At 37.7% G+C, this 72,089-nt stretch overlaps 2 protein-coding genes and 2 pseudogenes across 2 annotated transcripts; 2 read left to right on the top strand and 2 right to left on the bottom strand.

The window, feature by feature from the left end:
- Nucleotides 1-3,497: 3,497 nt before the first annotated feature.
- On the bottom strand, nt 3,498-4,439 carry LOC100726043 (olfactory receptor 10P1-like). Its single transcript, XM_003475984.1, has one exon. The coding sequence runs from the start codon at nt 4,437-4,439 to the stop codon at nt 3,498-3,500; it is 942 nt and encodes a 313-aa protein (XP_003476032.1).
- Nucleotides 4,440-21,559: 17,120 nt separating this feature from the next.
- Nucleotides 21,560-22,507, top strand: LOC100726321 (olfactory receptor 6C2-like). Its single transcript, XM_003475985.2, has one exon. It carries the CDS (start codon nt 21,560-21,562, stop codon nt 22,505-22,507), a length of 948 nt encoding a protein of 315 aa, XP_003476033.2.
- A 10,596-nt stretch (nt 22,508-33,103) lies between these two features.
- LOC100726586 (heat shock protein HSP 90-alpha-like) lies at nt 33,104-44,079 on the top strand (annotated as a pseudogene).
- Nucleotides 44,080-46,055: 1,976 nt separating this feature from the next.
- LOC100726868 (serine/threonine-protein kinase MRCK beta-like) lies at nt 46,056-54,430 on the bottom strand (annotated as a pseudogene).
- Between the last annotated feature and the right edge of the window lie 17,659 nt (nt 54,431-72,089).

Here is a 72,089-nt window from a genome sequence, read left to right as displayed (position 1 = left end):
GTACCGATAAAAAGACAAAAAAAAAAAAAAAAAAAGAATATCTGGTTGTCTTGTTATGAAGTGCTGTGTTGCTTACATTGTTCTGTTCTGATTTGCTTTATTCTGGCCTCTTTTGTTTCAGTCTCTTAAAAAATTATCTTCACAGAAGCAAGATATGTTTGTAAATTTTATATAAAATTATCAATGATGACATACTGGTATACTTTAAATTTTCTTTATAACTTGGTAAAAAAGTGTTATGAATTTTTTGCTTTCATTTTTTGTGTCAAGCCCTATCAAAATGCTTTCAAATCCCTCTTGTTTACCTTATTGTACCACTCAAGGTTGGCACTTTCTACAAGTGCATGATTTGAGGAAGAGTGAAAGTGCTGGATTGAGTTACTTTTTCCAGACACATTTCTCACTGTTGTGAATCATTAACTTCCAAATACACATTAAGACTTTTTTTTGGTGGCATGTGCTGAGAATCAGACTCAGGGGCACCCTCTCCTGAGATACATCCCCAGGCATTTCTGTTTTTTATTTTGAGACAGGGTCTCTTTAAGTTGCTCAGACTGGTTTTCAATTTGTGTTGTTCTAACTTTAGTCATCCAAATAGTTGGGATTACAGGGGCAGTTACTGCGAAAGGCAGTGACTTAACGATTGCACCCATTAGCTTTTTTAGTTCTCTTGTTTTTTCTCCACTTCATTCCTCCATCCCAAGCTGTATTAGATTGTGAATCTTTTTTTTTTTTTTTTTTTGGTACTGTAAATTGATCTCAAGATCTCGCATTTGCCAGGCAGGCGCTTGCACTGCTGAGCTATATTCCTGGCCTTAGATTGTGAATCTTGAATGCAGGGATCTTGCCAAGTAATTTTCTGAATATTAGGAGTGTGTTACCATTTAGGCACTGATTTGTCTGAAAATGTTATCTAATCCTAAATTCCCTGTAGCTAATCTCTGAAAACTGAGCTAGATAGCTTCCTCCCTACCGCACCTCCCTCCCTACTAAACTTAAAGTTTCCCTCTGATGCTTTCATTCCTCACATCTATGATATAAAAAAATCCTTGACTGATGATGATGTGCAAAAGTAATTGACTAACAAAACACAGAGCTGTGGGGGAGGGTTGGAGGTCATGCTGCTGGTTGAGCTTCCAGATGTAATTACAAAACACAACCTGGTCAGTTGAGCAAATCATTCTCAACAGCTTTTGCCCAGATTCCATTTCTAGGCTCACAACTACCCTTGCAGTCCTCCTAGCTGCTACCTGAGAGAGACTGACTGTAGATTCCTGGCTCTTGTGAGTACTAACTATTCAATCCTATTTAGGCATGAGAGCGTCTGATTGTTGGACAGACACGGCATGCCTGGGACGCTGGAAAGCATTCTTAAGATAAAGGGGGAGCCAGACTTTCTCTTCTTGTTCCTTCTAAAATAGGAGAATTTGTAAACACTGAAAGAAGATCAAATTCTGAGTGACGATAATGAAAATTTAGTATCTACCCTCCAGGTTCTGGGTAGGATGTCCTCAGGGACTCCCCTAATGTGGGTGCTGGTAAAGGTCCAGGGGATCAGGCTGGTGGCCAGTGAGGCAAAGGACATTGTGTTGTTCAGCCAGTCAGGTTGTCAGCACTTACGGATGGTGTCAGAAATCAAGGGCTGGAGAAGAAAAAGGTTAATGTGGAATATTTTAAAGGGCGGAGGCTTAATGATTTTGGAGGCTTTACTATGAACTGGCATTTTTGAATGTCTCTGGGAGTTAATTAGGATATGAAGGTTAAGTAGTTTAGTAAAAAGAATTTTATACAATTCTTTAGAATTTATCAAGTGATTATATAAGCATTATCATTTCTGAATGATACAATCACATTCATCAAGCTAGTTAGAGAATGACAAGGAATGAGTCTGCTTTGCTTGTGTTCAAGTTGCCAATATCTTAGAAGTAGATGAAGAAATATTAAAATATAGTTATCATTAATTGTAAAAAGGTTTATAATTATAGAAGCATAAAGAGGAGTGTAATGACATTTGTCTCAAATAACAAATTTCATGGAAATCCTCAAGTTGAGTCTTGAAGGATGAATAGCAGTTTTCCAGATGGATGTGTTGAGTAAATGCTTATGGGGAATTTCTGTTTGAATATCTGGTGAAAAGGCCCAAAAATCTACCTGAAGATGGAGTATTCTGTGGCACAGGAGCTGAGAAGAGAGACATAGTGTGGATGTAGAGGAAAACACTAATTCCTGTGTTTATCAGAAGAGCCATGTCTGCGCAGGATAAGGAGAACTTAAAGATCAGGAAGTGGTGGGAGGAAAGACTGGGTCTCACTATTACTGATGCTGGCAGTTGGGATTCTTCACTGAGAGCCATAACTACTGAAGGCTGTGTATGGAGGGCATGGAGGTAGTGAAAAATGGAGGACATGGAGGTTGTGTGAGTGGCTGAGAGACCAGGGAGATATTACCTCGAATGGTCTGTATTTTCACATCAGCCTTTTCTAACTTTCTCCTTAGGAAGGAAACCCAGGGAAATCAGGAACCTCCATTTGTAGCTTGCTGAGAGGTTCCATAGCAGTTGCATTAGTACCTCAACCTTCAAAGTGCTTTATTTCCATGATCCTCATTTCTAGATCTTTATTTTAGTTATAAATTTTGCCTCTCAAGACAGTTATATGGTTTCTTTTTTGGTCTTTTTCAGGCATAGTTTCACTATGCAGTTCAGGCTGGCCTTGAACTCACTTTGTAGGCAAGGCTGATATTTAACTTGTAATGATCCTTTTGCTCCAGCCTCCTGAGTGCTGGGATTACAATCATATATCACCATACCCAGCTGCAAGGTCAACTCTGAATCCTTAACGAGCTCCCTTATAGAAGGCATCTGGTATATAGGACTCGTACGTGTTTATTGGATATGTGTCATAAGATCTCTTGATTCAAATATTTTGTTTATGTATGACCCCTTTTTTTAATATATCTTGATCATCTTTCATTTTGTGCTGGTGTCTTCCTTAGGAGCAAATCTGACATCTAGAACTCTTAGGCACTCCTCCTGAAGGCTAAAAGTAGGACAAATGCATCCCCAAGTAGGCAAAGACACACTTGTGGAAGAAAGGCAACCAATGGGCTAAGTAAATTTCTCCATGGTCTCTGAGTGGCTATTTAGTTGGGTATCAAGTTCATAGATCTCTGGATACTGGGATTCAGAGAAATCTAGAGGATGCTAAGTTTATATTCTTCTTCAAGGCAGCAAAATCTTTCTTATTTTATGCTAATAATCCATGCTCTGATAGTGAGTGTGGACTGTGTAACAAGGGAGAAGACATAGATTTCTCTCTCTCTCTCTCCCTCTCCCTGTTCCTCTCCTTCCCTCCTTCTCTGTCTGTCTGTCTGTCTGTCTGTCTCAGAAGCCTCTATCCAGAGGCATTATTTCTTGGCTTCATGGTTTCTACTAGCCTAGCAATAAAATATCAAATCTGAGGAGGAGCAGTCTGAAAGCAGACATCCCTTGAGTCCCTTCAGAGTGAAAGGACCTGTCTTTTCATCATGTGTTGCAGGGCTCCTGTCACCTCCTTGTTTCGAAGGGTGTAGATGATGGGGTTCAGCATGGGTGTGATGACTGTGTAGAAGAGACTGAGGACTCGATCTCTGATGACAGAGGAACCTGCTTGGGGTTGAATGTAGGTGATAGTGGCTGTTCCAAAGAAGAGTGAGACCACAAGCAGGTGGGAGGAGCAGGTAGAGAAGACCTTTTGGCGGCTTTGTGTTGAAGTAATAGTCAGGATGGCACTCAGAATACAGGCATATGAAGTAACAATCAGTGAGAAGGGGACCATTATAAAGACCACGGTGGCTGCCATCACAGAGATTTCACTCTTGCGCTTTCCAGTGCTTGCCAACCTCAGGACTGGCAGGATGTCACAGAGGAAGTGTGGGATGACTGGGTGGGCGGGGAAAGGCAGAGTGAAGATGAGGGATGAATGGGTAGTGGCTGTGATGATGCCCATAAGCCAGGAGGTGGCCACCATGACCATACAGGCCTGTTGACTCATGAGTGTGGAGTAGTGTAGGGGCCGACAGATGGCAGCATACCTGTCATAGGCCATGGCTGTGAGCAAACAGCATTCTGAGATGCCTAGGACAATGAAGACATACATCTGGGCTACACATCCCTGGAAAGAGATGACCCTGGGGAATGAGAAAGCCAGGTCTGCCAGTGTCCTGGGCACTATGGTGGTGGTGTAGAGAATCTCCACCATGGAGAGATGGCGAAGGAAAAAGTACATGGGAGAATGCAAGGCGGGGCTGGCTTGTGTGAGGATGATGATGAGGGAGTGATCCAACAAGGTGATCAGGTAGACAAGAAGCACTACCCAAAACAGGGGGCCCTGTAGGTCTCTGAGGTCCGAAAACCCCAAAAGGAAGAATTCAGGCAGCATAGTGTGGTTTTTCTCAGTCATCTCTCCAGGCCAGAATCTATGGCGTAGCCTAGAAAAAGAGGTTATTTAGAAACAACCAGAATTTCTATAATTCTGCAAAACATTTTCCATATAGTACCTCTCAAATTCAAGTGAGAATTAGTATTTTCTCTTTATGGATGAGCCAGGGCTCCCAGAGATTCCCAGAGAGATTAAACAATTTGCTTGTGCTAATACCCAAAAAGTGACAGGACTGGGACTTGAACCTAAATCTCCTGACTCCCAATCCCATACATTTCACCATGTTGTGGTCCTATGTCTGAGGTTTTATTCCCATGGGGAAAGAACTTACATCTAAACATTGGATTTTTCTCCTGAGTGAGGAATTGGAGTAGCTGCTGTGGTCTTGGCTACTTTGTACTTTCAAAAGGGAAAGTGGACCCCCAAACAAGTCTGGTATATGAGGAGTGGTCTTGACTGATGGCTATGACCACAAGCTAAAGATCGTCAGCTAAAGATTTAGAACGTCACACAGTGACACGACTATTTGTGATAAGACTGCCCAGTTGCATCATGCTTTGGGAGTGTGGCACCTGCCCAGTTCCTTTTTTTCCTCTTAAGTAGGCCCTTGTAATTGACTTCACTAGCTGCACTGTCCCAGTGCACCCTGCTCCCTTAGGTCTCTCTCACAGTTTATCTATAGCACTTGGAAAGGATGTTATGAAGCATCAATTTGAATAGCTGCAGTGACAGAGGAACTCACCACCTGATGAAGTAATAGTCCCTTGTAGCTTTGGCTTCTTCTCTCTATTGAAACATCATTATGTTGGTCTTGGATAAATATGTAGTAGTTCATAGAATTTCTAATGCCTTTTCACCAGAAAGTCCTTCAAGTACTGAAGAAGATACATTTATCCATGCCCCCAGGAGACATTACTTGTGCTTCTGTCCTAGTATCTCTCAGTAGAAAGTCTTCACCATAAAATCATGCAAGGCAAAATGGGGAGGTGGGAGCTGCTAATATTTCTCAATTTCCTGGTCCTTTCCAGGGACTATGATAAGGATTTAACACTCTTTAAATCATTGGATCTTCAGAATTATTCTAGAAATCATTAACATTTCAATTTTGTAGATGAGGAAATAGAAGCCCAGACAGTATAAATAAATTTCTCCAAGTCAAACAACTAGTGAGAGTTTAGCTTCAATCCAAAGGTAATGCAGGAGTTTGTATACTTAACTACCAAATTATCTATTGTCTTAGATGTAAGTTTAATTAGCAGAAAAAGTAGCATGTTACGGGGCCATACTGAGTTTTCTCTAAATATTTACAGGGTGAATCAATTAATGGGTCCCAGTTATAAAGACAGGAAAACTGATGAACAAAGATTAAATAATTTGCCCTAAGTCAGGCAACAGTTTAGACAAATGCAGAAAGCCAGACCCTTTCAGAAGTTCTGGGTCCCAGGATTTTCTAATTTTTATCCCCCACTTTCACCATGTACTTGAGGTTAGTCCAGCCCTGTATGTTTAGGAAAAAGAGTCTCAAACTTCCTGCCCATTGCTCATGGATCAAACTTTTATTGCACCTTCACTCCATTCACTCATCATATTTTTGCCTAAAATAATTTCCTCTAGTTTACATTTAGAGATTGCTGTATGCTGAAAATTGTGCTGTATCTCAGTTGATCTTTATAACAACACTAGTGATAATTATTATTTTGTCCCTGCAGGGAAGAAATCAAAACTCCAAGAGTTACTTTTTTTCAGAAGATCAGGCAGTTAGTGACTGGCAGAACCTAAAGTTCCTACCACCACACTTACTATATCTCAGTGAAGCTAATAGCCTCACTACACTTTTGGGAGATGAACTAGTGAGTCTAGACAGGAATGTCCAGATTCATTGGTCAATAATCTTTCACATGCCCACATCAGTTGTATAATATGGGAAAGATACGCTGTTTGAAAAATTTTAGAGGTTATTTTTTCAGAATACTTAAGAAATATTTGTAATGCGGTCATTCATGATTCGATCACCTTAGTTAAATTGTTTTCTTTGTTGTACCACCTTAAAGTCTTTGTTCCACTGCAAACTCATTTTACACAATTGTAATAATAGCTTGTATAATATTTTGTCTTCTTGTTATCTTTTTGTAGTGTTTACTGTAAACTTTTGCCATGAGACCACATAATATTCTGAATGATCCTTTTTTTAAAAAAATGTTCTTGTTGTATCCACTGAATTTTTCCATTAACATTTAAAAAGCACTTCTCATACTATTGTGATTTAAGCTGGTCCATATTTTTGCATCGTAGATAAGCGATGCAAATCATTTGCTTCTGTCAACATATTCTTTGAACATGAATCCTAGGCATGTAATTACTGGGTAGGGTTATGGACATTATTATAGGTCTTGCCTTATTATGCATGTTTTTGTGTTCCTCTAATGGATGCCTGAGTGGCATCTTAGTCTTTCTTTCCTGAGTAAATCCAGGCTGCTTCTGGATCCTGTCCACCCTCACTGGGACCTCTCTTCTCCACACTGTGAATCTTTATTTACTGTCAGTCTTCTGACTACATTCTATCCCAAGAAATCACCTATAGGTGTGAGGAGGCAAGTTCTCCTGTATACTTTGCTCTTTCCTTCACTGATGTCTGCTCCCCTCTTCTCTGTTTTCATTTCGAGGCTGTTAATTTCCTTCTTCAACTTCTCTTCTTTCCAAAAATGTCCTAACACAGTGAAAAAAAATCTTCACAGAGAAACTGGCACTGAAGCCACTGTTATCCTTTTTTCCCACAGAGGAACATAGAAGACAGATTAACTCCCTCTTGGGTCACAGGCAGGATAATGATTATTTTTTGGTACTGGAGGTGAACTCAGGACCGTTACACTGAACTACATTTACATTCCTTAAAGTTTCCTTTTTAAAAATTTTTGAGACAGGGTCTTGCTAAATCTCTCTGGGCTTGAACTTTCAGTCTTCCTGCCGCTGTCTCAGAGTGCTAGAGTTAGACACGTGCAACCACGTTCAGCTGTTTTCTTCCTTTTTAAAAAAAAACTATATATTTTGTTATTTTATTCTAATATGAAGTAAATTTCTATGTGCATAGTAAAAATAAATTATAACTAATTGACCATTGTCACTTTTGCTTGCTGGTTTTAAAATTGTAACTATTAATGAATTTAATTGTTCAAAATATTAAGCATCACTGTGATACTGATATTACCTTGCATGCACATATTAGCTGTCCACTCACCCTTCTATTCTCTCTTTTCCTCCCCTACTTCCCCTTCATCAGTGGCTCCCTTTCCATTCTCTAGTCCTTCCTTTACTTTCAGTTTTATTTTTAATTATTGTGAAAACATATAAAACATCATTTCAGTATATACAGTTTAGTGCATTATTAGTCACATTATTGTGCAATGGATCTCCACAACATTTGCAAATCAAAACACGTAGTGTACTCATGCAACAACTCCCCATTTACACTTACCTATGACTCTTATTAAGTAGAAAAACAATCTCTGTATCTTTAATATGCCTTTGTGAGACAGGCAGGTGGATAAATCGATCAGCTAATAGGTACATAGGTGGAGTGACAGGGAAACTGTGTTTAATTGGCAGAGGTGTGGCTGGGTGGTTGTATGACTATTTGGTTCTGTGACCTTTGAATGCAAGAGGTAAGGACCTTACAGGGTGAATGGAGTAGAAAGCAGCACTGGAGGGATAGGCTTGACATCTCGGGTACAAAGGCACTGGGGTACTGCAGCCAAGCAGAGGCTGTGGAAAATGCAGAGAGGATATGTCATAGAGATAGAAGGACTGGGAGCATGGATGGACTTCTCACCTTTGTTTTTTTCCCCTAAACTAATAAGAGATGTGGGGTGTGTGTGTGTGTGTGTGTGTGTGTGTGTGTGTGTGTGTGTGGTGTGTATTGGGGTGGATATAGGCTACCAGGAGAATGCATTCAGCTCTATCTGTGGACTCTGAGATAGGGAACATTAGTAGGTGCCCGAGAGACACTGACCATAAGCAGGTATGGAGGCTACAGTGACTGCCTGATTAACATACCATGTCCAAACCCGCAGATCTGTGTGTACGACACAGTGTCTCACCCACATTTTACATCCTCTGAGACACATGACAAATATGAGACATTGTCCATCATTCCTAATCTCCTTCCCAGCCCTTTGCTTTGCCCAGTAAGGTTGATGGCACTGGACTCATACCTCTGCCAAAGAAATAAATAGTAAAGTTTCAAGAATTGTCTTCTGGACTGTTTCTGCCAAGTCCAGGGACAGAATATGGCTCCTCAAACGCAAGGCCCAGTCATTCTACTGCTCTTCTCTTGTTCCAGTCCCTGGAAGGGTCTAACATTTCTAGAGAAATGAAACAGAGTTCTAAAAAGTTAAAGACCAAGGCTGCACAGCACTCTGTGAGGCACTTACCCAGGGCATGTGTGGGGAGATGGTAATAGTGACCAAGCGAGGGCAACAGCTGCTGGGCATAGGTGAAGCTCTGCTCTTCCCTCCTGCCTCCTTGGAAGCCCCAGTTCCTATGGTGCCTACAGTACTTCTCTGGCTAGTATAGTGCCTCCATCCCCTGGGAACTGGGGAAGATTGACTCTTGGGGATTCCCTGGGTATCCTTGAGCTGAGGTAATGTCATGGACCAGATAATTCTGTCTGAGTCACCAATGCCCTTCTCTCCTTAAACTCATTTATCCTGACTGCTATGCCCTTCTTTCTCTTCTCGTGTCTGGCTCCCTGTCCTGGGTAGCTTTTATGCACCCACCATGCAGCCTCTCATTAGCCACAAATGTCATGAGGCCTAAGGGTCTTCATCCCTTAGGTTCAGATTATTCCCTGGGGAAGTTCATTCCTGTGTATGGAATCTGGGCTCTCTCTTAAATGAATTCTGGTGGATTCCTGAAGTATGCTTTAGTCACATTGTTCTCCATGCTTGGTTTTCTTTTTAGTATCTAGTGAGGACACTGCACACCTGATTACCTGAAGACATAGTTTCTGTCAATTTTTGTGTCTTTTGTCCCTACACAGCACTGAGCGATTTCTCTTACAGAGTCAATGGTGGAGTCAGGAAAGCATAAGGTGGACTGTAGATGGTGGTAGAGTTGGTGGAGGCAGAATGCAGAAAACTTTCCAGTCCTTTTCCTTTTCCAGAAAGGCTAACTGCAGGTGATTTATACTTTCAGAAATGGCACACACAAGATCTTAGAACCTCAATCATTGATGGCCTTTTCACATTCTATCTTCCATTTTCTCCTTTGGTCCCTATCACTCTATAATTATAACCTTTCAGGATCATCAACAGTCTCCATGTTGCTGAATTCAATGGACAAGTTTTAGTCTTAATTTACTCAACTGTGCACCAGTATTTGCCATATTTGAATCCCTTCTCCTTGAAATAATTTCTTTAGTTTCTGTGATTGCCATATATCTTTGGCCCCAGATTCTCCATATATATATATATATATATATATATATATATATATATATATATTCTCTTGGATATATTGGATTCATCTCAAGCTTAACAGGTCCTAAATAACTCATTCTTCTCCCAAGCTTCCCCAGCACAATAAGGGACACATTGTCAAGTACTTGTTTGGACAACAACTCTACCTGTCCATTTATACTGGTTTCTTTCTTTAACAGCTCAAATCCAATTTTTAGAAAGTCCTGTTAGTTCTACCTAAACAATTTAATCTCTACAACCCTCTCTCATCATCTTTACTGTTAAGTCTATGTCTGGCAAATTGTGTCCCATCAAGACCTTCTAAAACCCTGTATTCACTTTTCATTTTACAATCTTGTATTCTGTTTTTTCAGTTGTAAGTCAGGTGATATAATCTCCTCCTTTATACACTCCAATATCCCAGTAGCTTCTCATTGTAGGTAAAATAAAGGGTAAACTCTTTCCAATGATTTGTAGTACTCTAATGCTTTGATTTTAATTTTTAACTTTATTTTTATTAACACATATTTATGATACATAATGAATAATCATAATAGGAAACTAGTACATGTACATATTGCATCTGAATCCTTTTTTAACTTCCCCTTTCTGTCCCATTCTCCCTTTCTTCCTCTATCTTAGATCCCCTTCCCATCTACAAAAGATTTTCCACTCTGTTTCCTATACCTTTTACTATTAAAAATGTATTGATTTATTTCTGTTATTGCATTTCTCTAATTGCTAACTCCATTATTTTCCCCCCTTAGTTTAACTATTTATATCACTTGATTAACTCTTTCCATCTGGATTTTTAAATTAAGTTTGTTATCTCTGTCTAGGATACTCTTGAGTACATTTTGGAGTGCTGGTTTGGCATCACTGGATCTTGTAAGGCATTCTTTATAATAGAATATTCTTATTTCTCAACCAAACTTTGAAAAACATTTTTCAAAATATATCAATCTGGATTGGAAGTTGTCTTTTAGGAGTTGGAATACTTCACTTTAAGCAAAGTTTGTGTTGAAATTTTTGTGTAAGCCTAGAGTATTAACTTTTGTAAGTGAGTATTTGCTTTTCTTTGATAGCTTTTAAGACTTTTACTTGATGGTGAATTCCTGAAACATTGACATAATGTCTTGTTGAAAGCTTTTTTCTTCACTGCAGTTATTCAGCATCCTGTAGGCCTCACTGGGCCCATATATTGAATTCTTTCCACATATTTACAAAGTTTTCTACTATTAGTTATTTTTTATTTTAAAGAAAAATAAAACAAAAGTTCAAATCAAGATTATAGGAGGGAAACAATAGTTAATACATTGTGCATTGTTATCTTTAAATTACTTATTCAGAGTACAAGATATTAGTATTTAATTGTCCAAACAATATTAGCACAAAGGAATTTCAATGAATTAAGAGAAATTAGTAGTCTAACTATCTTAACTATCATATATTTGTATCTGTTGATGTATCTACAACTATATCTCTATATCTTCTATATATAGTTATATCTACATATCTATCTATAGCTATATAATTTATGTCTCTCTATATTTTTGCTTTTCCCTTCCATCTTTTCTCCATCCCCTCATCCCAGCTTCTATTTTCTTTTGAAGTTTCTTCCCACTTTACAATATCTATTGTACATTTTGGATGTTATTTACTCTTTCAGCTTCTCACACTAAAACAATATGATATTTATGCATGTGCATTTGGTTTATTTCACTTATGAGTGTGGTCTCCAATTGCATCCATTTACCTATAAAGTCTCCAGTTTAGATTCTAAATGGCGGAGTAGTACTATACTGTACAAAAAGACCACATCATTTCTTCTTCTTTTTTAAATAACAAAACAAAAGATAGAAATGATACAGACTTTTTTAAAAAGTAAGAAATTAACACTAGTTAATACATTGCATATTGTTATTTTAGAAGTAGTTCAGGTTACAAGATTTAGGCATAAACAATGATTAAACATTAAACAATGAGGGCACAAACTGTTCTTTTTGATGAATTTACAGAGATTGGTAGTAAATTATTTTATATATATATATATACATACACACATATATATGTATACCTATATACATATAAGCTTTTTCCTTCTTCCTTTTCTCCTTTACCCATCCCTGATTTTCTTTCCTTTTGAGCACTTTCTCTTTCATTTTCACAGTATCTATTGTACATTTTGAATGTTATTACTCTTTCAGTTTTTTTGCCACTACAGTGGCAGTGTGACATTTACACATGTGAGTTTCATTTCTTTCATTTATTAATATGGTCTTAAGTTGCATCCATTTACCTATAAAAGCCTCTTGTTTGCACTGCCCCACTCCTTGCTGTGCTTGGCAGACTCTGGGGTCCATGGCCTGCTGGCATCTTCAGTTCTGGAGGCTGAGCGGCCTACAGTGAGTGTCCCCGAACCATCCCCTGAACCCAGGGAGTTTGGGATCCTCGCTTGGCCAGGCCAGGGAACTTTGCGGCTTCCTGCTGCACTGGACCAGCTCAGTGGGTCTTGAGCCAGCCTGCAACAACTGCCTTGCTCCCTACCACGCTTGGTGGACTCTGGGGTTTTGGGCCTGCCAGTGCCCTGAATTCTGGATACTGGGTGGCCAGAGTCAGTGTGCCTGCATCATCCCGAACCAGGGAGTTTGGGATCATTGCTCCAACCAGCCAAGGAACTTCACAGCTTCCTGCCACACTCAACCTGCACCATAGGGCTTGGGCCTGCTTGCTCCACACCCAGTGATCCTCTCTCAATCCAGGGAACCTGGCAGCCAGAGTCCCAGGAGCTGAGGGGATAGAAGAGGATTTCCAACGGGCCATGGGGAAATCTTGGAATAACACTTGAACATGGAAATATAGAAAATGACAAAATGAAAGACCAAAATACAATCTCAAACCTTGAGCCCATTCCAAGAAAACCTAGGAGCTATGTACACAGAAGAAAATATATGCCATACACCCGGAATACCTGACATAATAGCAACTGAAATAAAGAAGCAACTCCAGGAACTTTAAAGGAATTCAAACTAGAAACAATCTCAGAAGTAAAAGAAGAAATGATAAAAGAAATGCTGAACATATCTAAAGAAGACACAGTTAAAAAATTGGAGGAACTAAAAACCAAAAGGTAGAATCCCTGGATGAACAATATAAGAAACAAACAATACATAAAGCAGATGCAAAGAGACATACAGGAAATCAAAAATTCCATTGAAAGTTGTGAAAACCACCTCAATGAAAGTGAAGATAGAATTTCAGACCTCAAAGACAAGATTGCAGCTAGTGAACAGGAAAGGAAAGATCTTTTTAAAATAACAAGGAATCAGGAAATAATTCAATAGCTACAAGATGATGCAAAGAAAAACAAGGATAGGGATAAATTAAAAAGAAGGGGACAGCATAAAGTATTTCAGAGGATATTTAGAGAACTAATAGCTGAAAATTTCCCAAACATGAGAATGGAAATTGACATCAGGATCAGTGAAGCATATAAAACTCCAAATAGCCATAACCAAAATAAAACTACACCCATAATAATTCCCATCCCAGAAATCTAATATAAGAATATAATATTCAATAGAATATTAGAAATAGAATACTAGAAAATAGAATATTAAAAGCTGTCAGAGAGAAAAAACAGATCACCTGTAAAGGAAAACCTATCAGAATCACAGCAGACGTCTCAACACAAAAAATAAAGTCAAGAAGAGAATGAAGTATTTCAGATCCTAAAGGAAAATGATTTCCAACCTAGACATATATAACCTGCAAAACTGTCCTTCAAAATGGATGGAGAAATAAGATACTTCCATTATAAAGAACAGCTGATTCATCATTACCAAGGCAACCCTGCAAAGAATATTGAAAGACAGATTAGATATACTTAGGAAAAAACCACAAAGCAAAGCAGACAAACAGAATGGAAAGATAAACATGCAACAGCAGCAAGATAACATGTCAACAATAAACCAATATATAACAGTTATAACCATTAATGTAAATGGACTCAATGCACCGATTAAAACAAACAGACTGGCAGAATGGATCAAGAAACAAAATCCAACCATATGCTGTTTACAAGACACCCATCTAACCCAAAAGGCACTCACAGACTGAATGTTAAAGGATGGAAAACAACACTTCATGCAACAGGAACTGAAAAAAAAAAAAAAAAAAACAGGGCTAGCTATTCTGTTTGCAGACAATGTGAACTTTAAACCAATAATGATCAGAAGAGATAAAGAAGGTCATTAAATACTGGTTAGGGGGAAATCTTCAAGAGAAAGAGTTAACAATCTTAAATATATATGCACCAAATTCCAGAGCACTCAGTTATACAAAGCAAGTATTAACAGAAATGAAAAACCAAATTATCAGTAACACAATTATAACAGGAGACCTTAACACACCATTGACACTACAGGACAGATCAACCAGACAGAAAATCAGAAAAAAAATAACCGAACTGAATGACACCTATGAACAAATGGACTTGATAGACATATACAGAGTGTTCCATTCAACAACATTAGAATATACATACTTCTCAGCAGTACATGGGATATTTTCTAAAATAGACCACATATTAGCCCGCAGAACATGCTTAAATAAATGCAAAAGAGTTGAAATTATCCCATGCATGTTACTGGATTATAGCGCCATGAAATTAGAAATGGATGATAAATGATACTGCAAAAATCCCACAAATACAGGGAAACTGAATAAGAAACTCTTGAGTAAACAATGGGTCACAGGGGAAATTAAAGAAGAAATTAAACAATGCACACAAGCAAATGAAAATATAAATAAAACTTACAGGAATCTGTGAGATGCAATAAAAGCTGTCCTCAGAGGAAAATTTATTGCACTGAGTTCCCACATCAGGAAAACAGAATGAATACAAATAAATAACCTGATGCTACACCTCAAACATCTTGAAAAAGAAGAGCAAGTCAAGCCCAAACCAAAGAAGGGGAGGAAATTATAAAAATCAAAGCAGAAATCAATGCAATAGAGACCAAGAAAACAATCCAAAGAATCAATGAATCAAAGAGTTGGTTCTTTGAAAGAATAAATAAAATTGATAAGCCCCTAGCAACCTTATTACAAAAGGGAAGAAAAAGCTCAAATTCATGCAATAAGAAATGAAAAATGTAGTGAAATCACTACAGACTCTGGAGAAATACAGATCATCAACACCTATTTCGAAAATCTCTACTCTCATAGGTATGATAACACAGAAGAAATAGGTTCCCAGAAAAATATGAAGTACCAAAGCTAGATCAAGATGATGTAAAACTGCTGAATAACTCAATTTTTATTAATGGAATTGAAAATTTAATTAAGCCTTATCTACGAAGAAGAGCCCAGGCCAAGATGGATTCACTGCAGAATTCTAAAAGAAATACAAAGAAGACCTAATGTCGACACTCCTTAAACTCTTCAGTGAAATCAAAAGGGAAACAATACTACCTCAGTCATTCCTGGAAGCAAATATTACTCTAGTACCAAAACCTGAGAAAGACCCAACTAAAAAAGAGGACTACAGGTCAATCTCCCGAATGAACACAGAAGCAAAAACCCTCAATAAAATATTGGCAAATAGAATACAGCAAATCATCAAGAAGATTATACACCATGACCAAGTGGGATTCATCCCAGGCATTCAGGAATGGTTCACCATATGTAAATCAATGAATGTAATACACCATATGAATAAAGGCAAAAGAAAGAACTGCATGATTATCTCTATAGATGCAGAGAAAGCTTTTGATAAGATCCAACATTTGCTTATGATAAGAAACTTACAGAAAATTGGAATAGATGGTTTTTACATCAATATAATAAAGGCCATCTATGACAAACCATCAGCCAGTATCATACTAAATGCCCCAAAACTGAAGACCTTTACCTTAAAATCAGGCACAAGACAAGGATGTCCCTTATCGTCACTCCTATTTAATATAGTACTGGAAATACTAGCCAGAGTAATAAGACAAAAGAGAGAAATAAAAGGGGTAAAGATAGGAAAAGAAGAAGTTAAATTATCATTATTTGTGGATGACATGATACTCTACACAGAAGACCCCCAAAACTTCATTGAAAGACTCCTAGATACAATAAATAAATCCAGCAACATAGCTGGATACAAAATCAATACACAAAAATCAATAGTATTTCTATACACTAACAATAAAATCACAGAGAGAGAAATAAGAGAAGTCACACCCTTCACACTAGCAACTAAAAAATGAAATATATTTAGAACTTATTCTCATGAAAGAAGTGAAAGATCTATATAGAGAAAATTATAATACACTGAAAAAAAAATTGAAGAGGTTCTCAGAAAATGGAAAGACATCCCTTGCTAATGGATAGGAGGAACAAATATTGTGAAAATGGCCATTCTCCCAAAAGTGTTATACAGATTCAATGAAATCCCAATAAAAATACCATCAACATATGTCATAGATCTAAATCACACCTCATAGATCTAGAAATCGCACCTAAAATTCATCTGGAACCAAGAGACCTAGAATAGCAAAGACAGTTCTAAGCAGCAAAGGCAAGGCAGGAGGCAGCACAATCCCTGACTTGAAGTTATACTACAAAGCAACTGTAGTAAAATCAATATGGTACTGGAATCAAAACAGAGCTGAAGGTCAATGGAATAGATTTGAAGGTACAGTCACAACTACAAACACACTCAACGGCCTTACCTTTCTTTTTTTTTTTTTGTACTGGGCATTGATCTCATGACAATGCACTTGCAAGGCAGGCATTTATGAGCTAAATCCCCAGCCCTCAACCACTTTATCTTTGACAAAGGGGCCAAACATGTTCACTGTTAGAACGACAGTCTCTTTAATAAACGATGTTTGAAAAACTGGCTCTCTATATGCCAAAAACTAAAACTAGACCCATGCCTATCACTATGTACTAAATTAAAATCTAAATGGATCAAAGATCTGAATATTAAAACAGAAACACTAAATTTATTGAAAGACAAATTGGGTAAAAATCTTGAAGTCACAGAGGTAGGTAGAGAATTCATGAACAGGAATCAAACCATGTGGGAAATACTTCCCAGAATCAATAACTGGGATAACACCTTACTAAAAAGTTTCTGCATGCCAAAAGAAATCTTCAGCATAGTGATAAGAAAACAAACTGGGAAAAAATCTTAGTGAATTCCACCTCAGACAAGGGACTTTTGTCTAAAACATATAAAGAATTAAAAAAATTAGATCTCCACAATTCAAAGATCCAATCCAAAAGTGGGCATCTGAGAAGAATACACAATTCTCAGATGAGGAAATACAAATGGCAAATAAATAGAAGAAAAAATGTTCATCATCATTAGTCATTAGAGAAATGTAATTAAAACCACACTGAGATTCCATTTACTCCTGAAAGAATGGCCAGGATCAAGAAAACTACCTACCACAAATACTGGAGAGGCTGTGGGGAAAAAGGAACTCTCCTGCACTGTTGGTGGATGTGTAGACTGGTGCAACCATTGTGGTGGTCAGTCTGGAGATTTCTTAAAAAGCTGGGATTGGAAGTCCCATTTTTTCCAGCTACTCTACTTCTAGGCATATTCCCAGAAGAGCTTTCCCAGAAAGCATCATACCACAGTGATGTATGTCCACCCATGTTTCTAGCAGCACAATTTGTAATTTTCAGATCTTGGAAACAACCTAAGTGTCCCTCAACTGAGGAATGGATAAAAAAGTTGTGGTATTTTTATGCAATGGAGTACTACGCAGCTATCAAGAATGATCACATTGAGATATTTACAAATAAATGGTTGAAGATTGATAGCATACTCATAAGCAAAATAAATCAAACTCACATGTATCAATACCCAATAGTTTACCTAGTGTAAAAAATGATAAGAATACATAGCAGTACATGGTAATCATGATTCTTCATTATATCATTTTGAAGCCTTATAATGTTTTCATTCATTAATTGAAATGGTTGTATTGTAGGGTGTTTGATTTTATTGTCTGTGGTGGCAGAAACAGTTATTTTGAAGAAAACAAGACATTATAATAGGTGCTGCTGATTTAATATCTTGTTTTAAAGTCCATCAAGCATGTGTTCTTCTGTCTCCATCGGTTTTATCATGTAGTGTCTTACTAGATTTTATTATATGTGATAGTATAAACAAAATTTTTTATAGACAAGGAGATAATATAGTAACCATTGCTCATTTTCTGTTAGTTGGTTCTGAATACCCTATAATAGTTTCATTCTCTTGAATGGTTTTACACTGTCTTTTTATGTTTGATACTATAGTATATCAAGGTATACTCAAATATTTCAAGGAAAGAGACACTATGGTAGCTAATATTACATTCGATTATCTTGTGGTGAAACACTATGTTGCTTAAAATGTTCCGTTCTGACCTGTGTTGTTATGTCCTCTTTTATCATAATCTTTTTTTAAAAACAAAAAAAATTTTAAAAAAGATGTAGTGGTTTTTACTAGCTGATTATGTCCTGTTTTATCTTGACCCAAGTTGCTATGATTATGTCTTTGTGTCTCTAAGGACATTGCCCTCACTGCAGTGTCTTTCAGAATTTTTGCCCAAGTTCATTACAAAGAACACTCATTAGTGATGTTTGATCATGAGTCACAGAGGACCCACTCATTTATTTATTTAGTTTCAGGTTTAACAAGTCATATTAGTGTAAAAAGCCCTCACTCTGTCCAGAGAAGTCATAATATCGATACTTTCATGAAAGAAAACATTTAAATCAATATTTGATTCAAATTTTTTGATTTGATTTAGATATTGTCTTGCAACCAGTGAGACCTGAAAAATATTTTCTAGCAAAAGAATTTGACTTAAGTTACTGGCTAGAAGAATCTTTCCAGTGTATTGGAGATGAAAAGCTTCCTTCCCTGAAAGCAATCAGAAAAAATGGGAAGTGAAGGATCATGTACCAAGGCAAAAAATAATCCCTTATTAAATCCTTGCTGTTAGGTTCTCTTTCTGAAATTCACCTTTGTGACTCTTGTCTAAGATCAGCTGAAGCTGCTGCTAACCCTCAGAAGAGTAAGTATGATGGTTATTTCATTTTATGTCATATTTGGTAAATGTGTAGGATGATTTTCTCTGATAACTTTTTTGACATTTACAACCTACATGATCTCTGTTGTTTTGTCAAGCATAAAAATCTGGGGGCTGGGGATTTAGCTCAGCGGCATAAGCTCCTGCCTTGCAAACAGGCAGTTGTGAGTTCAATCCCCGGGACCGATAAAAAGGAAAAAGACAGAAAAAAACAAACAAACAAACAAACAAAAAAGCATAAAAATCTGACAGTTGCAAGTATTCTGTTAAAATTTCTGTAACTTAAAAGCCAGGACTATTAATGAATGAAATAAATGAAGAATATTTTGGAACAAGGGCTCTCATGCCAAGGAAGCAGAAACAAGCATATTACCGGGCAAGAGTTCTAGGAGCTACTGGTTCAGAAGATACAGATTGGAAGCAGTAGGGAGGCCAGAAAGATTACCCTTCCCTTCAATTAAAATTATCCACTTTAGTTATTACAGTGTGACCCTAAATCTCCTAGGAATGTTATAAGTCTTCAAAAAAAGTTGCTGGTTCTCCTTCCCAATGATGATGATGAACAAACCCCATTATTTAGCTGTACTAACTACTCATAAAATTAAGAGGTGATTCAGCTCTGATTTTTTGAGATAATGGCTATTTTAAATGAACAAATAGCAACCACTCACTAACATGCTAAATGAATTCTTAGAAAAATAGAAAGTATTTAATGCACTTAAAGATATGTAAAACTATTTGCAGTGTACTTTAAGATGAATAGTGTGTGAATTGCATATTAACATATGAAAAGTTCTCAACTTCTTAATTGCACATACTATGGACAGATGCTCCAAGAAAAAAAAAATATCACCAGCAAAAACACAGCTATTTATCTGCCTCGGGGATAAACCAAGGAGCAGATAGTCAGTTTGGAATGTAGTAACATAAGGACAGAAGGTAATGCTTTCATAATATGAATTTACTCAGTAGACAAACTTATTCCAGACCAAAAAGTTATTTATATTAAATATAGGAACATATAGAATTTTCATAATTAAAGTCAACAACAAAGCAGTTTGAAAAAGAAACCCACACCTTCCATTTCTCCATTCCTCTCCCAGTAGGACGGTGAGGAAGAGAAGGGTAGAAAAAGGAATAGAGCTGTGTTATCCGCATGCACAACTTCTCATGAGGAATGTAAACATTTTGTACGGCAAACATGTACTAGTAAACTACAATAAAAAATAATGAATAACTAAAGAGAAAATGAAACCCAATTTTTATATGTACATGCCAACAATACCTTTTTAGTATATGTGCTGCGAAAGCAAGCATCAACAATTCAGATATGGATGGATTTTTTTGTTGTCATTTTGTCTTTTACGTTTTTTTGTGGTAGTAGAAATTAAATCTCAATCATGTTTTATTATTCTTTTGAGAAAGTGTCTTTCTAAATCACCCAGAATGGCCTGAAACTTGTTACCATGCTTCTCAGCCTTCCACAGTGCTTGGGATTACAGGTATGTAACTACATGCTCCACTTAAATATGTACACTCTAATGCACCAATAATTCTTAAACACCAGCTATAAATTTGGAGGTATGTTCATTTAGCTAGCTACCTTGGTAAAAAAAAATAAAGGAGACAATAGCCCCTGATCTCTACTGATTTATTTTCTCAGAGGAACTGGGAAAGTGGAAGTAGCCATTACTAGTCACAGGCACAGAGAGTAGCAGTCAGACGCAGCAGAGTTTTAGAAGACTTTCCAATAGAAATGATGCTCACACTGATAATCACAAGAAAGCAGTTGTACACAAGTAGTACATCAAGAGTATACTTAGTATTCTAAATTTTATTTTGAACGTGATAGGGATAACCAGGTGTTAGAGTATCTTTCATACTCAACTCAACAGGTCGTAAAATAAATACGGTTTTTCCCCAGCTATTTATTGGTGGATCAAACATTTCTTCATCTTCAGCCAACTGTATAACCAAGTCGACACTGCATAAATCACACAGAAGGCAAGTAAGCAGAGGTAAATTTGAGGAATAAGACAGCAAGACGAAAGTTGCATTATAAAGCACAGAATAAATCACAGAAACACATGCTTCATCATAGTGGCAAAACATGAAATGCAAATTAGGATTAGCTCAAAGCAGTTTAAGTGTGAAATATACATGAATTATGACGTATTTCCATTATAATAAGGACCATTTCTTCTAGGATATATAAGAAAAATGACTTCATCAATTTTTCACCTTCAAATTACTGAAGAAATCTTACACATAAAAGATATCAGAATTTTGAGGTATCTCAAAAATATCATAAATAAAAACTGCAAATTCAATAGGATAGAATTAAAATGTAAAGTAAAAAGGCAAATTGCAATGGTAAAATAATTTCCTTAAGTATGTTTAAAATGTTATCACAAACTATCAAAACAATAAACTAAAACAACAGTATAGCCAGTGTATTGACTATATCCATAGCTACTTCTAGAAGAAACTGGACATTTGCTCTCTAGTAGTCAACATTTATATGCTATCTGGCTTTCATATTCTATATTCAAGTAAAATATTACTAAATTTTACAGATACTGATAAAATTCACTTGTTAGTGATGAAAAACTGCACAATAACAATCTTCATTCTGTTGGGTCTAACAAATGACCCTCAACTTCAGATTCCAATTTTTGTTTTTCTATTTTTCACATACATGTTAAGTATAACTGGGAATCTGACTATCGTATTTCTCACTATATTTGATGTCCATCTTAAAACACCTATGTACTTCTTTCTTCAAAATTTTGCCTTATTAGAAATTTCATTTACCTCTGCTTGTATCCCTAGATATTTGTACAACATAGCAACAGGTGATAGGTCAATTACATACAGTTTTTGTGTTATTCAAGTGTTTTTCACAGATATTTTTGGAGTAATAGAATTCTTTCTTCTGGCCATAATGTCTTATGACCGCTATGTGGCCATCTGCAAGCCCCTGCATTATATAACCATCATGAACAGAAAAGTCTGCAGAAACCTTGTCCTCTGCTGTTGGCTGGCAGGCTTCCTGATCATATTCCCACCACTCACCCTGTTCGTAAACTTAAAATTCTGTAGCTCAAATATTATTGATTATTTCTTCTGTGATGCATCTCCTATCCTGAAGATTTCTTGCTCAGATACGTGGCTCATAGAGCAGCTGGTGATTGTCTGTGCTGTGCTCACCTTCATTCTGACTCTCGTGTGTGTTGTTCTGTCCTACATACACATCATCAAGACTATTGTAAGATTCCCTTCTGCCCAGCAAAGAAAAAAGGCCTTTTCCACCTGCTCTTCCCATATGATTGTAGTTTCCATCACCTATGGGAGCTGTATCTTCATCTATGTCAAACCTTCAGCAAAGGAATCTGTGGCCATTAATAAAGGTGTGGCATTGCTAATGACATCCGTTGCTCCTATGTTGAATCCATTCATTTATACTCTGAGAAATAAACAAGTAAGACAAGCCTTCAGTGACTCATTCAAAAAACTTGCATTGGTCTCAAAGAAGAAAGAGATTGTGTAAGGAAAAAATAAAATATCAACTAAGTAAAAGTCATTAAACTTCACATTTGTCTTCTTGACCTGATCTCAACTAAGGTAACTCGTCTGAAACATTTCCTGCTCCCAGAATAAGCAGTCTCTCACATAAATAACTCCTTCAATTCTTTGTAAAAAATATTTTTGAGAACAAGGTCCCTCTCCAATATAGTAGATTTTTGGTTCCTTTGTACCTACATTTACCTCCAATCTAGCTAATAAAATTGAAATAAACTAAATTAAAGCTAATAAAATTCAACAAAAAATATTCTTTCACTTACTTTCACCCCTGATGGGCAGACTATGCTGTGGTACATATTACAGAATTCAGTCAATATTAACATGTTAAGACTGTATAAAACCATCACCCAAATCAAAGAGTAAACCTATTCTTTACCCCAGAAGCTTCTTTTTGTACTTTTATAATATTTTCTGCCCCACCTTCACTATCTGTCTGTTGCCACCCTTCCACTAATCTGCTTTCCATCACAACACATTAATTTGCATTTATTACAATTGCATAGAAAGTCTGTCATACAGTGCTTGTCATATGGCTTATTTTACTCAGTGTAGTTATTTTGAGGTTCACTCATTATTATATGCATGATTAGTTTATTAACTTTCACTGATGAGTAATATCCATTGTATATAATACCAAAAATTTGTTTATTGAATTATTGCCTAGATTTTTTTTCTTTCTCAGAGTTTTGTTCTTATGAATAAATATTCTAAGAATACTTGTGCACAATTTTCTGTGTGAGTATATGCTTTCTATTTGTTAAATACCTAAGAGTGAAATGGCTGTATCATTTTTGCATTTATTATGCTTTCAGTTTTATAACAAGTATGTTATTGGATTTTATTATATGTGATAGTATAACCAAAATTTTTTATGGACAAGGAGATAATTTAGAAATCATTGTTCATTTTCTGTTAGTTGGTTCTAAATACCCTGTAATACTTTTACCCTCTTGAATGGTTTTACACTGTCTTGTTATGTTTGATACTATAGTATACAAAGGTATACTCAAATATTTTAAGGACAGAGATACTATGGTCACTACTGTTATGTCAGATTTCCTGTGGTGAAACAATATGTTGCTTAAATTGTTCTGTTCTGACCTGTGTTGTTATGTCCTCTTTCATCTTAATAATAATATATATATATATATATATATATATATATATATATAATTAAAGAGCCTCAAGTTTATCTTTCTTTATAGCTGAGTAATACTCCATTGTATAAAAACTCACCTTTTTAAAAAAAAATTTGTTTAAAAGGAAAAAGAGAAAAAACAAAATAAAACAAAGCAGTGTAAGAGTACAAGTAATACAGAACTACAAAAAAACCAGTAAGAAATCACCAGTTAATAGACTACACATTATCACCTTAGAGATAGTTGCTCAACTCACAGTATTAAAGCATACAAAGTGGACATTCAAACAGTGAGACTACAAGCAGTTGTGTTCAGTGATCCAACCAAAAACATTAATATGGTCATTTATTTAACACCCCTAAACACACTTGCAGTTGTATCCTTTAGGGCACTTTTTTTCCTCTCTTTTTTACAACAAAATTTACACATTTTGGGTTTTATTACTCCTTAGTGCTTATTACATTTTTTTTGGAAGAGAATAAAGTCAAATATGGCAAAACAAAGCTGTCAGTCAAAACCAAGAGTAGACATAGCACATGATGTAAAAACAGAGTACAAGGTTATGAACAATGTTTACCATAATGCCTCTTGCTTCCTTAAAAAGAATTGTCTATCTCATTAGGTATTATAAAGTTGAACAAAACAGTAGAGAACAAGACCAATAAAACTTAAACCTTGTAAACATTACAGGACTTCTACAGAAGATAATAGTCAAACCAGAATGGGCATCATAGTGAATCTTATTGCCTTCAAAGTAGTTGCCTGTACCCTCAAACTTGATACTACCATACAGAATGGAACAAGTCTAATCAGTCAAAACAAGATAGTGGGAGTATTACAGGACTTCAAATAAAGTTAATAGGAAATCAAAAAGTTACTATAATATATCCTGCTAATTTTTTAAATTTTTCCCCTTAATTAGAATAAGCATAAAAAATAACTAAATAATTTTTTTAATGAATAAGGGAGAGATTGAGATAAAAGAGGACATAACAACATAACAATACAGGTCAAAGCATGATTGTTTCAGCAATCTAGTGCTTCACCACCAAATAACCCGACTTAATGTAGTTACCATAGTGTCTTTTTCCTTGAAATATTTGAATATAACTTCATATACTATAGCTTCAAATATATCCATATCAAGCAGCCCAGAATAAAGCCATTCCAATTAAGAAATGAAAACTTTATAAGGCTTCAAGGCCACATAATGGGGAATCATGATTACAACATACTATTACATATTTGAATCATTACTTATATTAGGGAAACTATTCAGTATTCACACATGCGAGATTGATTTATTTCAGTTATGAGTATGGTCTCAAGCTGCCCCCATTTATTGATAAATATCTCAATGTGATCCTTCTTTATAGCTGAGTAATACTCCATTGTATAGAAATACCACAACTTTTTTATCCATTCCTCAGTTGATGGACACTTGGGTTGTTTCCAAGATCGGGTGATTACAAATTGTGCTGCTATAAACATAGGTGCACATATATCACTGTGGTATGATGTTTTCAGTTCTTCTGGGAATATGCATAGAAGTGGAATAGCTGGAACAAATGGGACTTCCAATCGAGCTTTTTGAGAAATCTCCAGACTGACCTCCACAAAGGTTGTACCAGTCTACACTCCCACCAAAAGTGTAGGAGAGTTCCTTTTTCCCCACAGCCTCTCCAGCATTTGTTGTTGGTTGTCTTGATCCTGGCCATTCTTTCAGGAGTGAGATGGAATCTCAGTGTGGTTTTAATTTGCATTTCTCTAATGACCAATGATGATGAACATTTTTTCATGTATTTATTTGTCATTTGTATTTCTTCATCTGAGAAGTGTGTATTCATCTCAGATGCCCATTTTTGGATTGGATCTTTGAATTTTGGGGGTCTAAGTTTTTTTTTTTTTAGTTCTTTATATGTTTTAGACAAAAGTCCCTTGTCTAAGGGGGAGTTCACTAAGATCTTTTCCCAGTTTGTGGGTTTTCTTTTCACTATGCTGGAGATTTCTTTTGACATGCAGAAACTTTTTAATAAGAGGTGATCACAGTTATTGATTCTGGTAAGTATTTCCCATGCGGTTTGAGTCCTGTTCATGAATTCTCTACCTACCCCTATGTCTTCAAGTTTTCTGCCCAATTTGTCTTCCAATAGATTTAGTGTTTCTGTTTTAATATTCAGATCTTTGATTCATTTAGTTTTTAATTTAGTACATGGTGATAGGCATAGTTCTAGCTTTAGTTTTCGGCAAATGGAGAGCCAGTTTTTCCAACACCATTTATTAAAGAGACTCGTTCTTCCAGTGAACCTGCTTGGCTCCTTTATCAAAGATAAGGTGGTTGAGTGTGTTTGTAGTTGTGGTTGTATCTTCTAATCCATTCTATTGATCTTTGTCTCTGTTTTGATTCCAGGACGATGTTGATTTTACTACTGTTGCTTTGTAGTATAACTTCAAGTCAGGGATTGTAATGCCTGCTGCCTTGCCTTTGCTGCTTAGAATTGTCTTTGCTATTCTAGGTCTCGGCTGGTTCCAGACAAATTTTAGAAGTGATTTCTCTAGATTTATAAGGCATGTTTATGATATTTTTACTGGGATTGCTTTGAATCTGTATAACAGTTTTGGGAGAATGGCCATTTTCATGTTTGTTCTTCCTATCCATGAGCAAAGGATGTCTTTCCATTTTCTATGATCATCTTCAATTTCTTTTTTTCAGTGATTATAATTTTCCCTGTATAGGTCTTTCACTTCTTTCATAAGAGTAATTCCTAAATATTTCATTTTTTTGCTTACCAGTGTGAAGAGTGTGATTTCTCTTATTTCCCTCTCTGTGATGTTGTTGTTAGTGTATAGAATTGCTATTGATTTCTGAGTATTGATTTTGTATCCAGCTACATTACTGAACTTATTGTATCTAAAAGCCTTTCAATGGAGTTTAGGGGGTCTTGTATGTAGAGTATCATGTCATCAGCAAAGAATGATAATCTAACTTCTTCTTTTCCTATCTTCATCCCATTTATTTCTCTCTCTTGTCTAATTGCTCTGGCTAGTATTTCCAGTACTATGTTAAATAGGAGTGTGATAAAGGACATCCTTGTCTTGCCTGATTTTAAAGTAAAGGCTTTCAATTTTTGGCCATTTAGTATGATGCTGGCTGTTGGTTTGTCATAAATGGCCTTTATTATTTTGAGGTAGAGACCATCTATTGCAATTTTCTGTAAAGTTCTTATCATGAATGAATGTTGAACCTTATCAAAGGCTTTTTCTGTATCTATATAAATGATCATGTGATTCTTACTTTTGGCTTTATTGATATGGTGGATTACATTTATTGATTTACGTATGTTGAACCATCCCTGCATTCCTGGGATGAATCTCACTTGGTCATGCTGTATAATCTTCTTGATGATTTGCTGCATCCTATTTGCCAATATTTTATTGAGGATTTTTGCATCTGTGTTCATTAGGGAGATTGGTCTGTAGTTCTCGTTTTTAGTTGGGCCTTTCTCAGGTTTTGGTACTAGAGTAATATTTGCTTCCAGGAATGACTTAGGAAGGATTACTTCCCTTTCAATTTCATTGAATAGTTTGAGGAGTGACAGCATTAGCTCTTCTTTGTATTTCTTGTAGAATTCTGCAGTGAATCCATCTGGGCCTGGGCTGTTCTTTGTAGGTAAGGACTTAATTACATTTTCAATTTCATTAACAGAGATTGGGTTGTTCAGCAGTTTTACATCCTCTTGATCTAGTTTTGGTACTTCATATTTTTCTAGGAATCTGTCTATTTCTTCTGTGTTATCAAACCTTTGAGAGTAGAGGTTTTTGAAATAGGTGTTGATGATCTTGTGTATTTCTGTAGAATCTGTAGTGATTTCACCTTTTTCATTTCTTATTGCATGAATTTGAGCTTTTTCTTCCCTTTTTAAAATAAGGTTGGCTAGGGGCTTATGGATTTTATTTATTCTTTCAAAGAACCAACTCTTTGATTCATTGATTCTTTGGATTGTTTTCTTAGTCTCTATCGCATTGATTTCTGCTCTGATTTTTATAATTTCCTTCCTTCTTTTGGCTTTGGTCTTGGCTTGCTCTTCTTTTTCTAGCTGTTTGAGGTGTAGCATCAAGTTATTTATTTGTATTCGTTCTGTTTTCCTGATGTGGGAACTCAGTGCAATAAATTTTCTTCTGAGGACGGCTTTCATTTCATCCCACAGATTCCAGTAAGTTGTATCTGCATTTTCATTTTCTTGTAGGTATTGTTTAATTTCTTCTTTAACCCACTCATTACTCAATAGTGTGTTATTTAGTTTCCATATGTTTGCAGGATTTTTGCAGTATCTTTTATCATTAATTTCTAATTTCAAAGTGCTATAATCTGACAACATGCAAGGGATGATTTCAACTCTTTTGCATTTGTTTAAATATGTTCTGTGAGGTAATATATGGTCTGCTTTAGAGAATGACCCATGTACTTCTGAGAATAATGTGTATTCTGATGCTTTGGGTGGAACATGCTATGTATGTCTATCAAGTCCATTTGTTGACAGGTGTGATTCAGTTCTGTTATTTCTTTGTTCATTTTCTGTCTGGTTGATCTGTCCCTTGGTGTCAATGGCATGTTCAGTTCTCCTGTCACAATTGTGTTACTGATAATTTGAGTTTTCATTTCTGTTAATAGTTGTTTTATATAACTGGGTGCTCTGGAGTTTGGTGCATATATATTTAAGATAGTTATCTCTTCCTCTTGGAGTTTTCCCCTAACGAGTATGTAGTAACCTTCTTTGTCCTTTATGGTCATTGTTGCTTTAAAGTTCACGTTGTCTGCAAACAGAATGGCTACTCCTGGTTTTTTTTGGATCCCTGTTGCATGAAGTATTGTTTTCCACCCTTTGACTTTCAGTCTGAGTATCCTCCTGGGTTAGATGGGTTTCTTGTAAACAGCATATGGTTGGATTTTGTTTCTTGATCCATTCTGCTAGTCTGTTTCTTTTGACTGGTGCATTGAGACCATTTACATTAATGGTTATAACTGTTATATGCTGGTTTATTGTTGACATGTTATCTCTCTACCATTGCATCTTTATCTTTCTGTTCTGTTTAATTATCTGCTTTGCTTAGTGGTTTTTTCCTTTGTGTATCTAAACTGTCTCTCAATATTTTTTGGGGGGTTGGCTTGGTGTTCATGAAGTTCTTCAGCTGTTCTTTGTCATGGAAGTATCATATTTAACCACCAACTTTGAAAGATAGTTTTGCAGGGTACATCAGTCTAGGTTGGAAATCATTTTGCTTTAGGATCTGGAATACTTCACTCCATGCTTTTCTTGACTTTATTGTTTGTGCTGAGAAGTCTGCTGTGATTCTGATAGGTTTTCCTTTATAAGTGATCTGTCTTTTCTCTCTGACAGCTTTTAATAATCTATTCTTGTGTTTGATTTCTGGGATTGTGATTATTATATGTCTGGGTGTAGTTTTATTTTGGTTATGACTATTAGGAGTTCTGTAGGCCTCTCTGAACCTGAGGTCGGTTTCTGATCTCATGCTTGGGAAATTTCCAGCTATTACTTCTCTAAATATCCTCTTGACATCCTTTATGTTGTCCCCTTCTTTTTCATTAATCTCTATCAATCTTATGTTGTTTTTCTTTGCATCATCTTGCAGTTGTTGAATTGTTATTTCCTGATTCCTTGTTGTTTTAAAAAGATCTTTACTTTCCTGTTCACTAGCTGCCATCCTGTCTTTAAGGTCTGAAATTCTATCTTCACTTTCATTGAGGTGGTTTTTACAGCTTTAAGTGGAGTTTTTTATTTCTTGTATATATCTGTGCATCTGCATTATGTATTCTGTTTGTTTCTTATATTGCTCATCTAGGAATTCTATCTTTTTGTTTAGTTACTCCAATTTTTTAACTGTGTTTTCTTTAGATATATTCAGAATCTCTTTCATTTCTTTTATCATTTCTTCTTTTACCTGGGAGAGTATTTTGAGTTTGAATTCCTTTAAAGCTTCCTGGAGTTGCTTGTTTATTTCAGTAGCTATTATGTCTGATATTTGAGGTTTATGGCATATATTTTCTTCTGTATACATCACTCCTAGGGTTTCTTGAGATGGGCTGGAGGTTTGAGGTTATAATTTGGTCTTTCATTTTTTTTATTTAAGGAGAAAAAGAATGAAACAGAAAAAGGGTACAAATAATACAAAATTTAAAAAATAAACAGTAAGAAATCACTAGTTAATAGATTACATATTCTCATCTTAGAAATAGTTGTTCAAGTTACAAAATTGAAGCATATAAAGTGGACTTTCAAACAGTGAGAGTGCAGTTTCCTTCATATATGCAGTTATAACATTTAGAGCACTTTCTTTTGTTTTCTTTTGTACAATGACAGTTACACATTTTGGGTTTTATTACTCCCACAGTTCTTGTTACATTTTTTGAAGATAGTAAAACCAAATGCGACATATCAGAACAGAGTCAGTCAAATCCAAAGGATGGACATAATAGATAATTTGTAAAAACAAAATACAAGGTGATCGACAATGGTTACCATACTGCCTCTTGCTATTTTAAGAAGAATTGGCAGTTATAATAAAATTGAACTAAACAGTAAAGAATAAAATCAAAGCATTGGAGACATTACAGGACTTTAAAAGAAAATAATAGTCAACTGGAATGGGCGTCATATTGAATCTTATTTTCTTCACAGTTGTTGTCTATACTTTCAAACTTGGTACTATCAAGCAAAGTAGAATAGAGGAAAATCAGTCAAAACAAGATGGTGAGGGCAATACAGGATTTCAAATCAAGTTAAAAGGAAATCAAATTAGGTTACTATAATGTATCCTGTTATTTTTATTTATTTTTCCCTTAATTAAAAAGATAATGAGAAAAAAGTAAATAATTAAAAAAAGGGGATTGAGATAAAAGAGGGCATAACAACAGAACAGCACAGGTCAAAAACAGCCATTTAAGCAAAATAGTGTTTCACCACAAGACATCCTGACATAAAAATAGTTATCATAGTGTCTCTTTCCTTGAAATCTCTGAGTATAACTTCATGTACTGTAGCACTAAACCTATCAAGACAGTATAAAACCATTCAAGAGAATGACATTATTACAGGGTATTCAGAACCAGCTAACAGACAATGAACAATGGTTTCTGTATAATCTCCTCATCTATAAAAGTACTTGCTTATATAATAAAATCCAATAACATACAACCTTTTAAGACCGATGGAGACAGAAGAATACAAATTTGATGGGACTTCAAAACAAGATGATACTAAATCAGTTGTAGCTATTATGATGTCTTTTTTTCCTCCAAAATAGCTGTTCCTACCATCCAATCTTCTCTGCCTCATTTCTGTTGAGCTCTTTTTCTGTCGTTTGTTGTCAGTTTGTCTTCTTCATTTTGTTTTCTGCTCTATTCATTGTGGTCTCTCTGCCACTATTTCTGGAATCTTGGTATTTTCCTTTTTTAGACTATTCTGCTGTATTCTCTGTAGAGTTGAATTGGTAGTTGCCAATTTCCCTAGTTTCTCTTTATCCTGGAAACACCTTTTTTTTTGCATCAATTTCTAGGGACAATTGTGCAGGATATATCAATCTTGGCTGGAGTTTATTATCTTTCAAAGCTTGAGTTATTTACCCCACGCTCTTCATGATTTGATGGTTTGTGTTGAGAAGTCTGCTGTAATTCCGGTGGGTGTTCCCTTGTAAGTGATCTGTTTCTTGTCTCTGATGGCTTTTAATATTCTGTTCTTATATTGGATTTCTGGAATTTTGATTATTATATGCCTGGGTGTAGCTCTGTTTGGGTTGTAAGGTTGCTGGAGTCTTGTATGCCTCATATATCTCAGTATCTTTACCATTTGCTAAATTAGCAAAATTCTCTTGGATTATTTCTGAGAATAGCTTTTGCAGTCCATTTGTTTGTGTCCCTACTTTTTCTTTTATGTTCTTAATTCTTAAGTTATAGATCCTCTTATCATCTTCTAGTTTTTGTATTGTTGCTGTTTGTTTTTTTTACTATTTTTAAGAAGATTTTCATTTCATGCTCCCATATTACAAACCTGCCCTCCAGTTCAGATAATCTATCCTTAGTTTCTTTCAAGCTGTTATGCCAGTTTTCAATAGAATTTTTAGTTTCCTGGTAATCTCTTTGAACCTTCTTCATGTATTCTATGTTTTCTCTATTTTCTCCATCAAACAATTCTCCCCTTTTTTTCTGTTCTGCCATTACACCATCTGTTTTTTCTTGGGTGGAACTTATCATTTCTCTAACTATTCTGCTTATGTCTTGCTTCAGGTCATTAATAACTTCATTCCTGAACTCGTCTATGAGGCTCTGGAGACAGCGCTTTATGTCTGTTGTTGCCATGTCTGCTGTTGCATGTTTCTCAGGATTCGAGGCCAAGGACCCTTTCTTGTTGCTCCCTCTTCCAATATTCTTTGTTCCTTATATACAAGCATATACAGGAGGCCCAGCTTCCTTCCCTGTTGGCCACAGTCTGTTTGAATTGCGCTGGGTAGGTGTTTCCACCCACCGCAGTGCACCAGGGAGATACAGACTGGGCAGCCTATTCCAGCCCACCCCTCTAGGTCAACCTACTGAAGGCTTCACCACTAGGGCACACCTCCAGGCTGCTGGGACCTCGATTGGGCTAGCCTACTGGGTCTCAGCCAGTGGTGTCATGCAGGCCAGGCATTCCTCACCAATCCTGCTTGAGAGGGGGATATGTGACTGAAGTCACTGCTGCATCTCATTCTGGGTAGTCTGCCCGGTCCAAGCATGTTCTCTGCTGAAGCCTCCTTCTCTATGGAAGTGTCCCCGATCTGCTCACTCACCGCAGTTCGATGTAGGGCACCTTGCCAGTGCTGCTCCCAACTCCATTCAACGCTTCCCACTCTCAGAGCTTTTGCACCTCTCTTCCCACTGTGTTGACTGAGACGCAGCAGTGGCTGCAGGAAATTCAAATCGCAGCTTCCAGTGGCACGGGGTCCAGCTTTAGTGCTGAAATCTTATCTGTTCCTGCTGTATCACTGGGATTGCATTTCCAGTTGGTTTCTCTCAATTTAGTTTGTTCCTGTGTCAGCAAAGAATATTCCCCCTTGCCTAGGACTTCCTGCCCGGCACCATCCCTGGATTTCAAGTGTGGTTTCCCAGAGAGCCTCTGAATCTGCTTCTATCTATCTGCCATGTTCTCCCAGAACCTTGGTCTTTCATTTTGTCATTTTCCTATATTTCTGTGTTTCAAGTGTTATTCAAAAGTTTCCCCAGGGTCTGTTGGATATCCACTTCTATGTTCACAGCTCCTGGGACTCTGGCACCCAGTTCCTCCAGGCCACTGGGCCTCTGGAACCAGTGGCCCTCTTCTGCCTGTTTAGAACTCTGTAGTTCCAGTTTAGAACTCTGCATTCCAAGGACAATGTGTGCCTGCCTGCTTGCTCAAAATTCCACAATTCTCGGAGTGCAGTCCGAATGGGGAGGTGGATGTAGGTGCCTGGGGCCCACTTAACCAGTTCACTGCACCCGGAAGGCTCGAGGGTCCTGAAGAGTCTGGGCTTGAGGCAGAGTGCACTGGGAACTTACTGCAGGCCACGGGGCCTCTGGAACTGGTGATGCTCGCCTGCTTGCTGAGAAATCCACGGTCCTCCAAACACACGGGGAGGCAGATGCAGGTGCCCCAGATCTGCCCAGCACCCAGATGGTGTAAGAGTCCCAAATAGGCTGGGCTCCAGGGATAGTGTGTGCCCACCTGCTTGCTGGAAACTCCATAGTTCTCCGAGTGCAGCTGGAATGGGAAGGTGGATGTAGGTGCCTCAGACCCATTTCTATACCCACATCTTTTTAATCCATTCTCAGTTGATGGGCATTGGTTCACGATTTGGCTATTACAAATTATACTTCTGTAAACAAGTGTGCACAGATATCACTGTGGTATGATGTTTTCAATTCTTCTGAAATCCATAAGAGGAATACCTAAATTGAATGGAAGCTGTCATTCTAGTTTTTTGAGGAATGTCTGTACTGATTTCACAGTGATTGTCTACACTCCCACCAACAGTGGAAAAACATTCCTTTTTTCCCACAGTCCAGCCAGCACGTTTTCATTGGTTGATTTCTTGACATTAGCCATTCTTTCCAGAGTGAGAAGGAATCTCAATGTTTTAATTTGCATTTCTTGAATACCAGTGATGTTGAACATTTCTTCGTGTATTTATTTGCCGTATGTATTTCTTTGTCTGAGTAGTGCATGTTTATCTCAGATGCCCATTTTTGGATTGAGTCCGTGAATTTTGGGGGCCTGATGCTTTTAAATTCTTTGTATGTTCTAGATTATAAGTCCTTTGTCAAAGAGATAGTTGGCTAAAATTTTTTCTCATTTCGTGGGTTCTCTTTTCACTCTGATGGTGATTTCTTTTGAAGTGCAAAACACTTTTTTAAGATGAGGTCTCAATTGTTGATCCTTTAAGTACTTCCTGTGTGGTTTCTGTTGTGCTCGTAAACTCTTTGCATATCCCTATGTCTTAAAGCTTTCTACCTACCTTATTCTCCTGTAGATTTAGTGTGTCTTGTTTAATATTTTGATCTTTTGTTTAGTTTAATGCATTGTGATAGACATGGGCCTAGTGTTAGCTTTGGCAAGTAAAAAGTCAACTTTTCCAGCACCATTTTTCAAAGACACTGCCTTCTAGTGAACTTGCCTGACACCTTTGTCGAAGATAAGGTGGCTGAATGTCTTTTTAATTGTGTCTTCATATTCTAATGTATTCCACTGGTACTCAAGTTTGGAGTTTGGCCAGTGCCATGCTGATTTGATCACAGCAGATTTGTAGTATAATTTCAAGTCAGGAATTTTGATGCCTCCTGCTTTTTCTTTGTTGCTCAGGATTGTCTTTGCTATTCTCTTATGATTCCAAATTAATTTTAGGAATGTTTTCTCTAAATCTGTGAGGTATGTTAATGATAGCTTGTTTGGGATGACAGTGTTGGAAGTATGATCATTTTCATTATTTTGGTTCTTCCTATCCAAGACTGAGGTATATCTTCCCATTTGCTGATATTATCTGAAATCTCCTTTTAAAAAGTATTGTAGTTTCCAATGTATAGATATTTTACAGCCTTGATAGATTGATTCCTAACTATTTCTTTTTTTGGAGGCCACTGTGAAAGGCGTTATTTCTATAATTTCATTCTCAGTGAATTTATTGTTTGTATACAGAAATGGCTATTGAGTTTTGAGTGTTGACTTTGTATCAAGCTATGCTGATGAATTTGCTTATTAATCATAGAAGTCCTTTGATGGAGTTTTTGAGGGTCTTCTATGGAGAATGTCATGTCATCTGCAAATAATGATAATTTAACTTCTCCCTTTCCTGTCCATATTTCTTCTTCTTTTCTAATTACTCTGGCTAACATTTCCAGAATATATTGAATACAAGTAATGATAGTGGACTTCCTTGTTTTATTCCTGTTTTTAGAGTGAAAACGATTAGCTAAAAGCTTTTTATTCATTTATTGAGATAATCATGTGACTTTTATCTTTGGATCTGTTGATGTGATATATTACATTTATTGATTTGTTGCCCTCAGCTGCTGAGGTTATCCAGGTGTGGGAGAGGGGAGGCTGAGGCTCCCCTTTGTTGGTGAGGCCATCTGGTAGTGGAAGATGGGTGGGCAATGACCCACCAGCTGCTGAGGTTCTCTAGGTATGGAGGAGGTGCCTGAACAGATTTAAAAATTTTATTTAAAGAAAGAGTAAACAAAACAGAAAATAGGTAGAAATAATACATAAGTTCAGAGAAAAAAAACAATAAGAAATCACTAGTTGATGTTTACAATTTATCATCTTACAAATAGTTATTCAAGATAGTAAAGTGGAGCATATAAAGTGGAGATTCAAACAGGGAGACTGCAATCAGTTCTGTTCAATTATCCAACAAAAACTTAGAAATATGGTTATTAATCCTATACACTTAAACCTACATGCAGTTATCCATATCTTCAATTATGTTGAGATTGAATAAACCCAAACAGGCTAATATCACTCTGAACAAAGAATAATACTATTGCTGGGTGTCACATTATGGACACTCCAGGATCAGCATTGGGTATTTTAGTGTCTTTTTTTCTTCAAAGTATCTGTTCATTTCATCATGATCAGTTCTCATAAACTGTTTATAGATTCTACACATGCATGAGTCTTTACATGTATTTATATCTTTTCTATATTAGAGGGAGAAAGAAAACAAAGCAAGACAAAACAAAGTATATTCCTATAAACACATGAAATGAAAAAACCTAAAAGACCATTGTACAAGGAGTTCTACCATGGCTCTTGTGTTGTCTCTTATTATCTCCAATAGAAATGGCTATATCATCAGACATAGTATAATTGAATATATCAATACACAACGGTGTTAATAAAAACATATTTTTGTATATAGTATAGATCTTCAAAAACCGGCAGTTATCAAACTAGAATGTGTATTGTTAAAGTCTTGTCATCTTCAGTGTAGTTGCCTACGCTCTCAGACTTGATACTATCAATCATATCAGTTTTGAATAAAATCTTCTATGCCTCATTTCTGTTGTGCTTTTTTTTTTTGCCATCATTTGTCTGCTTGTCTTCTTCATTCTATTTTCTGCTCCATTCATTGAGGCCTCTCTGTTACTGTTCCTGGAATGCTAGTACTTTTCTCTCTCTTTAGAATGCCCTGCAGTATTTTCTGTAGAGTTGGATTGGTAGTTGCAAATTTCCCAAGTTCCTCTTCGTCTTGGAAGCATCTTGTTTCTCCATTAATTTCTAGGGGCAGTTTAGCAGTGTATACCAGTCTGGGACAGAGGTTATTTTCTTTCAGGGTTTGGAATATTTCACTCCAGGCTCTTCTTGACTTGATGGTTTGTGTCTAGAAGTCTGCTGTTATTCTGATGTGCCTTCCTCTGTAGGTTATCTGTTTCTTGTCTCACAATTTTTAATATTCTGTTCTTATATTGAATTTCTGGGATCTTGATTATTATATGCCTGAGTGTAGTTCTGTTTGGTTGTAGGTGGCTGGAGTTCTCTATGCCTCATGTATCAGAGTATCATTTCCTTTTCCTATGTTTGGGAAGTTTTCTTTAATCATTTCTGTGAATAACCTTTGTAGATCCTTTGTTTGTACCCCTGCTTCTTTATTCACATTTTTTATTCTCAAATTATAGACCCTCTTGTCATCTTCTAGCCTTTGTATTGTTACTGCTTGTTTCCTTAGTTTTAAAAAGTTTTCCCTTTCATACTTCCACAATGCAAAATTTTTCTCCAGTTTGGATAATCTATTCTTAGTTTTTTCAAGCTGATTTGCCATCTTCCCATAGAGTTTTTAATTTCCTGCTGATCTGTTTGAATCTGTTTCATGTATTCTATATTTTTTAATATTCTTCATCAAATGATTCTCTCCTTTGTTTGAGTTACTCCCTTCTTCCATCTGTGTCTGCTTGAGGGGTTCTTAGTATAACTTTTATTAATCTTCTTATATCTTGCTTTACTTGGCTAAATATTTCACTTTTGAACTCATCTATGAGGTTCCAAATATATCTCTTTATGTCCACTGGCACCAAGTCTGATATTGTATGTTTGCTGTTCTCATTCTCCTTTGTATTTACCTGTCCTGGGTCAATGTTCTCAGGGTTGGGACCTGGAGACTTTTTGTTGTTGCTTCCTCTTTCCATCTTTTTTGCTTCTTCCAGGAGGCCCCAGTTTCTTTCTTTGTTGGTTATAATTCTTCTTAAGCACACTGGCTAGATGACCCTTTCCACTGCCATATGCTAGTGAGTTGCAGACAGGGACAATGTATGCTGGCCCCTCCCCTCTGGATCAGTCAAGCTGTTGTGGCCTGCACTGTATTACTTTGCACCACCTCCCTTCTGGGTCATTCGAGCTGCTGTGGCCTGCACTATATTACTTTGCACCACCTCCTCTCTGGTCAGTAAGCTGCTCTGGCTTGCACCATATTACTTTGCACCGCCTCCCCTCCAGCTTAGTTAAGCTTCTGAGGCTTCACTGGGTTAGTGTGGTTAGTGTGTGCCATCACTATAGGGACTTGATTTTGGACAACCTAATGGGTCTCAGCCAGGTCACATGACCCAGGCCTAGCTTACTCTAGCAATCCTATTAGAGAAGGAAACAACTGACTGAAGTCACTGCTGCCCATTGTACTTGCCAGTCCTGCCCAGTCCCAGAATGTCATCCGTTGGAGCCCCCCATTTCTATGGAATGGCTCCACTCCTGTCACTCACCACAGGTCAGTGTAGGCACCCCGCCAACTCAGTTTTCCATTCGGCTTGCCAACCCCTGAACTCATGTACTTGTGCCTCCAATGAGTTGAAGCGGTGGGGCCTTGGACAGCTCAGCAAGTCATGGCGGGACCTTGGATGGTCGGTAATTCACCAGCTGCAGCTGGACCACTGAAGCTTTAGCTGTTCCAATAATAGCACCGGGACTGTATCTTTGGTTGGTTCTTCTCACCTTAATTTCTTCCTGGGATGGGAGAATTCATCTCCCTTTGTTTGGGGCTCCCCACTCTGTATTATGTTGAATTCTAAATTGCCTCTCTCAGAGAGCCTTTGTAGCTAGTTGTTATCTATCTGCCATCTTTGCCTGAACAGTTTTAAATATATTTATTTACTGTTTGTATTTCTTCATCTGAGAAGTATGCATCTGTCTAAGATGCCCATTTTTACATTCATTCTTTAAATTTGGGAGGTCTGATTTTCTCATTGCTGAAACAAAATATTTGACACTCAAAGTTAAAGGAGGAAAGATTTATTTAGCTCAGAGTTTGTGGAGGTTTCTGTCAGTAATCAGCTGGCCCCAAGGTAGGGTAGCATGGCACAGGAGCAACAGTTCAAGGTGGCTGAAGTCAGCCAAAGCAACAAAAGCAGAAAGAGGGTGCAAGCCTCTTTTATTCCTTTATATGTAAGCTAGATACTCACCCACACCTTCTCTGTGGCCTGTCCTTGTACAGAGTGTTTATAAAGTGAGGTTCCTGGCCCTCTCCTGAGTCATTTAGTTAAATTCCTAAACTTCTTAATCTTAAATTGACACAATGCATCAGCCATTACAATCCAACCCTTGTCAGCATGGCAGCAAGTTATGCTTCTTTAAATTTAAATGCTTTAAATGCTTCTTTAAATTCATGTCTCCAGACATGAAGACAAGCTTATTCTTATCATTTTGCACCTTGAACAGCACAGGTTTAACAATCCTTAAGAACCAGTATTAGGTCTATCAACATTATACTACATTAGAGCCATAACATTTTGTTCCTGGCCCCCTAAGGCATATGCGCATTCTTTTCTGCAAAAGACATTTAGTTCATCTCTAAGAACTGAAAAATTCCTAACAGTATCAGCAGTGCTAAAAAAGTCTGAGGCCTGAGTCTCTGAGATGTAAGGCAAACTTTTAGTTGCAAGTTCCTGTATCAATGAAAAGTTGAACACTTCCAACATCCAGTGGCATAAGATAAACATTTTCATTCCAAAAGTCACAAACAGGTGGATATAAAGAATGAGACTAAAGATGCTCCAAAATACAGCAGGGAAAACAATAAGTCCTGCAGTTCCATGAGTAGTATCTATAGGGATCTTTGGCAAATTGTGAGCTTCAAAGAGTTTGAGTGACTCTACTCCTATGGCACTTCTGGTAGTTCTAGCTACCATGACTTCTTTCTTGAACTGGCTTTGCTCCCTCCTTGCAGCTTTCCTTAGATGATCCACATGTCTTGGTTACTTTTTACTCTTTGTGGAGACAAAATACCTGACACCCAAAATGAATGATGGAAAGATTTATTTCTTACAATTTTGGAAGTTTTGGTCCATACTCAGCTGGCCTCAAGGCAGGGTGGCATGGTAGCTCCAAACACCAAGCTTGAAACAGCAAAAAAAAAAAGAGAGAGAGAGACATCTTCTTCCCACCATTACACCATATACTGGCTCCACTCCTGAACAGGTGAAACACTGAACCACCAATCTGAGCACTAGACAATGAACCAATAACTTTACTTTTTTGCTCCTGCTCAGCAATTGAGATCTCAGCCCTATCTTTACAGTCCAGAACTTTACTGGAGCTACTTTTCTAGCCAACCTCACAATGTTTTAAATCATTCTGGTGAACTCTGCTATTGTATGCAATGTAAATCTGGCTAAAAGCCATCATCAATAACCATGCCACTGCTTCAACATTTGACTGCCTTGAAATTTCTTCTGCCAGATAAATCAATGCATTGCCCTTAATCTCAGTCTTAGGAAAAGTCTTTGAGAAGAGCCAAATGCACACAAACTTTCTGCCAAGCTCTAACACATTATACGGAGTTCAACAACCAAAGCAGTCCTTCTGTCCAGCAGAAAACTCCTGAGCCTAGTCTTTATCAGCAGACTTTCTATCAGCCTTCTCGTCTCCTGAGCTCTGACTAGAATCCTCCCTACAGAACAGCCTAAGTTGTTCCAGAACAACTTTTTCAGGTGACACCTCTGAATGTTTTCAAACTTTTCCCATAAGCCATTTCCAAAGGCTTTGAACCAGATAGTTAGGTATAGTCCACAGCAATGACCCCACTCCTCTGGTACCAAATTTTGTCTTAGTTACTTTTTACTCAGTGTTGAGACAAAATACCTGACACCCAAAATGAAAGAAGGGAAGATTTACTTCTTCAATTTTGGGAATTTCTTTCCATACTCAGCTTGCTGCAAGGCAAGCTGGCATGGAAGCTGCAAACAGCAAGCTCGAACCAGCGAGAGATAGATAGATAGATAGATAGAGAGAGAGAGAGAGAGAGAAAGAGACCTTCTTCCCACCATTACATCATATCCTGGTTCTGCTCCTGAGTGGACAAAACACACCACCAATCTAAGCACTAGACAATGAATCAATCACAAAGGTAGATTTGGTTGCATCTATGATTGCATGAGACTTGGGGTGGGGCCACAGGAACACAAACTACATACAACAACACATTACTGGATTTTACAAAATTCTGGTATCTCTATGGCACATTTGGTTTTATCCTTATAGCTTCACACCTGACCCTTGGATGGACACACTGCCTGAACTCTTTAGCCTTCTGAAAACCCTGAACCCCATAACTCTTGCATTCAGCCAGTCCAGAATTTTACTGGTGCTTCCTTTTGGGCCAAACTCACAACATTTTAAATCATCCTTTTGGGCTCTTTGATCTTGATTCTCAACATATATCTGGCTAAAAGCCCCCAACAATAGCCATGCCACCATCTCAACATTAGACTGTGTTGAAATTTCTTCTGCCAGATTAGTCTGTTGCCCTTAACTTTAGTCTCAGGCAGTCTATGCACATGAGAAAAACACAGACAAATGTTTTGCCAAACCGTAATAAAATACATCTGGAGCCAGCACCCAATGCATTCCTTACCAGCAGAAACCTTCTGAGCCTGTTTTTACAAGCAGGATTTCTATCAGCATTCCGGTCTCCTGAGCTTTAGCCAGAATCTTCCATACAGAATAATTTAAGGTGCTCCACTGCTACTCTTTCAAGTGACACGTCTGAAACTTTCCAAATTCTTCCCACAAAGATTCCCAAGAGTTTGTGAACCACATGGTCAGGGTTAGTCATAGCAACAATCTTGCTTTTCTGGAAACAAATTCTGTGTTGGTTACTTTTCTCTTATTGCTGAGGCAAAGCACCCAACCCCAAAAATTAAGGAAGGAAAGGTGTATTTACCTCAGAATTTGTGGAGGTTTCAGTTTGTAATCAGCTGGCTCAAGGCAGAGTAGTATGGCACAGAGAAAACAGCTGAAGGCACTAGAAGACAGAAAAACAGAACAAAACATAGCAATTGAAAAAAGACCTAAAGTATCCATTCTGATTTTCTCCAGAAAGCCAGCAATATTTCTATGGCATATTAGTGGATAATCTCACTGAGCTTGCACCCTTTATTTCCCTTGCAGCTCAGGGTGTTTTCTGGCTGTGAGGGTGGAACTAGACCTGTCCAGCCTCCAGTAATCAGCACACTTTTGTGGACTTGAATTCAACTGGGAGCTGTTTGACAGATCGAGCAGTTGTTTTGAGTTCTAAACTCAATTGGCCCATTCCAAGATGGCTCCTATACAAAGTTGTGCCACTCACCAGCTAGTGCAATCCTCAGTATCCACTGCCAATCTGCACTGCTGCATTTCTCTGTGGAAGTTTTGGGATTTTCATCAGTCAGCATGTGTCTGCAGGTTTGAATTGCTTTTCCCAAGTAGTGAGTCCTGAGTCAGAGAGAAGATGCCATCCATTACCTCCTTCTTCTTCACTGAACTTTCTATTTGCTCTCTCTGTGGGCTTTAATTCTCACTTTACATCCCTCCATCCTTCTTCTCTTCCTCATATTGCTATATTCCAGTGAAATCTCAGAGAGGGCATGAAATCTCAGAGAGGCTCTGCCATCTTCCTGGATGTCTGAATATTGTTTCTTTGTTCTTAACTTTTTTTTAATTTTAAAGAGGTTAAAACCAGACAAAATGAAACAGAATAAAGCTAATTATAATAAAACAATGAAAGTGATACAAGAATTCAAAACAAGATGATAGCAAGTCAACAAGGGCTACCATAATGTCTCTTGTTTTCTTCAAAATAGCTGTCTGTACTGTCAGATATAAAAAAATTAAACAAAGTAAAACAGAATAAAACCAATCAAAACAATGAAAGCATATTTTAAAGACAATAAAACCAAACCAAACGAAACAGAATAAAGCCAATCAAGACAAAATGTTGAGAGGTGCTTCAGTGTTCAGAAGCTGCTGCATCATGGCCATGTACATTGCTTAGTCAAGATTCTGCAGGAGACCCAGACCTAGGATCAATCTATGGAGGAGGAGGAGGAGGTGGAGAGCTTTGTCTCCCAGGCAGAGATTGCTCAGTTGATGTCACTGGTCATCAACACTTTCTAATCAGACAAAGAGAGCTGAGGGAGCTGATTTCCAATTCATAAGATGCCCTGGACAAAATCAGGTATGAAAGCCTGACAGACCTCAGCAAATTCGACTCAGGTAAGGAGCTGAACATAAATCTTACTCTCAACAAGCAATATAACACTCTCACCATCATGGATACTGGTTTTAGAATGACCAAGGATGAACTGACCAATAACCTCAGCACCATAGCCAAGTTGATGACCAAGGTCTTCATGGAGGCTTTGCAGGCTGGCACCAACATGTCCCTGACTGGACAATTTGCTGTGGGCTTCTACTCTGTGTACTTGGTAGCTGAGAAAGTGACTGTGATCTCAAAGCATAATGACAATGACTAGTATGCCTGGAAATCTTCAGCAGAAGGGTCCTTCACAGTCACAACTGACACAAGTGAAACTACAGTTTGAGGAACAAAGGTTATTTTGCATCTGCAAGAAGACCAAACTGAGTACTGAAAGGTGAATAAAAGAGATTGCAAAGAAACATTCTCAGTTTATTAGTTATCCCATTGCTCTTTTTGTGGAGAAGGAAAGAGATAAAGAGGTGAATGATGATGAGGCTGAATAAAAGGAAGGTAAAGAGGATGACAAACCTGAAATAGAAGATAAACCTGAAATAGGACGTTACTGATCAAGTCTATCGATCTTCTAATGAAGAAGTAGAATAAAAGAAAGATGGTGGCAAGAAAAAGAAGAAGAAGATGATTAAGGAGAAGTATATTTATCAAGAAGAACTGAACAAAATGAAGCCCTGATGATATTACTAATGAGGAATATGGAGAGTTCTGCAAAAGTTTGACTAGTGTTTGGTGGTATCACTTGGCAGCAGAGCATTTTTCCATTGAAGGACAGTTGGAATTCAGGACTCTTCCTTTTGTTTTAGGATGAGCTCCTTTTGATACATTTGAAAACAGAAAGAATATATTAAGTTGTATGTCCACAGAGTTTTCATCATGGACAACTGTGAGGAACTGATCCCTGAGTACCTGAATTTCATTAGAGGGGTGGTGAAATCCAAGGATCTCCATTTAAATATTTCCCAGGAAATGTTGAAGCAAAGCAAAATCCTCAAAAGTCATCAGAAAAAAACTTGGTCAAAAAATGATTAGAATCATTCACTGAATTGGTAGAAGACAAAGAGAACTACAAAAAGTCTATGAGCAGTTTTCTAATATAAAGCTTGGAATACACAAAGACTCTCAGAATTGGAAGAAGCTCTCAGAACTATTATGCTACTACACATCTGCTTCTGGGGATGAGATGGTTTCTCTCAAGGACTAGTGCACCAGGATGAAGGAGAACCAGAAGCACATCAATTACATCACAGGTGAAGCCAAAGACCAGGTAGCTAACCCGGCCATTGTGGAACATCTTTGGAATAATGCATTAGAAGTGATCTATATGATCGAGCCCATCCATGAGTATTGCATCCAGTAGCTGGAGGGGAAAACTTTAGAAAGAGGGCTTGGAACTTCCAGAAGATGAAGAAAAGAAAAAGAAATAGGAAGTGAAAAAGTCACAGTTTGAAAACCTCTGCAAACTTCATGAAAGACATTTTGTAAAAAAAAATTGAAAAGGTGTTTGTGTCAAACTGATTGGTGAAATCCCCATGCTGTATTGTCATGAGCACATATGACTGCACGGTGAACATGGGGAGAATCGTGAAAGCCCAAATCCTAGGAGACATGGGGGTACACGTGAGAGAATGGGGTACATGTCAACCAAGAAGCACCTAGAGATAAACCCTGACCACTCCATCATTGAGACCTTGAGGCAGAAGTCCAAGGCTGACAAGAATGACAAGTCCATGAAGGATCTGATCATTTGTTGTATGAAACTTCTCTGCTGTCCTCTGGCTTCAGTCTGGAAGACTCCTAAACAAGTATGAGTGGAATCTATAGGATAATCAAGCTGGGGCTAGGAATTGGTGAAGATTATCCCACTGCTGATGAACAGATGCCACCTCTTGAAGGAGATGATGACACATCACACATGGAAGATTTGGCTAGACTCTGCTGGAAGAATGACTGGGATGCATGTGCAGTGCTTTACTTTTCATTCCTTCTGATAATATATATATATATATATATATATGTATATATATATGTATATATACATACATAATTTTTGTTAATATAGAATCTGTATGATATGATAACTGTTTAAGGGGAGTATAAATTTTTTTCTACTTTTAAGTGATACTGTAACACTTTAGGCATTAAAGCAGAGCTAGCAATGATTTTTTCTAGTTTCGCCTTGGCTTATTTTAACCAGTTGAGGTGTTTGTGGTAAGACATAACTTACTGTTAACTTTTTGAAGTCTAAAGTGTTTAGTTTAATTCCTTAGCAGACCAAATATTTTGTCTCTGAAGTGTTGAGATATATTGATGTTTAAGAAAACATGTTACAATAGGTTGAGTTTTCATCTTGTGAGATCCACTTTTTTAAAACTTTCCTCTGTAGTTTCAAATCTGTATGTTCTAAGCTTCTAGAAATAAGGACGTGAGACAACGTGATGGCAGAAACTGAATGGGGCTTGTTTCCCAAAGAGAAGTATTGTTTAGAGGAGTAAACTGGTTATACTGCATTGCTGTTGGAAAAATAATTCAGAACAAGGCCTGTGAATGGAAATGGAGTGCCCAGGTCACATTATGCTTTAAGAGATAACAAATACAAATAAGTTAACAAAAAACAGTAAAAATGATACAGAATTTCAAAACAAAATGATAGGAAGTCACAATGGCTACCATAATAAATCTCTTGTTATCTTCAGAATTGCTGCCCATACCATCAGGCATAACAAAATTAAACAAAACAGATCAGAATAAAACCAATAAAAACCAAACACTGAATAAGACAAAAAAAAAAAAAAAAACAAAAAACCCAGTAAGAACAACAATGGATTTCAAAAACAAGACAGAAAGAAATTCTCCATTGCAAATGCAATTCAGATAATCCCATATTTGCTATATTGCGTATTGTTATCGTCTTAAAAGGTGCTCAGGTTACTGGCTTTAGGCCTGGAAAGTCAATCAAAAAGTACAAGCATTAATTTGTTTTTGTACTCAGTTGCTGTCTACTCTGCCTGTCCTCTGAATCAGCCAGTTGCTTACCAGTGGGGAGATATTCTTATCTTCAAGTCCACATACCAGCTGGCTCAGAAAGAGTGAATTGGCTTCTTGTTACTCCTCCCAGGCTCAACTTTTTTCTGAATTTTGATGTAGCATGGGGACATTCTTTTCTAGTCATGTCTCTTTGAGGTTCTACATGACTCTTTTAATTGGATATTCATCTCATTCCTGAGTTTTGGGAAATTTTCTGTTATAACTTTATTGAATAGATTTTTAATCCTGTATTTGATTGTCTTCTTTTAGATGAATGAGTCTTAAATTCTTTGTTTTTTCAGGAAAATTATCCAGTTCTGATTTGATTTTGGACACATTCCGCTGGTGTTCCAAAACAGCTGGCCCCCGGCCTCCTCGCTTCATTTGAGAACCTCAAGTTCACTCTCTATCTGCTTGCAGAAGCTCTTACTGTGCTTGTGCAGCCTGCACTCCTTTGAGGTCTTAGCAACAGCATCCTCAAGCTGAGTTTCCAGCTCTTTCCTGAGCTTCTTGGATTTGTATATGTCCTGCTGTGCAGAGTCAATCTTCTGCATAGTCATTTCCTCTGCCTCTTCCTCCTTCTGTTTTTTGTCACACAGCTGCCTCAACATCTTCTGCTTCTGGGAGAGGAGCTCCACCGTGTGTTCATTTAGCTTCAAATACTCCTGCAGGCCCCACTTCCGCTGGTGATGAGCATCTTTGAGTTCTTTAGTCCAGGATGTCAATTGCCCTGAAACTTCAACCAACTGCTTGTAGAAGTCCTCCTTCTCCTGCCAACCCAGGTGGTACTACTTCTCTAGGCCCTTCAAGTAGTGTATAGAGTCTTTGTGTTCTTGGTGTCACATCATGGCACTTTCAAACTGCTGTTCAAGCTGATTCAAATCTGCTAACTTGTTCTTTGAGTGCTCAATTTGTTCATTCAGCCTCTTGTTCTCCTTGTCTCAGTTTGAGTTGCCCAGGCCTTGTGTTGAGTCATAGATGGACTGCACCATCTGGTGGACTTCTGTAGCTTATGGCTCAGCTCCAGCTTCTCTTGTTCCATCCTGTGGATTCTCTTTTCATAGGCATTGATCTGTAAGCTGTTCTCCAAATCCTGCTGCACATCTTCATCTCTGGTGAGCATGTTCAACTGCATCATACTCTTCAGAGAGCTTCAGTCCAAGAACAGCTTTCTGTTGTAAATGTGAAAGCAATGAAAGGCAAATGCAATTCAGAAAATCCCATGTGAGAGGCATGAGGTAATATTTTAGTGTTTCTCAGCATGTCATCATCCACATCAAAGTTGGATGTGTCAGGACTGCTCAATTCTGGGATATAAAATACTAAAAGGTTTCATATATTTTCCCAGTTTAGGCCTTCAAAAATGCATGTTTTTTGAAGTCTTGTATTCCATTCTTCCCTAGCTGGTGCTCTGTGCTACGTATCAACCTCTGAATGAGATCTTTGGCTTCTTTTTCTTTTTAATTTTATTTAAAGAGAAAAAGAAAGAAAAATAGAAAAAGGGTAAAATAATACATAATTTGAGAAAAAATAAACAGTAAGAAATCACTAGTTGATAAAATATATATTGCCTTCTTAGAAATAGTTTTTCGAGTTACAAAATTAAAGCATACAAAGTGAACATTTAAACAGTGAGACTGCAAACAGTTCTGTTCAGCGATTCAACAAAAAGTTAGTAATATGGTCATCTATCTTACACACTAACATACATACAGTTATATCCTTTAGAGCATTTTCATTCCCCCTCTTTTTTACAATAGCAATTGCACATTTTGGGTTTTATTACTCCTACATTTCCTATTACTTTTTACACTAGAGACAAAATGTAATATTTACAAATATGATTTATATTTATTTCACTTATGAGGATAGTCTCAAGTTGCCTCCATTTGCTTATGAAGGTCTCAACATCATCCTTTTTTATAGCTGAATAATACTCCAATGTATAAAAATACCAAATCATTTTCATCCTCTCTGTGGTTGATGGGCATTTTGGTTGTTTCCAAGATTTAGTTATTACAAATTGTGCTGCTATGAACATGGATGTACATGTATCACTGTGAGATGACCTTTTCAGTTTTTCTGTGAAAATACCCAGGAGGATAATAGCTGGATTGAATGGAACTACCAATCCTAGTCTTCTGAGAAATCTCAATAGTGACTTCCATAGTGTCTTCAGCAGTCTACTCTCCTATCAACAGTGGAGCATAGTTCCTTTTCCCCCACAGCCTCACCAACATTTGTTATCAGTTGATTTCTTGATGGCAGTTATTCTTTCTGGAGTGAGATGAAATCTCAATGCTGTTTTAATTTGCATTTCTAAAATGACCAGTGATAGCGAACATTTCTTCATGTATTTATCTGCCATTTGTATATCTTCATCTGAGAACTATGTATGCATCTCAGATGTCTATTTTTGGAGAGGGTCTTTCAATTTGGCGGGCTTGATGTTTTTCAATTCTTTATATATTGTGGATATAAGTTCTTGTCTGAAGGGGTTGCTGGCTAAAATTTTTTCCCATTCTGTGGGTTTTCTTTTCACTCTGTTGGTGATTTCTTTTGAAGTGCAAAGTCTTTTCAAAAATATGAGATCTCAGTTGTTGATTATTTGAAATGTTTCCTGTGCAGTTTGTGTTTTGTTCAGGAATTCGCTGCCTATTCCTATGTCTCCAAGACTTCTACCTACTTTGTCTTCCAGTAGATTTAGTGTTTCTGTTTTAATATTTAGGTCTTTGATCCATTTAGACTTCAGTTTAGTGCCTGGTGATAGGCATGGATCTAGTTTCAGTCTCCGGCATGCAAAGAGCCAATTTTTCCAACACCATTTATTAAAGAAGCTATCTTTTTTACAATGAACCCTTTGTCTGATATCAGGTGGCTCATTTTCTTTGTAGTTGTGCTTGCATCTTCTAATCTGTACCACTGATCCTCAGGTCTGTTTTTTGCAAGTACCATGCTGATTTTTTTTGTGCTGGAGATTGAACTCCTGACCTCACATTTGCCAAACAGGCAGGCACACCACTGAGCTAAACCCCTGGCCACTATGGTGATTTTGTCACTGTGTATTTGTAGTATAATTTCATGTCAGGAACTGAGATGCCTCCTGCCTTGCCTTTGTTGCCCAGAATTGTGTTTGCTATTCTAGGTTTCTTCTGTTTCCAAAGGAATTTTAGGAGTGTTTAATTATAGATCTATAAGGTGTGTTAATGGTATTTTGATTGGGATTGTGTTAAAAGTGTGTAACAGTTTTGGGAGTATGGCCATTTTCATGATGTTGGTTCTTCCTAGCCAGGAGCAAGGAATATCCTTCCATTTTCTAATATCTTCTTCAAGCTCGCTTTTTGGTATAACATATATCTCAGCATATAGGTGTTTTACATTCTTAGGTTGATTCCTAAGTGTTTCATTTTTGTAGATGCTATTGCGAAGGGTGATATTTCCATACTTTTGGTGAGTTTTTTGTTTGTGTACAGGAATGCTATTGATTTTTGAACACTGACTTTGTATCCAGCTACACTGCTGAATTTGTTTATTATCTGTAGTAGTTTTTAATGGAGCTCTTTGGGTCTTCTATATAGAGTATCATGTCATCTGCAAATAGTGATAATTTAACTATTTTTCTTTCTTTCTTTCTTTCTTTCTTTCTTTCTTTCTTTCTTTCTTTCTTTCTTTCTTTCTTTCTTTCATCTTTATTACTTTTTTTTCTCTCTCTTGTCTGATTGCCCTGGCTAGTGTTTGGAGAACTATGTGAATAGGAGTGGTGATAGTGGACATCCTTATCTTATTCCTGATTTTAAAGTGAAAGCTTTCAATTTTTTTCCATTTAGTATAATGTTGGCTGTTGGTTTGTTATAGATGGCCTTTTTGAGATTGAGGTAGATATTGTGTATTCTGAGTTTCTGAAGGGCTTTCATCATGTACATATGTTGTACTTTATCAAAAGCTTTTTCTGGATCTTGATCTTGTTTTTAGCTCTGTGGATGTGGTGTATTACATTTATTGATTTGCATATATTAAACCATCCCTGCATTCCTGGAATGAATCTCACTTGGTCCTGATGTATAATCTTCTTGATGATTTGCTGCATTCTATTTGCCAGTATTTTATTGAGAATCTTTGCATCAATGTTCATTAGTGAGACTGGCCTATAGTTCTCCTTTTTGGTTGAGTATTTCTCTGATTCTGGTATCAGAGTAGTATGTGCCTTGAGGAATGATTTAGGGAGGATTGCTTCCTTTTCTATTTCATTGAAGAGTTTAGGGAGTATTGGCATCAAATTTTCTCTAAATTTCTTGTAGAATTCAGCTGTAAATCCATCAGGATCTGTGCTTTTCTTTGTTGGTACATTTTTAATTTCAATAGCTGATATTGGGTTATTCAAAATTGCTATATCTTTTTGGTTGAGCTTTGGTAGTTTGTATGTTTCTAGAAATCTGTCCATTTTCTCTGTGTTTTCCACTCTATGTGACTAGAGATTTTTAAAGTAGGCATTCATGATCTTCTGAATTTCCATGGGATCTGTGTAATTTCCCCCCTTTCAGTCCTTTATTGTGTGAATTTGGGTTTTTTCTTTCTTTTTCTTGATAAGGTCAGCTAAAGGTTTGTCAATTTAGCTTATTCTCTCAAAACAATCAGGTTTTTGATTCATTAATTTTTTGTATTTTTTTTTAGTTTCAATTGCACTGATTCTGCTATTATCTTTACAATTTCCTCTCTTCTATGAGCTTTGGGTTTAACTTGCTCTTTTTTTCTAGAAGTTGAGAAGAAGCATTAATTAGGTTGTTCACTTTTTCTGTTTTGTTCTGTTTTCTTGGTACGACAATTTATTGCTATTTATTTGCCTTTTAACATTGCTTTCATTGCATCCCACAGATTACATTATGTTGTTTCCACATTTTCATTGAATTGTAGGTATTATTTTATTTCTTCTGTAATTTCATCTGTAGCCCATTGGTTGTTCAGAAAGTTGTTATTTAAGTTCCACGTATTTATGCAGGTTTTGAAATTTCTTTTGCCACTAATTTCCAATTTCAATGTGCTATGGTGAGATATTATGCATGGGATAATTTCAATACCTTTGCATATATTTAAGAATGTTTTATGGGGTAATATATAGTCTATTTTGAAGAATGTCTCATGCATAGCTGAGAAGAATATGTATTCTGTTGTGGTTGGGTGGAAAACTCTGTAAACATCTAGTATGTCCAATTGCTTACAGTTATGATTTAGTTCTATTATTTTTTTGTGGAGTTTTTGTTCAGATGATCTATCTCTCATGACAATGGGATATTAAAGTCCCCTACTATAATTTTGTTCTTGTGTATTTGGCTTTTCATGTCCTTTAGTATTTGTCTCATATAGTTGGGTGCCCCTGTATTTGGTGCATGTATATTGATAATTGTACCAAATTTTTTCCGCTTGAATTTTTCCACTAATGAGTAGGTAGTAACCTTCATCTCTTTTAATCATATTAGGTTTGAAGTTCACATTGTCTACAGATAAAATAGTTACCTCTGCTTTTTTCTGTGTTCCTATTGCATGGCATACTATTTTTCTTCCTTCAACTTTTAATTTCTGAGTTTCTTTTTAGGTCAGCTGTGTTTCTTGTATACAGCATATTGTAGGATCCTGTTTCTTGATCCATTCTGTCAATCTATTTTTTTGATAGGTGAATGCAGGCCATTTACATTTATGGATATAACTGAAATGTGCTGGTTCGACTTTGCCATGTTGTTTCAGTTGTTTGCTTTCTCCTTTTTCCCCTCGTTGAATTGCTTGTTCTACCTGGTGGTTTCTTTCTGTTGTTGTTCTGGAGACTGCAGTCATGATTTACCTCTCTCTAGTATGACTTTCAATACTTTCTCTAGGGTTGGTTTTGTAGACATGAATTTCTTTAGTTGTTCTTTGTCATGGAAGTATCTTGTTTCTATATTAAATTTGAATGAAAGTTTTTCTGGGTGCACCAGTCTGGGTTGAAAGCTGTTTTCTTTCAGGTTGAAATACCTCACTACAAGCTCATCTTGACTTCAGGGTTTGTGCTGAAGAGTCTGCTGTGATTCTAATGGGCTTTCCTTGATAGGTGAGTTGTGTGTTTGCTCTGACAGCTTTTAGTATTCTGTTTTTATGCTGCATGTCTGGGATCTTAATTAATATATGTCTGGGTGTAGATTTATGTTGGTTGTGATTGTTTGATATTCTATATGCCTCACTTATCTGCATATCAGATTTTTCCCCATTTGGGAAATATCCTGCTATTACTTCTGTGAATATTTTAGTTAAGTCATTTGCATTGACATGCTTCTTCACTGATGCTTATTAATCTTACATTGTTTCTGTTGGCATCATCTTGAAGCTGCTGGATTGTCATTTTATGCTGCTTTGTTATTTTATAAGTTCTGTCCTTTCATGATCACTAATTGTGATCTTGTCTTCAAGGCCTAAATCCTATCCTCAGCTTCATTTAAATTGTTTTGCCAGGTTTCAATAGTATTTTTTTTTTCTTTGGGTCTATTTGAGTTTGTTTCATGAATTTTGCTTGTTTTCTATATTGTTCATTCAAGGTTTCAATCAGTTTCCCATGCTCCTGTTTACAAAATCTTTTTTATCTGCACTAAGCAACTCCTTTACTAAGATTGCTATTTCTGTCTTTACATGAGAGATTACTTGTAATTTGATTTCCTCTATAGTTTCACCAGAGATTTCTGGTGTGTTACTTTTGAGGCCTCTCTTCCAATGTCTCCTCTACTTGCTCCTGGTGGACAAGATGTTTGAGATTGCATTTTGCTTTTTCATTTTTCCATTTTCCCCTTTTGAGTCAATATTTGATCCTTCAACCCCCACTAGTGTCAACTGTTGGGTGTGTATCTTGGGGTCCTACTGTAAGGTTGATGTTTTTCCAATTGCTGTGTCCCACAATGAAGAAGTGGACCAGTCACCTGAATTCCTCCTGCAGAGCCTTTTAGGTGAGTTCTATGTTCTTCCTGGTTTGACAAGCTTCGTATTATTGATGTAGGTCAACTTTTAGTTCCTGCTGTTACTTTATCTTCAGGTTATTTCAGGTCACCAAGTCTCCCTGTCTATAGTGTTTGTGCCAGCTGAAGCCCTACTGTGTTCCTATTATGTGCCTGAGTGTCTCGTAAACCCTTTTGAATTTCTCCAAGTTGGTGGAGTCCTTATTGGCACACTCCTCACCCTGCCTGATGTTCTCAGTATGTAGGAAGGAGTCACCCACACTCTTGCCAGACTCACCAAGGTCTTACAGTTCATTGGAGGGAGCTTTACTACTGGCCATATTTACCCACTGCGCACCTCTGTATTAGGGGCATACTCACCACACTGACTGGAACTTGCTGAGATCTCTGTTTGGGTGAGTCAGTTACTGAATCTCCCACAAAGCTAGCACAATTAATACACTATAGTCCAAGGTTTTGGGAGAAAGGGTGAGAGTTTGAGATCAACAGCTGTATTAGGTCCAGAGATAGTGTCCCTGAATGGCCAGCAGGTGTCCCTGGAAACATGGCACAGCAGCATAAATGGTCCTGGGCCCAGGCCTGGGCTGGTGACATCAGTTCAGGTCTCTGTGGGGCCTTCAGGAAGCACAGCATGGTGGCGTATGCAGTCCTGGGCTGAGGGGCGGGCTGGTGGTGCAAGGTCTGAGGGTGGTGCATGTTCCTCAGAGCTGACAGGGGTTGCACAGGAAGCATGCAGCAGCATGGGCCAAGGTCCTAGGTGGCATGCTATTCCTCAAGGGCTGGTGGGTGTCATCGTATTTGGCTTCTTCAGAACCATTTGTGTCACATGGAAAGAAAACCAGAATCACTCTTCATGGTTCATGATCTTCCCATAGCTCTGCAAGAGGGACTCAGTGTAGAAAGGTATTTCCCCTTAGGACATCTCATACATGCAGATGCCTAGGGACCACTAATGATTCTCAGGCTTGTACTTTCTCATGCCATTCTTCATGTCCTGCACAATTTTGGGTGAGATTTAGTCAGTCATGCCCATGGCCACAGAGGACTGGACAGCTCCACCATCATTCATCTTCAGATATGATCCAAAGTCAAGACTGCTTATGTCCAAAAGGACATTGTTGAATCTGATGTCTCTGTGCATGTAATGAAGCTGGTGAATTGAATCAATGGCCAAAGCATTTCATCAGTGTAGAACCTTCCTATGTCTTCTGGAAGCTTATCCTCAAATTTACTGAGCAGGCTAAGCAAATCACCTATGTAGTAATCCACACCAAATACAGGTGGTTCTCATCCTAGAATGTGTAGTGCAGGGCTATGACCCACTGGCATGTTGTACTCTTTGCGAAAACATACAGTCTCTACTCTCTTAAGCATCTCTCACTGAGGATTTTAATTGCATAAACTTTGCATAAACTTACTCAGTGCTCTTCATTTTGATAACAGCAACCTCTCCAAAAGCACCTCTTCCAATTAATTTGATTATTGAAAGTCCTCTCAATGAAGTTGCAATTCCTTTAAAAGATGTGTAGATGGTTTAGCCCACTCAAGGAACCTGGACACATACTTGTGGTGGCACAATGCCAACTGGCTGCACTCAGTGTAGAGGCACATGATCATGTCAAGCAGTGTTTCCATACTCCAGTCAATCTCATTGTGCCATGGCTTATCCAGGAGCAGCTGTACCAGCTTCTTGAGCTGCATCCTGGCCAACATGGTGATGCTAGGCTCCTGTCTGCCTCATGCCAGCCCCTGAATGCTGCCTGGCCACCAACACCAGCCCTTGGCCACCTGGTGATAGTAAGCCCAGAAGTCTGCTTTACATCCCCGTCTAGGCTTACATTTTGAGCTCTGTCTCAACAGTGCAGAGTATGGGGTATTGGGCCCCATGGATTCATGGGCCACTCTTCTCCCTTCAGTGCCACCACCTTCCCTCACTGCTCTCTGCTGTGTGGCCATGTCCTTCTCCCCACCCAGAGTGCTGCATAGTTGAGCGCTGTGCAAGTCTGGCCCGTGCTCAAGCTCTGACCTCTGCTCAGCCCACTGACCAGCCTGTGGCCCACAGCCAGCCAGGATGTAGCTAGCATGGTTCAGCCAACCACTGTGGGTCCGTCCACCACCATGGTGACTTCAGCACACTGCCCTGCCCTTGGCTATTGACTTGCCTGTGAGAGGTCCTTGCAGCTTGCCATAGGACCTGGACTAGGGGCAGGGCAAAAAGTTAAGGATACTTGCATATTCTAATTATTTTTCTATTAAATTTTGTTTTTTTATGAGCATATGCTAGTAATACAATGATCACATTCCTCATGGGGACGTTGATACATGCATATAACACGTCTAAGTTCTTTGTCATGGCTGTTTGGAGTCCTATATACTTGATGTATTTGAATGTCAAATTCTTTATTCATACTTGGGAAGTTTTCTGCCATTATTTCTGTGAAGAGATTTTTATGGCTTTTGTGCTGTCTCTAGCTTTCTCATTGACTCCGGTCAATTTTATGTTATTCTTTGCTTCATCTTGTAGTTGTTGGATTGGTTTATCATATCTCTTGCTATTTTTAAGATATCTTTCTTTTCATGATCACTAGCTGGAATTCTGTCTTCAAGATCTGAAATTCCTCTCCATCCAATATGTTGCATTAATTTTAATGGAGGTTTTAGTCTCTTGGATTTCTGTTTAGATCAGTATAATGGATTCCATTTCTTTCCTATATTGGACATTTTTGTTTCCACCATTTTTCTAAGTTCATCTAAAGGATGCAAAATTACTACTTGGCTTAGCTTCCAATTCTGTGGTACTGGGCTGTGGTGATGATTATAATCATCAAAGTATCATATAGGAGATAAAAACTATAACATGTATGACAACTTGACTAAAATTGTACAGTTAGTAATAACAATAGTTTCGATTCAGTTTAAGTACTGGCAAACTACAGCAATCATTAACACGCTGTCTGTTCACAGGGACAAACTCTAAGGTTGCATAACAAAGTCAAACACATTACACATCTGTATGCAGGATATTTACCTTTAATGGAGAGATTTTACTCTTCTGTTGGGGACCAGGAGTTGTTAAGATGGGTAGGGACAGGCTAAAGTGATAAATGAGGTCAGAAATAGTAGAGTCAATGCTGTAGGTCAAAGGATGATCACACAAATTTTGGGAAGCTGGAGGATACAAAAGGGAAAGAATGAAATAGAACACAAAGGAGTAGTCAGAAGGTGCAGAGACAATAATTACTCATTTGAAAGTTTAAATTCAAGGAGCAATTGAGGAAAAAGAAAAGGATAAGTAGAAGAAAATGAAAAAAAGATAATAAACCTAAACAGTAAAAAAAAGAATGAAGAGAACAAGAACAAAAAGAAAAAAGAAAAGAAATAAAGAAAAAGAAGACCAGAGAAAGAGAGAAGAAAAAAGAAATCTCAAACACAAAAATAACCACAGAGTACAAAATAAAATAAGATGACATCCAACCGGACAGGAAAGTGACAGCCAACCAGACAAACAAAGGAGAATAAGTATAGTGGTATTTAGAGTTCTGTGGTAGTGTCCATGTTAGATTTCGAAAATCAGCTGGGTTTGGAGCTGATTATGGCCTCTGCCTTTGGGATCTGGGACTAGTCTTTTGCTGATGGAGTTCTCCAGTGTTCAATTTCTGACTCTCTACTGTTGCTTGAAACACTTCCACATTGCTGGCCTCATAGTTTACTCCATCCCCCAAAAGCATGTGTGCTCCCATGTACCTAGGTCCAGATTGTAGTCCTGTGTCCTGGAGTTCTGGTCAGCCTACCCACGAATAAGGTGTGTCCTTACACACTTCTCACAGGCTCCACTGTCCCATGGGCAATGGGAAATGTGCAGTGTGGGACTCACTCTTCTCACAGGCACTGGCATCTCATGGATAATGAAGAAAACCCAGGGTGCAGACCTGCTTGGCCTCTGCTTGCATGTCCCACTAATACAGGAGCAATCTACATCTAAGTTTTTCATTATCCCCTATCCTCCCCTTTCAGAAATCTCTCATCTGTTTGTCCCTTTCTTATATGAAAAAGATTCCGCACTATTTCATATTATCTTTTATTTTGTTCTTTATTTACATTTTATTTTTCTCATATAAGAGAAACCATGCAATATTTAAGATTGAATGTCCAGTTTATTTCACTTATATTATGGTCTCAAGGTGAATCCATTTCCTAAAAATAATTCAAGTTCATCTTTTTGATGGCATATTATTACTTCATTATATACATACCATATTTTCTTTATCTATTCATATGTGGGAGGGCATATAGATCATTTTCAAGATTTAGCTATTATTAATTGTGTTGTTATAAACATACTTGTGTATATATCACTGTGGTATGATGTCTATCTCTTTTGGGAAGATACCTAGAAGGAGGAATAATTGGGTTCAATCCTGATTCTATTTTTAGTTTTTTGAGGAATATCCTCATGGATTTGCATAGTGCTTATACTGTTTATACTTCCATCAACAAAGCAGAAGGTTTTCTTTTTTCCTAATTCTTTGCTAGCATTTGTCAGCATTTAATTTCTTTGTGATAGCCATTCTTTCTGGGGTAAGATGGAATCTCATTGTTTTAATTTGCTTTTCTATAATGGCCAGAGATGCTGAACATTTTTGCATGTATTTAATGGCCATTTGCACCTTCCCTCTGAGAAGTGTCTGTCTGTTTTACTTGCCCATTTTCTGATAAGCCTTCTATTTTTGTGATCTACTTTTTAAAAATTATTTATATATTCCAGGCATTGGTTCTCTGTCTGAAATAGCTGTCATAATTTTTTCCATAGATTATCTCTTCACTTTTTTTTCCTTTGCTGTGCAGTCTTTTAATTTCTCATATTCCTTCTGTTAATTCTTGGTATTAATTCTTGTGCAGTGAGAGTTCTGCTCAGAAGGTACTTGCCTAGACTTATGTCTTCAAGAGTTTCACCTATTTTCTCTTCTGGCAGCTTAATTTTTTTGTTCAATCATTTTTTATTTTTGTTCCATTTTGATTTCTGTTTAGCATATGGTGAGAGATATGTGACTAGATTCAATCTTCTGTACAAGAATAGGCAGTTTTTCTCAGTGCTACTTGTTAAGGTGGCTGTCTTTTCTCCAGAATATGTTTTTGGCCCTTTGTCAAAGATCATATAGCTGAATGTACTTGAGGTTGTTTCTGGAGTGTCTGTTCTACTTTATTGATCCATTTGTTTTTTTTTCCTGCTAGCAGCTTGCTCTTTTTATCACTGTAGCTTTGCAATATAATTTGAAATCCAGTACTTTAATGCTTCCTGCTTTGCTGTTGTCTAGGATTGCTCTTCACATTCTGGTTCTCTTCATTTCCATGTAAATTTTAAGACTATTTTCTCTAGTTTTGAGAGGAATCAGTATTTTGATTGAAATTCCATTAAATATGCATATCAATTTTGGAAGTATAGTCATTATTGCTTTAGCCTATTAAGAACAGAAAATATCTTTACATTTCTATTATCCTGTTTGAAGGTTTTTTTCAGAGTACTTTAAATTTCATTGTAGAGGTCTTTTCGTTTTAGTATGCTAATTCCTAAGTGTACAATTTTTCTTGATGCTTTGTAAGTGATTTTGTTTTCTGAATTTCTTTTTTGATGCATTAATTTTTGGTGTAAAGAACTTTTATTGACCTTTGTGTGTTGATTTTGTATCCTGCTACATTTCTGGATTTGGTTATTAATTCTAGGAGTCTTTTGGTGGAATTTTTTGGTTCTTTTATATAGAGGATTTTATCACCTGAAAATAATAAAAATTTGACTTCCTCCTTTCTTATATATCCATTTTATTTTTTCTCTTTCCTGATTTCTCTGATTAATATTTCAAGCACCTCATTGAACAGCAATGATGATAGTGGACATCCTTGTCTTGTTCCTGATTTTGGGGAAAGATTCTTCTTCATTTAATCTGATGTTGGTTGTAGGTTATCATGAATGACTTTTAGTAGACTGTGATTTTTAAAATTACCTATTTTTCTTTCTTTTTTCCTTCCTTCCTTCTTTCCCTCTTGTCTTCTTTTCTTTCTCTCTTTCTTTCTTTGAGACAAGGTTTTACTATTTAATTCAGGCTGGCTTTGAACTCACTAGGTATACCAGGTTGGTCTCAAGCTCACGATCATCCTCTTGCCTCAGTATCCCAAATGCTGAGACTAAGGACATGCATTACCATGTCTGATTTCTATACTTATTTTATTCAGAGTTTTTGTCATAAATGGACATTTCACTTTGTCAAAAGCCTTTTCACCATCAATTGAAGTGATTATGTGATTTTTGCCCTTTTGTTTATGTGATATATTGCATTTATCAATTTGAATATATTCTATCATTGCTGCATATCTGATGTGATGTGTGACTTTCCTGATGATTTGCTGCATACTAATTGTCAGTTTTTTTGAAGATTATTGCATCTATGTTTATTAGAGATTGGCATATATTTCCAGTTTTTGATTGTGTGCTTTTCTGATCTTAGAATCAGGGTAAAAAGTTAGTTTCAGGAATAAGTTTGGAAATTCTTATTCTCTTTCAATTTCATTAAAAGAAGTATTGTATTAGAATACAGCAATGTAAAATACAACAAAGCAAGATAAAACAAACCAATTAAGACAATGTAACAAAATTGGTACAGAACTTCAGAGCAGGAAACCAGGAAAACAATAATAGCTACCATAGTACATCTTTTTTTTTGTCTTTTTCATTTTTTATCAGTACCAGGGATCGATCTCACGACCGCCTGCTTGCAAGGCAGGTGCTTATGCCGCTGAGCTAAATCCCCAGCCCCTACCATAGTATACCTTGTTATCTTCACAATAGTTGTCCATTCCATAAGGTATAGCAAAATCAAACCAAAACCAAAACACAATAAAACCAATCAGAACATAATTTTGAATAGAGCAAAAACAATCAGAACAGGACCTTCTTTCAATCTGGGGAGCATCGCTGCCTGAGGAGGGGGCTGCATAGCTGGAGGAGGTTTCAGGGCTGCCTGGGCCATGCCTGGTGACCTTCTTTCAATCCAGGGAGCATCGCTGCCTGAGGAGGTGGGTTCCTGCATACCATCTGAGCCCCAGGAGACTTTGAGATCCTTGATCGCAGGGGTCAAGGACCCATCCGGCTTACGGCCACTCTGGACTGGGGTAGGCCAGTTTTGGGCCTGCCTGGCCTGTGCCCAGTAACCTTTTTTTTCAATCTGGGGAGCTTCGCTGCCAGAGGAGGGAGCTGCACTGCCAGAGGAGGTTTCTGGCCTGCCTGGGCCATGCCCGGTGATCTTCTTTTAATCCAAGGAGCTGCACTGCCAGAAGAGTCCCAGGAGTCCAAGACATAGGAGACAATTTCTAACATGCTAGAGGAAGCTTTGGAACCACACTTGAAACATAGAAATATAGGAAAATGACAAAACAAATGACCAAAATGCAATCTAAAATATCTGGCCCATCCCAAGTAACCCTAGCAGCCATGTACATAGAAGAAAATATATGCCATACACCCAAAATACTTGAAATAATAGTAACTGAAATAAAGAAGAAACTCCAGGAATCTTTAAAGGAATTCAAACTAGAAATAACCTCCCAGGTAAAAGAAGAAATTATAAAGGTAATGAAAGGGATGCGGAACACATCTAAAGAAGACACAGGAAAAAATTAGAGGAACAAAACAGAAAGATAGAATACCTGAATGAACAATATAACAAACAAACAGAATACATGAAGCAGATACAGAGATATACAGGAAATCAAAAATTCCATTGAAAATTGTCAAAACTGCCTCAATGAAAGTGAAGATAGAATTTCAAACCTCAAAGACAAGATTGCAGCTAGTGATCAGGAAAGGAAAAATCTTAAAAATAACAAGGAATCAGGAAATAACAATTCAAAAGCTACAAGATGATGCAAAAAAAACCCCATAAAATTGGTAGGGATAAATGGAAAAGAAGGGGACAATACAAATGATATCAAGACTATTTACAGAAGTAATAGCTGAAAATTTCCCAAACATGAGAATGGAAACTGACATTAGAATTAATGAATCATATAGAACCCCAAATAGCCATAACCAAAATAAAACACCCAGACATATAATAATCATCATCCCAGAAATCCAACACAAGAATAGAATATTAAAAGCTGCCAGAGATAAAAGACAGATCACTTATAAAGGAAAACCTATCAGAATCACAGCAGACTTCTCAACAAACAATGAAGTCAAGAAGAGCATGGAGTGAAGTATTTCAGATCCTAAAGGAAAATCATTTTCAACCTAGACTAACGTACCCTTCAAAATTGTCCTTCAAAATGGATGGAGAAATAAGATACTTCCATGACAAAGAACAGCTGAAGAAATTCATGATCACTAAGCCAAACCTGCAAAGAATACTGAAACACAGGTTGGATACACATAGGAAAAAATCACTAAGCAAGTCAGATATTGAAACAGAATGGCAAGATAAAGATGCAACAGCAGCAAGATAACATGTCAACAGTAAACCAATATATAAAAATTATATCCATTAATGTAAATGGTCTCAATACACCAATTAAAAGAAACAGACTGGTAGAATGGATCAAAAACAGCATCCAACCATATGCAGTCTACAAGAGTACCATCTAACCCAAAATGAAACTTACAGACTGAAAATCAAAGGGTGGAAAACAATACTTCATGCAACAGGAACCAAAAAAAAAAAAAAAAAAAAAAAAAAAAAAAAAAAAAAAAAAGCGGGGGTAGCTATTCTGTTTGCAGACAATGTGAACTTCAAACCAATAATGATCATAAGAGATGAAGCAGGTCACTATGTACTGGTCAGGGGAAAACTTCAAGAGGAAGAGATAACAATCTTAAATACATATGCAGCAAATTCCACAACACCCAGTTATGCAAAGCAAGTATTAATAGAAATGAAAAATCAAATTAGCAAAACACAATTATAACAGGTGACCTTAACTCACCACTGACACCAAGGGACAGGACAAACAAACAAATCAGCAAAGAAATAACAGAACTGAATCACACCTGTGAACAAATGGACTTGATAGACATATACAGAGTGTTCTATCCAACAACATCAGAATATAAATTCTTCTCAGCAGTACATGGGATATTCTCTAAAATAGACCATATATTAGTTCACAGAACATATTTAAATAAATGCAAAAGAGTTTAAATTATCCCATGCATGTTATCAGATCTTAGCACCATGAAACTAGAAATTAATGATAAAAGAAACTGCAAAAACCCCACAAAAACATGGAAATTGAATAATATACTCTTGAGCAATCAGTGGATCACAAGGGAAATTAAAGAAGAATTTAAACAATACCTACAAGCAAATGAAAATACAAACACAACTCATTGAAATCTGTGGAATGCAATGAAAGCAGTTCTCAGAGGAAAATTTATGGCACTAGTTCCCGCATCAGGAAAACAGAACGAATACAAATAAATAACCTGATGATACACCTCAAAATCTAGAAAAGGAAGAGCAAGTCAAGCCCAAAGCCAAAAGAAGGGAGGGAATTATAAAAATCAGAGCAGAAATTAATGCAGTAGAGACTAAGAAACAATCCAAAGAATCAGTGAATCAAAGAGTTGGTTCTTTGAAAGAATAAATAAAATTGATAAGCCCCTAATCAACCTTATTAAAAAAAAAGGAAAGAAAATCTCAAATTCATGCAATAAGGAATGAAAAAGGTGAAATCACTGTAGACTCTGTAGAAATACAGAAGATCATCAACACCTATTTCTCTTTTTTTAAATTTTATTTAAGGAGGAAAAAAAAGCAGAGAAAGGGTACAAGTTATACAGATTTACAGAAAAAAATAAACAGTAGGAAATCACTAGTTAATGGGCTACATATTGTCATCTTAGAAATAATTGTTCAAGTCACAAAATTAAAACTTGTAAAGTGGACATTCCAGCAATGATACTGCAAACAGTTCTGTTCAATGATCCAATAAAACTCAGTGATATCATTTTCTATCTTATACACTTAAATATACATGCAGTTATATCATTTAGAGCACTTTCTTTTCCTCTCTTTTGTACAATGACAATTACACATTTTGGGTTTTGTTACTCCCACAGTTCTTATTACTTTTTTGGAAGGGAGTAGAACCAAGTGTGACATAACAGAACAGAGTCAATCAAATCAAAAGGGTGGACATAATAGATAATGTAAAAGCATAATACAAGGTGATCAATAATGGTTACCATAATGCTTCCTGCTATCTCTAATAGAATTGCCTATATCATCAGTTATAATAAAATTGAACAAAACAGTAAAGAACAAAACCGACAAAACCAAAACATTGGAGACATTGTAGGTCTTCAAAAGTAGATAAAAGTCATCGAGAATGGGCGTCATAATGAATCTCACTATCTTCACAGCTGTTGCCTAAACTTTTGAACCTGGTACTATCAAGCAAAACAGAATAGGGGGACATCAGTCAAAAACAAGATGGTGAGAGTAATACAGGGCTTTAAATCAAGATAATGGAAGGTCAAAGTGGGTTACTATAATATATCCTGCTATTTTTATTTATTTTTCCCTTAATTAAAAGGATAAAAATAAAAAAGTAAATAATGGAGTGGAGATTGAGATAAAAGAGGGCATAACAGCAAAACAGCACAGATCAAAATATAACCATTTAAGCAGAATAGTGTTTCACCACAAGATAATCCTGACATAAAAGTAGTTACCATATTGTCTCTTTCCTTGAAATCCCTGAGTACAACTTTGTATACTGTAGCATTAAATATATCAAAAAAATGTAAAACCATTTAAGAGAATGACAGCATTACAGGGTATTTAGAATCAACTAACAGAAAATGAACAATGGTTTCTGTATAATCTCCTTGTCTTTAAAAGTTTTTGCTTATACTATCGTGCATAATAAAATCCAATAAGATACAACCTGTTTAGACCAATGGAGACAGAAGAACAAAAGCTTGAAGAGACTTCAAAACAAGATGATACTAAGTCAGTATTACCTATTAAGACGTCATTTTCTCCAAAATAGCTGTTCCTATCATCCAATCTTCTCTGCCTCATTTCTGTTGAGCTCTTTTTCTGTCATTAGTTGTCAGTTTGTCTTCTTCATTTTGTTCTCTGCTCCATTCATTGTGGCCTCCCCGCCACTATTTCTGGATTCTTTGTATTTTTCTTTTTTTAGAATATCCTGCAATACTCTCTGTAGAGTTGAATTGGTGGTTGCAAATTCCCCCAGTTCCTCTTTATCCTGGAAGCACCTTGTTTTTCCATCAATTTCCAGGGACAGTTGTGCAGGATATCTCAATCTTGGCTGGAGATTATTATCTTTCAAAGCTTGAATTATTTCCTCCCATGCTCTTTGTGATTTGATGGTTTGTGCAGAGAAATCTGCTGTAATTCTGATGGGTGTTCCCTTGTAAGTGGTCTGTTTCTTGTCTCTGACAGCTTTTAATATTCTGTTCTTGTACTGAATTTCTGGAATTTTTATTATTATATGCCTGGGTGTTGCTCTGTTTGGGTTATAGGTGGCTGGGGTCCTGTATGCCTCATACATCTGAGTATCTTTACCTTTTGCTAAATTAGGAAAATTCTCCTGGATTATTTCTGTGAGTAGCTTTTGTAGTTCATTTGTTTGTGTCCCTACTTCTTCTTTTATGTTCTTAATTCTTAAGTTATGGATCCTCTTATCATCTTCTTGTCTTTTATTATTGCTGCTTGTTTCTTTGTTACTTTTAAGAAGTTTTTCATTTCATTCTCCCATATTACAAATCTGTCCTCCAGTTCAGATAGTCTATCCTTAGTTTCTTTCAAGCTGTTATGCCAGTTTTCAATAGACTTTTTAGTTTCCTGGTAGTCCCTTTGAACCTGCTTCACATATTCTATGCTTTCTCTATTTTCTCCATCAAACAATTCTCCCCTCTTTTTCTGTTCTTTCATTCCACCATCTGTTTTTTCTTGGGTGGTGCTTAGCATTTCTCTAACTATTCTGCTTACTTCTAGCTTCAGGTCATTAATAACTTCATTCCTGAACTGATCTATGAGGCTCTCTAGATGGCACTTTATGTCTATTGGTGCAGTGTCCGCTATTACCTGTTTCTCAGGATTGGGGGCCGAGGAGCCTTTCTTGTTGCTGCCTCTTCCCATATTCTTTGTTCCTTATATATGCAAGCTTATATAGGAGGCCCAGCTTCCCTCCCTGTCAGCCACAGCCTGATCGAATTGTGCCAGCTGGGTGTTCCCCCCCACTGCAGCACACCAGGAAATTCCAGACCAGGCAGCTTACCTGGGGCCCGCCCCTCCAGGCCTCCCTCAGGCTCTGGGATCTGGGTTGTGCTAGCCTATTGGGTCTCTGCCAGCAGAGTCACGTAGGCTAGGCACTTCTCACCAATCCCGCTTGAGAGGGGGATATGTGGCTGGAGTCGCTGCAGTGCCCTGCTCCCGCAAGTCTTCCCAGTCCCAGAATGTCCTCCACTGGAGTCAAACTGTGGTAGAGTGTCAATTTCTCTCACTCACCTCACCACAAGTCAGTGCACTGCTCCCTGCCCATCCTGTTTTCGACTCCGTTCGCCGATTCACATTCTCAGAGCTTCCGTGTGTCTCTCTCCCTGCCGAGCTGATGTAGACACAGCCGCCGCGCGGTGGGCAACCCAAATCGCGGCTTCCAATGGTGCGGGCTCCAGCCTCCACACTGAGGCTCCTCTGTTCCTGTTCTAGCACCAGGACTACATTCCAAGTTGGTTTCTCTCAGCTCAGTTCATTCCTGGGTCAGCAGAGCATATCTCCACCTGCTTATGTCTCCTTACTTTGCACCATTCCTGAATTTTGAGCTGCGTCTTTCAGAGAGCCTCCGTAGCTGCTGTTATCTGTCTGCCATGTTCTCCCGGAAGTCATCACACCTATTTCAAAAACCTCTACTCTTGTAGGTTTGATAACACAGAAGAAATGGACAGATTCCTAGAAACAATGAAGTACCAAAGCTAGATCAAGAAGATGTAAAACTGCTAAATAACCCAATTTCTTTTTTTAAAATTTAAAATGAAAGAAAAAAAACATGGAGACAAAAAGGGTAGAATAATACAGAATTATAAATAAAATAAAAAGTATAAAATCACCAGTTGATAAGTTACATATTGTCATCCCTGAAATAGTTATTCAGGTTACAAAATTAAAGTATGCAAAGTGACATTCAAGTAGTGACACTGCCAACAGTTCTGCTCAATGATTCAACAAATGATCCACTTAGTAATATGGTTATCAGTCCTACACACTTGTTTTTTACCTTAAAGAGGGTAAGATTAAACATATCAAAACAGAACAAAACAGTTCAAAAAGAAACAATTTAAAGAAGCACAGATTTCAAAGCAAGCCTGCTGGAGATCTTCACTATCTATCTTATTGTCTCTAGTTTTCTTCCAAATATATGTCCCTATCTTCGTACACATTGAATGCATACTGCACACTATAGAACTAATCAAATCATTACAGGATGATGAAAGCTTTTTAGGTCTTCAAGATCTGACATTGGGGAAGACACTAATGACTACTATAGTGTCTTTCATTCTCTTCACAGTAGCTATCCTTATCTTTACGTATGCTGAAATTGAACTTAAGAGGCTATCCTAATATCACTCTGAACAGTGAATAATAGTATTGCTAGATTTTATATTGTAATGCTACAGAATTAGCATTGGGTTTCTTAGTGTCTCTTCTTCTTCAGAGTATCTGTTCATTACATGTTGCATTATATAATCTGTTCCCATAAATAGTTTAAAAATTCTTCCCGTGTGTGAATTTCTATATGTGTATCTATCTTCTCTGTATTATAGGGAAAAACAAATCATAACAAGACAGCAAAACAAATTCTTAGAAAAACATGCAATGAAAAAGACACATAAGACCACAATATTAGATGATCTACTGTATTTACTATGTTTTCTCTTGATATTTTCAATAGACTTGTCCACATCATCAGGCTTGATATAGTTATGCATAGCAATACTTAGCTATTTTTATAAAAACACAACTTTGAAAACATTGTAGAACTTGAGAGCAGTTAATAATCAAAACCAGTATGGATATCTTTTACATCTTGTCATCTTAAGAGTGGTTGCCTCTACTTTTAGACTTGATACTATCAAGCATACCAAATTCGAATAAAATCAGCCAAGGCAAAACTGTGGTCTAACAAACCAGATTCAAATAAGATCAGTCATAGTAAGACAATGTAAGTAATACAGGGTTTCAGTTTAAGTTAATAGGAAATTAAAGATAGTTACCATAGTAAAACCTGCTATTTTTGGGTCAGATGTCTGTGCCCTCAAATCTGATATGAATGGACAGACTGGAACAAAATAAATTCAAACTAAACAGAGCGATAAGTCTGCTGTGACTTTTAAATCCTGATACACTATTAACAATGACCTCTGTAGGGAGCTGGGGATTTAGCTCAGTGGCATAAGCACCTGCCTTGCAAGCAGGCAGTTGTGAGTTACATCCCCGGTACTGATAAAAAGGAAAAAGACAAAAAAAAAAAAAAAAAAAAAAAAAAAAGAAAAGAAAAGAAAAGAAAAGAAAAAAACCCAATGACCTCTGCATTCCCTTTGTAGGCTATTTTTCACCTTTCCCCTTCTCAGGATGTTTTGTATGTTTTTGGGTCTCACTAGCCCCTTTAGTTTTTAGACTAGGGGACCAGCCCATTGTCTCTCTGAGTGTTGCTGAATCTTTCTACCCCCGAGCTTGATCTTGAGCTGTACTCCTTTACTCACTAAAGCCACAGGGTTTCCCTCCCTGCTAGCTGTGTAGTTCTACACTGCCCAAAAGTGTCATAGCTTTCCAGTCTATCTGTGGCTGCTGGATGAGTTGTCCCTATTTCTCTCTGGTTTCCTGTCACATATAGCTTCACTTTCTCATCTTTGACTTTTGGTTTATTAACCCTCCTTTGGGTTGAGTGTAGTTCCCATTCAGAGCATCTTGATGGAGCCTGTCTCCTAATCTACTCCTGTTTTTTAAAATTTTAGTGTATCAAGGCTATTTATATTAAAGATTATAGCTTACCGTCTCTGCCTTATGTCTGCTATTCTACTTTACTGCTATAATTTGTCCAACTTACTCCCTCATTCCACTGTCTGCCCCATTCATTGAGGCCTCTCTGCCACTGTTGCTGGAATCCTGGTATCCCTTTCTCTCTTTCTCTCTCTGGCATGTCCTTCAGCAGTCTCTGTAGGGTTGGATTGGTGGCCGTGAACTCCCACAGTTACTCCATGTCTTGGAAACATCTCATTTCTCCATTAATTTTGAGAGAGAGTTTTTCTGAGTACATCAGTCTTGGTTGCAAATTATTTTCTTTCAGGGCTTGGATAATTTCCCCCAGGCTCTTCTCAATTTTAGAGTTTGTATTGAAAAGTCTGTTGTTATTTTGATAATTTTCCCATTGTAGGTAATCTGCTTCTTTTCCCTGGCTACTTTTAGTAGTCTGTTCTTTTGGTGGATTTCTGGAATCTTTATTATATGTCTGGGTGTAGATCTGTTTTGGTTGTAGGTGGCTGGAGTTCTGTATATCTCATTTATCTGGATATCATTTCTTTTTCCTAAGCTTGGGAAGTTTTCCTTTAATATATCTGTCAATATTCTTGGTAGTTCATTTTTGGTTACTTCTGCTTCTTCACTCACATGCTTTATTAAGTTATGTATCCTTTTGTCATCTTTTAGGCTTTGAATTGTTTCTTTCTGGTTCCTCGTTATTTTTAAGAGGTATTTTCCTTCACAATCATATATCATAAATCTCTCTTCAAGTTTCAAAAGGCTAACTTTAGTTTTTGTTAAGGCATTTTGCCAGTATTCAATGGAGTTTTTAGCTTCCTGGTAATCTATTTGGATCTGTTTCATGTATTCTAGGTTATGTTTAAATTCTTCATCAGAAGTTTCTCTTTCTTTTCTAATTTCATCCATTCTTCCATCTGTGTTCCTTTGGGAGGGGCTTACCATTCCTTTAATTAATCTCTTTATATCTTGCCTCATTGGATCAGAACTACAGTTTTAAATTTGTCTCTGAGGTCATGAAGATATTTCTTTATATTGGCTGATACTGTGTCAGGTATTGGATGGTTACTGGGCTGGTTATCTTCTGTATTTACTTCTCCTGGGCTTATTTTCCCAGGTTTGGCAGCTGGAGATTTTTTTTATTTCTATCTCTTGTTTCTTTCAGGTGTCCAGGGGGTCTCTGGCTCTCTCTATATTGCTTAGAGTCTTTCCGAAGCATGCTGACTGGAGTTTTTGCTGCCTTCCCCAATTTTCTGTTATCTGAGGTACAGGTAGGGATGCAGGGATGGTGCAGGCTAGCCTCTAGTCTCTGTTCCAGTCAATCTGCAAGTTAGGCTGTACCTTGTGGTTGTCACAGAGTTGCGACAATTTTGCATCTGCTTATTAGGTCCCAACCAGAGGTGTGGTTCAGCCCCAGCATACCCTGCCAGATCTCTCTGTGCCAGGGGCAGCTGACTGATGTTACCATGGGTAGGGCTCTGCCCAAATCTAAGCTGTCCTCCACCAGACCTCTCTGTGCTGATGTCACTGCAGTGGTGGGCTCTGCCCAACTCCAAAATGTCCTCCACCAGTCCTCTCTGTGTCACTGATGCTGTTGTGGCACTGGGCTCTGCCCAATTCCAAGATGTCCTCCATCAGACCTCTCTGCACCAGGGGCAACTATCTGATGTCACCATGGCACTGGGCTCTGCCAAACTCCATGATGTCCCCCACTAGTCCTCTCTGTGTCACTGATGCTGCCATGGTGCTGGGCTCTGCCCAATTCCAAGATGTCCTCCAGCCAAGGACAGCAGCCATGGGACCCAGTCCCTGGTACTCACCGGGACTCAATGCAGATATTCCTCTTGGGTTCACTGCACAGTGCACTGTGTGTCTTCACTGTCTTCCCCACACAGTGCAGATCGGTCAGAAAACTGTGTCTGGCTTCAGAGCCCAGGAGCTTCACACAGTCTCCTTTGGCATGGCCAGGTGGCTTTGGCTGCTTCATGGTGTCCCAGGTCTCAATTTCCAGCAGTCACTAAGAGCCAATATAGCTTTTCCCCTTGGATCCACTGCTCACTGTGCCACGTCCTCCCATTAAGGGTCTGGGATTCACTGACTCCCCTTATCAGCAGCCGTGGTCTCAGCGTGACCTTGGATGTCTGGGTGTGCCTAGTGCAGCATGGAATGGGGCCTACTGAGCTTTCCACTTGTGCTTTTCCTTCCTCTTCCTAGTTTTATTTTTTCTTTGGTTATTGCCTTGGTTAATAAGAATCATCATCCATTCATCGGGGCCTCCCCATGTTGTTATATTCTAGCATCTGATCTGATTTCTCCACAGAGACTCTGCATCCAGCCACCTCGCAAGCCGCTATTTTTTCTTCTCCCCAATTTCTATTAATGAAATTAAAAATGTAATTAAGTCTTTACCTATAATGAAGAGCCCAGGCCCAGGCAGATTCACTGCGGAATTCTACAAGAAATACAAAGAAGACTTAATGCAGACACTCTTTGAAATCTAAAGGGAAGTGATTCCTCCTAAGTCATTCCTGGAAGCAAATATTACACTACCAAAACCTGAGAAAGACCCAACTAAAAAAACAAGCTACAGTCCAGTCTCCCTAATGAAAATAGTTGCAAAAATCTTCAATAAAATATTGAGAAAAAGGATGCAGCAAATCACCAAGAAGATTATACACCATGACCAGCTGGAATTCATCTCAAGCATTCAGGGATGGTTCAACATATATAAGTCAATAAATGTGATGCACAATATCAATAAAGCCAAAAGTAAGAATCACATGATCATTTCTACAGATGCAGAAAAAGCTTTTGATAAGGTCCAACATTCATTTATGATAAGAACTTTACAGAAAATTGGAATAGCTGGTCTTTACCTCAATATAATAAAGGCCATATACAACAAACCAACATTCAGTGTCGATGTCGCTCCCGGCCGGCAGGAAGGACACACGACAAAGTCTGGCAGTGGACAACCTTTTCTTTTATTTTCTCTCCGTACAGCCTGCCCTGGGATCGCTCCCAGCCGAAGCCTCCTCTGGTCCGCTCCCCGCGGCTCCTTCCATGCTTCGCTCCGAAGCCTCTACCGGTCCGCTCTCCGCGGCTCCTTCCGGGCTTCGCTCCGAAGCCTCTACCGGTCCGCTCTCCGCGGCTCCTTCCGGGCTTCTACTTCCCCCCAGGGGTGGCACCAGTATATATACGGATACAGTGTCCAATCATGTTAAAGTAAGCAAGGCAAGCTGATTGGCTAACATATTATTGAGCGGGTTGTTTACGCGGTAAGCAGGAAACTAACGTGCTCGATGGGAGGGGTAATCTAACTCAGGCTTTACTCTTTACCACAGGCCGCATGATCGCTATATGCGGCGGCTCGGCAATGTGGTGGCTCCCAACATCTCCCCCTTTTTTATTTTAAATAAGTCTACGCATCGCAGCCCGTCCTGAATTGAGTGTAGAGGCCTATGCCCTGATAGGAGGCCCACCAAGGGCTCTCGGCGTCGGCCCGGGTCGGCCGTCCCCGAGTCTGCCGAGGCCCCGAGGCCCTCGTCCTTTTTCCAGGGCCAGGAAGGAACCGGACGGAACCTGGATGCACACAGGCATACACTCATGTCGCTCCGCATGATCCCCCCGGGGCGACATTTGGTTTGGGCGGAACCTAGTAATTCAGCGGCTTTCGTGCGGTATGGGGTAGGGCCTGTCTTAGGTTGAGTCATGCTGGGGAGGCATGCTCTTACCCGTCATTGACTCATCTACCCTGCTATATCATAATTTTTTAGAGGAGGAGTGTGGGAAGCTCACCGTCCCTAGACTCGGTCGTAGGCTAGGCGAGCGAGCCATGCATATGCCTGAGGATCTTCTTGTCCATTTCGGGCTACCGCTATTTCTATTCATCTTGTTGGTTGGTCTGTGATGGATCTCCGGTAGGGCAGGTCTGATCTTCAGTCGAGGGCTTTGTCGCCCGTGTCAGTCTCTCCGGTACCCACAGTGGTTCTCGTCCCGATTCCTGCAGAAAAACACAAACCGCGCCTCGGTTCCAGCTGATTACCGGATCCGGGCCCATCCATTGTCATGCCATAGATAACCGCGCCTTTGGAGGCAGGCCTTGGCTTACTCCCCCTTTTTGTTTTTTATTTTTTATTTTTTATTTTTATCTTTTTCGTTTTTTTTTTTTTTTTTTTTTTTTTTTTATTGGTACCAGGGATCGAACTGGCGATTGCCTGCTTACAAGGCAGGCGCTTATGCCGCTGAGCTAAGTCCCCAGTCCCCATTTCCTCGACCGGCGTTTTTCTCAGCCTGCTCGGCAGAGAACTCTGTGTACC

Source organism: Cavia porcellus, unplaced genomic scaffold (assembly GCF_034190915.1).
Source record: "Cavia porcellus strain 051 isolate PalLab524CR breed Dunkin Hartley unplaced genomic scaffold, mCavPor4.1 scaffold_8, whole genome shotgun sequence".
Lineage (NCBI taxonomy): Eukaryota > Metazoa > Chordata > Mammalia > Rodentia > Caviidae > Cavia > Cavia porcellus.
The sequence above is the reverse complement of the archived record's forward strand: the minus strand, read 5'-3'. Positions and strand labels throughout refer to the sequence as shown.

Bases quoted from the DNA above. Each gene is read 5' to 3' on its own strand.
- LOC100726321 (XM_003475985.2), top strand. From the start codon at position 21,560: ATGAAAAACTGCACAATAACAATCTTCATTCTGTTGGGTCTAACAAAT.
- LOC100726043 (XM_003475984.1), bottom strand. From the start codon at position 4,439: ATGACTGAGAAAAACCACACTATGCTGCCTGAATTCTTCCTTTTGGGG.